This window comes from Oncorhynchus kisutch, unplaced genomic scaffold (genome assembly GCF_002021735.2).
Source record: "Oncorhynchus kisutch isolate 150728-3 unplaced genomic scaffold, Okis_V2 scaffold3655, whole genome shotgun sequence".
NCBI lineage: Eukaryota > Metazoa > Chordata > Actinopteri > Salmoniformes > Salmonidae > Oncorhynchus > Oncorhynchus kisutch.
Window position 1 is genome coordinate 218,941 of NW_022265600.1, and position 72,089 is coordinate 291,029.

The following is a 72,089-nucleotide window of genomic DNA, read 5'->3' on the forward strand; positions in this document are numbered from 1 at the left end:
CCACATTGACTCTGTACCGGTAGCCCCTGTCCTATGAGGTCTAACGGTCTGGCTTTCCAAGACATTCTGTTCATCTGCAAGCAGACCTGATGATTGTAGGGGGGCCTCTACGTTGACTCTGTACCGGTACCCCCTGTATTCAACCTCCACATTGACTCTGTACTGGTACCCCCTGTATATAGCCTCCACATTGACTCTGTACTGGTACCCCCTGTATATAGCCTCCACATTGACTCTGTACTGGTACCCCCTGTATATAGCCTCCACATTGACTCTGTACTGGTACCCCCTGTATATAGTCTCCACAGTGACTCTGTACTGGTACCCATGTATATAGTCTCCACAGTGACTCTGTACTGGTACCCCATGTATATAGTCTCCACAGTGACTCTGTACCGGTACCCCCTGTATATAGCCTCCACATTGACTCTGTACTGGTACCCCCTGTATATAGCCTCCACATTGACTCTGTACCGGTACCCCCTGTATATAGCCTCCACATTGACTCTGTACTGGTACCCCCTGTATATAGCCTCCACATTGACTCTGTACCGGTACCCCCTGTATATATCCTCCACATTGACTCTGTACCAGTACCCCCTGTATATAGCCTCCACATTGACTCTGTACTGGTACCCCCTGTATATAGCCTCCACATTGACTCTGTACCGGTACCCCCTGTATATAGCCTCCACATTGACTCTGTACCAGTACACCCTGTATATAGTCTCCACATTGACTCTGTACTGGTACCCCCTGTATATAGCCTCCACATGGACTCTGTACCGGTACCCCCTGTATACATTGACTCTGTACCGGTACCCCCTGTATATAGCCTCCACATTGACTCTGTACTGGTACCCCCTGTATATAACCTCCACATTGACTCTGTACTGGTACCCCCTGTATATAGCCTCCACATGGACTCTGTACCGGTACCCCCTGTATACATTGACTCTGTACCGGTACCCCCTGTATATAGCCTCCACATTGACTCTGTAACGGTACCCCTGTATTTAGCCTCCACATGGACTCTGTACTGGTACCCCCTGTATATAGCCCCCACATTGACTCTGTACCAGTACCCCCTGTATATAACCTCCACATTGACTCTGTACCAGTACCCCCTGTATATAGCCTCCACATTGACTCTGTACTGGTACCCCCTGTATATAGCCTCCACATTGACTCTGTACCAGTACCTCCTGTATATAGCCTCCACATTGACTCTGTACTGGTACCCCCTGTATATAGCCTCCACATTGACTCTGTACCGGTACCCCCTGTATATAGCCTCCACATTGACTCTGTACCAGTACCCCCTGTATATAGCCTCCACATTGACTCTGTACTGGTACCCCCTGTATATAACCTCCACATTGACTCTGTACTGGTACCCCTGTATATAGCCTCCACATTGACTCTGTACCAGTACCCCTGTATATAGCCTCCCCATTGACTCTGTACCAGTACCCCTGTATATAGCCTCCACAGTGACTCTGTACCGGTACCCCCTGTATATAGCCTCCACATTGACTCTGTACCGGTACCCCCTGTATATAGACTCCACAGTGACTCTGTACTGGTACCCCCTGTATATAGCATCCACATTGACTCTGTACCGGTACCCCCTGTATATAGCCTCCACATTGACTCTGTACTGGTACCCCCTGAATATAACCTCCACATTGACTGTGTACTGGTACCCCCTGTATATAGCCTCCACATGGACTCTGTACCGGTACCCCCTGTATATAGCCTCCACATTGACTCTGTAACGGTACCCCTGTATTTAGCCTCCACATGGACTCTGTACTGGTACCCCCTGTATATAGCCTCCACAGTGACTCTGTACCGGTACCCCTGTATATAGCCTCCACATTGACTCTGCACCGGTACCCCTGTATATAGTCTCCACATTGACTCTGTACTGGTACCCCCTGTATATAGCCTCCACATTGACTCTGTTCCGGTACCCCTGTATATAGCCTCCACATTGACTCTGTACTGGTACTGCCCTCTCAGCGCCAGCTGGCTCCACTAAGGCCCTCTCAGCCAGCTGGCTCCACTAAGGCCCTCTCAGCCAACCGGCTCCACTAGGGCCCTCTCAGCCAACCGGCTCCACTAGGGCCCTCTCAGCCAACCGGCTCCACTAGGGCCCTCTCAGCCAACCGGCTCCACTAGGGCCCTCTCAGCCAACCGGCTCCACTAGGGCCCTCTCAGCCAACCGGCTCCACTAGGGCCCTCTCAGCCAACCGGCTCCACTAGGGCCCTCTCAGCCAGATGGCTCCACTAAGGCCCTCTCAGCCAACCGGCTCCACTAAGGCCCTCTCAGCCAACCGGCTCCACTAGGGCCCTCTCAGCCAGATGGCTCCACTAGGGCCCTCTCAGCCAGATGGCTCCACTAGGGCCCTCTCAGCCAGATGGCTCCACTAGGGCCCTCTCAGCCAGCCGTCTCCGCTAGGGCCCTCTCAGCCAGATGGCTCCACTAGGGCCCTCTCAACCAGAACGCTCCACTAGGGGCCTCTCAGCCAGCCGTCTCCGCTAGGGCCAACTCAGCCAGAACGCTCCACTAGGGGCCTCTCAGCCAGAACGCTCCACTAGGGGCCTCTCAGCCAGCCGTCTCCACTAGGGCCCTCTCAGTCAGATGGCTTCTATAGGGCCCTCTCAGCCAGATGGCTCCTATAGGGCCCTCTCAGCCCACCTGTTCCACTAAGGCCCTCTCAGCCAGATGGCTCCTATAGGGCCCTCTCAGCCCGCCTGTTCCACTAAGGCCCTCTCAGCCAGATGGCTCCTATGGGCCCTCTCAGCCCGCCTGTTCCACTAAGGCCCTCTCAGCCAGATGGCTCCTATAGGGCCCTCTCAGCCAGCCGGCTACTCTATGGCCCTCTCAGCCCGCCTGTTCCACTAAGGCCCTCTCAGCCAGATGGCTCCTATAGGGCCCTCTCAGCCCGCCTGTTCCACTAAGGCCCTCTCAGCCAGATGGCTCCACTAAGGCCCTCTCAGCCAACCGGCTCCACTAGGGCCCTCTCAGCCAGATGGCTCCACTAGGGCCCTCTCAGCCAGATGGCTCCACTAGGGCCCTCTCAGCCAGATGGCTCCACTAGGGCCCTCTCAGCCAGCCGTCTCCGCTAGGGCCCTCTCAGCCAGATGGCTCCACTAGGGCCCTCTCAACCAGAACGCTCCACTAGGGGCCTCTCAGCCTGCCGTCTCCGCTAGGGCCAACTCAGCCAGAACGCTCCACTAGGGGCCTCTCAGCCAGAACGCTCCACTAGGGGCCTCTCAGCCAGCCGTCTCCACTAGGGCCCTCTCAGTCAGATGGCTTCTATAGGGCCCTCTCAGCCAGATGGCTCCTATAGGGCCCTCTCAGCCCACCTGTTCCACTAAGGCCCTCTCAGCCAGATGGCTCCTATAGGGCCCTCTCAGCCCGCCTGTTCCACTAAGGCCCTCTCAGCCAGATGGCTCCTATGGGCCCTCTCAGCCCGCCTGTTCCACTAAGGCCCTCTCAGCCAGATGGCTCCTATAGGGCCCTCTCAGCCAGCCGGCTACTCTATGGCCCTCTCAGCCCGCCTGTTCCACTAAGGCCCTCTCAGCCAGATGGCTCCTATAGGGCCCTCTCAGCCCGCCTGTTCCACTAAGGCCCTCTCAGCCAGATGGCTCCTATAGGGCCCTCTCAGCCCGCCTGTTCCACTAGGGCCCTCTCAGCCAGATGGCTCCACTAGGGCCCTCTCAGCCAGATGGCTCCACTAGGGCCCTCTCAGCCAGATGGCTCCACTAGGGCCCTCTCAGCCAGATGGCTCCACTAGGGCCCTCTCAGCCAGATGGCTCCACTAGGGCCCTCTCAGCCAGATGGCTCCACTAGGGCCCTCTCAGCCAGATGGCTCCACTAGGGCCCTCTCAGCCAGATGGCTCCACTAGGGCCCTCTCAGCCAGCCGTCTCCGCTAGGGCCCTCTCAGCCAGATGGCTCCACTAGGGCCCTCTCAACCAGAACGCTCCACTAGGGGCCTCTCAGCCAGCCGTCTCCGCTAGGGCCAACTCAGCCAGAACGCTCCACTAGGGGCCTCTCAGCCAGAACGCTCCACTAGGGGCCTCTCAGCCAGCCGTCTCCGCTAGGGCCCTCTCAGCCAGAACGCTCCACTAGGGGCCTCTCAGCCAGAACGCTCCACTAGGGGCCTCTCAGCCAGCCGTCTCCGCTAGAGCCCTCTCAGCTGCTGGCTCCACTAGGGCCCTCTCAGCCGCTGGCTCCACTAGGGCCCTCTCAGTCAGATGGCTTCTATAGGGCCCTCTCAGCCAGATGGCTCCTATAGGGCCCTCTCAGCCCACCTGTTCCACTAAGGCCCTCTCAGCCAGATGGCTCCTATAGGGCCCTCTCAGCCCGCCTGTTCCACTAAGGCCCTCTCAGCCAGATGGCTCCTATGGGCCCTCTCAGCCCGCCTGTTCCACTAAGGCCCTCTCAGCCAGATGGCTCCTATAGGGCCCTCTCAGCCCGCCTGTTCCACTAGGGCCCTCTCAGCCAGATGGCTCCTATAGGGCCCTCTCAGCCAGCCGGCTACTCTATGGCCCTCTCAGCCCGCCTGTTCCACTAAGGCCCTCTCAGCCAGATGGCTCCTATAGGGCCCTCTCAGCCCGCCTGTTCCACTAAGGCCCTCTCAGCCAGATGGCTCCTATAGGGCCCTCTCAGCCCGCCTGTTCCACTAAGGCCCTCTCAGCCAGATGGCTCCTATAGGGCCCTCTCAGCCAGCCGGCTACTCTATGGCCCTCTCAGCCCGCCTGTTCCACTAAGGCCCTCTCAGCCAGATGGCTCCTATAGGGCCCTCTCAGCCAGCCGGCTACTCTATGGCCCTCTCAGCCCGCCTGTTCCACTAAGGCCCTCTCAGCCAGCTGGTGTGTAAGAGAGTGTGAGATGTGTGTACAAAAAAGTGGAAGTACAAATGTCAAGGGAAATGAACTAAAGTGATACATCTAAATCCCAACTTGTAACGAAGGTTTAAATAATAAATAATCCACAATGTATTGGACAGAACTATGAGGTCTAAAGGTCTGGCTTTCCAAGACATTCTGTTCACCTGCAAGCAGACCTGATGATTGTAGATGGAGGGAGAGCCTGTTATTTAAAATGGAAGAATATAACTTCCTGTAGCCTATATAATGTAACAATGACAAGAATCCCTTCATATATTCTGTAGTTGAAGGTTAATTTAATGTCATAAAAAGTGTTCATTAAAACAAATTAGAATGTTTGGTGTGGAAGATGAGAGTGAGGGTGAGGAGAGGGGAAAGGGAGGAGAGGGGAGAGAAGAGGAGAGGGGGCAAAGAGGGAGAGGAGGAGAGGGAGAAGAGGAGAGGGGGGAGAAGAGAACAGGGGGCAAAGAGGGAGAGGAGGAGAGGGGGATAAGAGGAGAGGTTGGGGATAATGAAATTTGACGATCTGACTTGGAAAGGTGGTATCCTATGATGTTGCCATGTTGAAAGTCATTGAGCTCTTAATTAAGGCCATTCTACTGCAAATTGTTGTCTATGGAAATTGCATGGCGGAGTGCATGATTTTATACATCTGCCAGGAATGGGTGTGGCTGAAATATAATCCACTAATTTGAAGGGGTGTCCACATACTTTTGTATATATAGTGTATGTACACATGGGTGTTGTTGCACCATACCAACGATAAGCCTGTCTTCCCCATCACATCATGAAAGGTCATGTTGATGTTCATTTAACCTCTGTCTCTCTCTTCCTCTGACTCCTCCCTTTCTCCTCTGTCTCTCTCTTCCTCTGACTCCTCCCTTTCTCCTTTTGTTTCTCTCTATCTCTCTGTCTCTCTTTCTCTCTCTTTCTCCTCAGATCTCCAGGCTCAAAGCGTCAGTCCACCAGGTAGGTAGAGTATAAATCTACAGTGATTATAGCAGTTCAATATTAGTCAACTTTATTATCCCACATGGAGAAATTCATGTGTCCATACAAACCATTCTAAAACCCAATAATAATAAGTAGTGTTTTATGGAACTACTAATACTTGTCAACCACAAAGCATCACTGCTGTTAGAATAACAGAATCACTGTCATCATCTGTCCTCACCACTGTGTTTTCCTCTCTGCTGTTTACAGCGGAACTCTCTGTCAGACTGGTGAATGGGACCACTTCCTGTTCTGGGACAGTGGAAGTCTTCTACAGAGGAGGGTGGACAGGTGTATGTTTTAGGTGGTGGTACATAATGAGAGAGGTTAGGATTTTGTGTAGAGAGCTGAACTGTGGGAATGTTGTAGCTGAATCTATAGGACCTCAGTTTGAAAAGGGAAGAGGAAGAGTCACAATATATAGTTTGTGCAGTGGAGAAGAGTCTTCTATTGGACAGTGTGTCATCACAGGAGCACTTGGTGTCTGTAATCGTGGATATTTTCATCATGTGACCTGTTCAGGTAAGAGACTGGTCATATTGACAGATTTATTTATACAATATTACCATGTATCATGTTTTATGTGTTTTTATTTCATTTAAATAGAGGGAGAGATGTCAGATGTATTTAAACATTATATTTGTGTTTGTCATATTGGTTTATGGGAAATGTTCATGGGCAGATCATTGTAGTTCAGATGGTACTGAAGTGAAGCTGCCTGATGGATGTCCAGCTGTTTATTTTCTATAAAGTGAAGTGAACTTATTCCTGTCTCCTACCTGCATTATTCCCAACCCGATCCTGAGTGACTAAGAACCCATTTCTACCTCTTACAGTATCAAACATAGCAAACTACAATCTTTTATCCAACATCTTTGTGTTTAGTCCTTGACAGTGTCATGAACAAAACTGATTGAATGTTCAACCAACTCTTTTTTTACAGACTCTGTGCGGCTTGTGGATGGAGCTGGTCTCTGCTCTGGGAGAGTGGAGGTGAAGTCCAATCAGTCTTGGGCCTCAGTGTGTGAAGCTGACTTTGACCGGCAGGATGCAGAGGTAGTCTGTAGGGAGCTTGGTTGTGGGGCTCCTGCAGCTCTACAGGGGGGGCTCTATGGAGAAGGTGAGGGTCAGACCTGGGATAAAGAGTTCCAGTGTAAAGGCAAAGAGTCCCTTCTCCTGGACTGTGACACCTCAGACAGAAAAAACAACACCTGCCCACCTGGTAATGCTGTTGGACTCACCTGCTCAGGTAAGAAACAGTTTGTCACTCAATCTACATTGTTTCTCACCTGTAGTGAAGAATATGAGAGACAATATAGGTGTGTTTTACTGAGAAGATAGTAAGATTACTGTCTCTCTCTTTTCTTTTCTCAGAGCCTGATGATGTGAGGCTGGTGGGAGGAGGCAGTCGCTGTGCTGGTGGAGTGGAGCGGTACGACCAGGGAGAGTGGAGGACTATGGGAATTAAAGACTGGGACCAGGCGGCTGTAGCTGCAGTAGTGTGTAGACAGCTGGGTTGTGGCTCCACTGTTTCAGTACTACCTGGAAACACCACTAGAGCGTTTGGAGTTAAATGTGATGGGGATGAATCTTCACTGAGGGAGTGTTTAAGAAGTCATCGTCTCCTTCCTGGAATCACAGTGATCTGCTCAGGTCATAACAACATATTATAATTACATTCAACTGATTTCCTTCATTCATACAACTTCCTCTGCACCTCTCATGATGACTGTTTAGCTTGTCAGTCTGCTTTACTAAATAGATCACTCAGTCAAGTAGGAATCAAATACAACTTAAATATCCCAGAATGCTTTTGTATTTGAGTGTTATCTCAGTGAACGTCTCTACTCACTACCACTGTCACATGTCATGTTATTGTCACATCTAAATGAGGAAAGTAGTTGAGGAGCTACGTTTTCTTTTTCTCTCCTCTTGTTCCAGATGTCCTGCTTCAGCCTGATATCAACATATATTGTCTCAGTGACTGTAGGCCCACTACTCATGTTGCCCTGTGAGGAAGGGTGGCTGGCACTGTTACATGCTGATGTTATTGTCATATCTATAGGAAACTAGTTGAAGAGGTTCTTCTTGTTCTCTTTTATTGTTACAGATCTCCTGGTCCAGCCTGATATCTTCCTGACTGACTCAATGGGAGGGGTCTTCAGGGGCCACCAGGGGCCCGAGGTGTTCAGGGGCTACAACTTCACCATCACCTGCTCCATTCAGCCACAGTACCCAGGAGGCTCCTTCCTCCTCACGTTCACCGGCTCCAACAGAACCCAGCCAGCTGTCAATCACTCTGCTGCCTTCCTCTTCCCTGCTGCAGATGACTCCCACCAAGGGAACTACAGCTGTGTTTATGACAATTATGTTTTCTCTCATAACTTCTCCTCTGAGAGTGAGCTCCTCTCCCTCACCATCACAGGTAACTGAACATGAACCAGACTTATAACTTTGTCATTGACAGATTTCCCACAGATCTATGTGATGATGATCAGTCCCCTCATCAACATTCCAGCATTTATTGCATTTAGCTTTTTCCTTTTATTTTTCAAATAACCGAAAGTGAGAAAGTTGTAATCTGAATATAGGGGAAAAGGCCATTCTTGAACACGGGGTGAGACATTCTTACTAATCTGTTGGAGAAGCATTTTGGATTTAAATATACTTTTTGTTTGACTGAAGCCTTCAGTGAGGGGTCTAATGCTTAATATTTAATCATTGCTGCCCTCCGAGTTCATATTCATTATGTAAATCAGCCTGTTGAAAATTGTCTGGTTTGCCGTTCAAAATCAAACAGAATGTCTTTTGGTGATATCATTTAAAAACAGGTCGCAGGTGTAGACAAGACCATAAGCACATAGGTAAACTGGGATATGACTAAAGTGTTACTCAGGGTAAACTGGGATATGACTAAAGTGTTACTCAGGGTAAACTGGGATATGACTAAAGTGTTACTCAGGGTAAACTGGGATATGACTAACGTGTTAATGAGGGGGATTTTTCCACAAATAGACAGGTGGTTTCCTTTCCGTGGTGGCAAGATATGATCTATTTTTGCTTTCTATAAAAATGTATTAGAGTGAGTTAATATCTTTCTTTCGGGATATGTATTCCAAGTGTGACCACATCACCCTCAGACCATTTTATTAGTAAACTACACAATAATGTAAAAGTTGTATTTTATTGCGATCCAATACGTAATAGGCTACTCTAATTATTATCTGGTTGTAATCTAGAGAGGCTAGAACAATGATATAGATCCTCTGAGGCTGTGGAGGCATCCACATTGTGTACTTAAAATGAAACATAAACCATCAGGGTACAATGACACCTTTGGGATGGTAAATCGCTGAAGAATGCTGTGTTGGCCATGCTGGTTAAGTGTGTCTTGAATTCTAAATAAATCACAGACAGTGTCACCAGCAAAGCACCCCCACATGATCACACCTCCTCCTCCATGCTTCACGGAGGGAACCACTCTGCGTTTACAAACCACGGCGGTTGAAAGCAAAAATCTCAGCAGATCAAAGGACACATTTCGATTGGTCTAATGTCCATTGCTCATGTTTCTTGGCCCAAGCAAGTCTCTTCTTATTGTTGGTGTCTTTTAGAAGTGGTTTAGTTGTAGCAATTCAAACATGAAGGCCTGATTCACGCAGTCTCCTCTGAACAGTTGATGTTGAGATGTGTTTGTTACTTGAACACTGTGAAGCATTTATTTGGGCTGCAATCTGAGGCTGGTAATTCATTCTCTGCAGCAGAGATAACCCTGGGTCTTCCTTTCCTGTGGCGGTCCTCGTGAGCCAGTTTCATCATAGCACTTTTTGTTTATTTAACAAGTTAGTTAAGAAACCATTCTTATTTACAATGACAGCCTACTCCAGCCAAACTCAGACATAGTGTGCTGCCCTGTGCGACTCCCAATCACAGCCGGTTGTGATACAGTCTGGATTTGAACCAGGTTGTCTGTGTGATGCCTCTAGCACTGAGATGCAGTGTGTTAGACCTCTTTGCCACTTGTAAGCCCCAGTGTTTGCGACTGCACTTGAAGAAACTGTCAAAGTTCTTGAAATGTTCCATATTGACTGACCTTCATGTCTTAAAGTAATGATGGACTGTCGTTTCTCTTTGCTTATTTAAGCTGTTCTTGCCATAATATGGACTTGGTCTTTTACCAAATAGGGCTATCTTCTGTATACCAACCCTACCTTGTCACAACACAACCGATTGGCTCAAATGCATTAAGAAGGAAAGAAATTCCACAAATGTACTTTTCACAAGGCACTACTGTTAATTGAAATGCATTCCTGGTGACCACCTCCTGAAGCTGGTTGAGAGAATGCCAAGAGTGTACAAAGTTGTCATCAAGTCAAAGGGTGGCTACTATGGAGTGTCTCAAACATAAAATATATTTTAATTTGTTGAACACATTTTTTTGGTTAATACATGATTCCCTGTGTGATGTCATAGTGTTGATGTCTTCACTCTTATTCTTCAATGTAGAAAATAGTAAAATATAGAAAAACCCTTGAACAAGTAGGTCTGTCCAAACTGTTGACAGGTTCTGTATAAATGACCTCCAGTCGTACTTTATCAAAGGCCTTTTCAAAGTCAGCTATGAATACCAGGCTTTACTTCCCAGATTGTCCATAGTGTTCTACTTGTCTTATATTCCAAAGACATAATGCTGGTGAAATGCTTGTGTTTCTAGCTCTGACAGCGGTAATATCTAACAAGTAATATCTAAGAATTTCACAACATAAACCCAATACACACAAATCTCAGGAATGGAATTAAGAATATATAAATATATGGACAAGAAATGTCAGCACGGCACAAACTAAATAGACAGCAGGTAGACTAGATAGCAGGTAGACTAAATAGATAGACAGCAGGTAGACTAGATAGATAGATAGCAGGTAGACTAAATAGATAGATAGCAGGTAGACTAAATAGATAGATAGCAGGTAGACTAAATAGACAGCAGGTAGACTAGATAGCAGGTAGACTAAATAGATAGCAGGTAGACTAAATAGATAGATAGCAGGTAGACTAAATAGATAGATAGCAAGTAGACTAAATAGATAGCAGGTAGACTAGATAGATAGATAGCACGTAGACTAAATAGATAGCAGGTAGACTAAATAGATAGATAGATAGCACGTAGACTAAATAGATAGATAGCACGTAGACTAAATAGATAGACAGCAGGTAGACTAAATAGATAGACAGCAGGTAGACTAAATAGATAGCAGGTAGACTAAATAGATAGCAGGTAGACTAAATAGATAGCAGGTAGACTAGATAGATAGATAGCACGTAGACTAAATAGATAGATAGCAGGTAGACTAAATAGATAGCACGTAGACTAAATAGATAGATAGCAGGTAGACTAAATAGATAGATAGCACGTAGACTAAATAGATAGATAGCAGGTAGACTAAATAGATAGATAGCAGGTAGACTAAATAGATAGATAGCAGGTAGACTAAATAGATAGATAGCAGGTAGACTAAATAGATAGATAGCAGGTAGACTAAATAGATAGATAGCAGGTAGACTAAATAGATAGATAGCACGTAGACTAAATAGATAGATAGCACGTAGACTAAATAGATAGATAGCACGTAGACTAAATAGATAGATAGCAGGTAGATTAAATAGATAGCAGGTAGACTAAATAGATAGATAGCAGGTAGACTAAATAGATAGATAGCAGGTAGACTAAATAGATAGATAGCAGGTAGACTAAATAGATAGATAGCAGGTAGACTAAATAGATAGATAGCAGGTAGACTAAATAGATAGATAGCAGGTAGACTAAATAGATAGCACGTAGACTAAATAGATAGCAGGTAGACTAAATAGATAGATAGCAGGGTAGACTAAATAGATAGATAGCAGGTAGACTAAATAGATAGATAGCAGGTAGACTAAATAGATAGATAGCACGTAGACTAAATAGATAGATAGCAGGTAGACTAAATAGATAGACAGCAGGTAGAAGAAATAGATAGATAGCAGGTAGACGAAATAGATAATAGCAGGTAGACGAAATAGATAGATAGCAGGTAGACTAAATTGATAGATAGCAGGTAGACTAAATAGATAGATAGCAGGTAGACTAAATTGATAGATAGCAGGTAGACTAAATAGATAGATAGCAGGTAGACTAAATAGATAGATAGCACGTAGACTAAAATAGATAGATAGCACGTAGACTAAATAGATAGATAGCACATAGACTAAATAGATAGATAGCACGTAGACTAATAGATAGATAGCACGTAGACTAAATAAATAGATAGCAGGTAGACTAAATAGATAGATAGCAGGTAGACTAGATAGATAGCAGGTAGACTAAATAGATAGATAGCAGGGTAGACTAAATAGATAGATAGCACGTAGACTAAATAGATAGATAGCACGTAGACTAAATAGATAGATAGCACGTAGACTAAATAGATAGATAGCACGTAGACTAAATAGATAGATAGCACGTAGACTAAATAGATAGATAGCACGTAGACTAAATAGTAGATAGCACGTAGACTAAATAGATAGATAGCACGTAGACTAAATAGATAGATAGCACGTAGACTAAATAGATAGATAGCACGTAGGACTAAATAGATAGATAGCACGTAGACTAAATAGATAGATAGCACGTAGACTAAATAGATAGATAGCACGTAGACTAAATAGATAGATAGCAGGTAGATTAAATAGATAGCAGGTAGACTAAATTGATAGATAGCAGGTAGACTAAATAGATAGATAGCAGGTAGACTAAATAGATAGACAGCAGGTAGACTAAATAGATAGATAGCAGGTAGACTAAATAGACAGCAGGTAGACTAGATAGCAGGTAGACTAAATAGACAGCAGGTAGACTAGATAGATAGATAGACAGCAGGTAGACTAAATAGATAGATAGCAGGTAGACTAAATAGATAGATAGCAAGTAGACTAAATAGATAGCAGGTAGACTAGATAGATAGATAGCACGTAGACTAAATAGATAGCAGGTAGACTAAATAGATAGATAGATAGCACGTAGACTAAATAGATAGATAGCACGTAGACTAAATAGATAGACAGCAGGTAGACTAAATAGATAGACAGCAGGTAGACTAAATAGATAGCAGGTAGACTAAATAGATAGCAGGTAGACTAAATAGATAGCAGGTAGACTAGATAGATAGATAGCACGTAGACTAAATAGATAGATAGCAGGTAGACTAAATAGATAGCAGGTAGACTAAATAGATAGATAGCAGGTAGACTAAATAGATAGATAGCACGTAGACTAAATAGATAGATAGCACGTAGACTAAATAGATAGATAGCACGTAGACTAAATAGATAGATAGCAGGTAGATTAAATAGATAGCAGGTAGACTAAATAGATAGATAGCAGGTAGACTAAATAGATAGATAGCAGGTAGACTAAATAGATAGATAGCAGGTAGACTAAATAGATAGATAGCAGGTAGACTAAATAGATAGATAGCAGGTAGACTAAATAGATAGATAGCAGGTAGACTAAATAGATAGATAGCAGGTAGACTAAATAGATAGATAGCACGTAGACTAAATAGATTAGATAGCAGGTAGACTAAATAGATAGACAGCAGGTAAGAAGAAATAGATAGATAGCAGGTAGACGAAATAGATAGATAGAGGTAGACGAAATAGATAGATAGCAGTAGACTACATTGATAGATAGCAGGTAGACTAAATAGATAGATAAGCAGGAAGACTAAATTGATAGATAGCAGGTAGACTAAATTGATAGATAGCAGGTAGACTAAATAGATAGATAGCACGTAGACTAAATAGATAGATAGCACGTAGACTAAATAGATAGATAGCACGTAGACTAAATAGATAGATAGCACGTAGACTAAATAGATAGATAGCACGTAGACTAAATAAATAGATAGCAGGTAGACTAAATAGATTAGATAGCAGTAGACTAAATAGATAGCAGGTAGACTAAATAGATAGATAGCACGTAGACTAAATAGATAGATAGCAAGTAGACTAAATAGATAGATAGCACGTAGACTAAATAGATAGATAGCCACGTAGCTAAAATAGATAGATAGCACGTAGACCTTAAAATAGATAGATAGCACGTAGACTAAATAGATAGATAGGCACGTAGACTAAATAGATAGATAGCACGTAGACTAAATAGATAGATAGCACGTAGACTAAATAGATAGATAGCACGTAGACTAAATAGATAGATAGCACGTAGACTAAATAGATAGATAGCAGGTAGATTAAATAGATAGCAAGGTAGACTAAATTGATAGATAGCAGGTAGACTAAGTTGATAGATAGCAGGTAGACTAAATTGATAGATAGCAGGTTAGACTAAATAGATAGATAGCACGTAGACTAAATAGATAGATAGCACGTAGACTAAATAGATAGATAGCACGTAGACTAAATAGATTAGATAGCACGTAGACTAAATAGATAGCAGGTAGACTAAATAGATAGATAGCAGGTAGACTAAATAGATAGATAGCACGTAGACTAAATAGATAGATAGCACCATAGACTAAATAGATAGATAGCACGTAGACTAAATAGATAGATAGCACGTAGACTAAATAGATAGATAGCAGGTAGATTAAATAGATAGAAGGTAGACTAAATAGATAGATAGCACGTAGACTAAATAGATAGATAGCAGGTAGACTAAATAGATAGATAGCACGTAGACTAAATAGATAGCAGGTAGACTAAATTGATAGATAGCAGGTAGACTAAGTTGATAGATAGCAGGTAGACTAAATTGATAGATAGCAGGTAGACTAAATAGATAGATAGCACGTAGACTAAATAGATAGATAGCACGTAGACTAAATAGATAGATAGCACGTAGACTAAATAGATAGATAGCAGGTAGACTAAATAGATAGATAGCAGGTAGACTAAATAGATAGATAGCAGGTAGACTAAATTGATAGATAGCAGGTAGACTAAATTGATAGATAGCAGGTAGACTAAATTGATAGATAGCAGGTAGACTAAATAGATAGACAGCAGGTAGACTAAATAGATAGACAGCAGGTAGACTAAATAGATAGACAGCAGGTAGACTAAATAGATAGATAGCACGTAGACTAAATAAATAGATAGCAGGTAGACTAAATAGATAGATAGCAGGTAGACTAAATAGATAGCAGGTAGACTAAATAGATAGATAGCACGTAGACTAAATAGATAGATAGCACGTAGACTAAATAGATAGATAGCACGTAGACTAAATAGATAGATAGCACGTAGACTAAATAGATAGATAGCACGTAGACTAAATAGATAGATAGCACGTAGACTAAATAGATAGATAGCACGTAGACTAAATAGATAGATAGCACGTAGACTAAATAGATAGATAGCACGTAGACTAAATAGATAGATAGCACGTAGACTAAATAGATAGATAGCACGTAGACTAAATAGATAGATAGCACGTAGACTAAATAGATAGCAGGTAGATTAAATAGATAGCAGGTAGACTAAATTGATAGATAGCAGGTAGACTAAGTTGATAGATAGCAGGTAGACTAAATTGATAGATAGCAGGTAGACTAAATAGATAGATAGCACGTAGACTAAATAGATAGATAGCATGTAGACTAAATAGATAGATAGCACGTAGACTAATAGATAGATAGCACGTAGACTAAATAGATAGCAGGTAGACTAAATAGATAGATAGCAGGTAGACTAAATAGATAGATAGCACGTAGACTAAATAGATAGATAGCACGTAGACTAAATAGATAGATAGCACGTAGACTAAATAGATAGATAGCAGGTAGATTAAATAGATAGCAGGTAGACTAAATAGATAGATAGCACGTAGACTAAATAGATAGATAGCAGGTAGACTAAATAGATAGATAGCACGTAGACTAAATAGATAGATAGCACGTAGACTAAATAGATAGATAGCAGGTAGACTAAATAGATAGATAGCAGGTAGACTAAATAGATAGCAGGTAGACTAAATTGATAGATAGCAGGTAGACTAAATTGATAGATAGCAGGTAGACTAAATTGATAGATAGCAGGTAGACTAAATAGATAGACAGCAGGTAGACTAAATAGATAGACAGCAGGTAGACTAAATAGATAGACAGCAGGTAGACTACATAGATAGACAGCAGGGTAGACTAATAGATAGATAGCAGGTAGACTAAATTGATAGATAGCAGGTAGACTAAATTGATAGATAGCAGGTAGACTAAATAGATAGCAGGTAGACTAGATAGATAGATAGCACGTAGACTAAATAGATAGCAGGTTAGACTAAATAGATAGATAGAAGGTAGACTAAATAGATAGCAGGTAGACTAAATAGATAGATAGCACGTAGACTAAATAGATAGATAGCAGGTAGACTAAATAGATAGATAGCACGTAGACTAAATAGATAGATAGCAGGTAGACTAAATAGATAGATAGCAGGTAGACTAAATAGATAGCACGTAGACAAAATAGATAGCAGGTAGACTAAATAGATAGATAGCAGGTAGACGAAATAGATAGATAGCACGTAGACTAAATAGATAGCAGGTAGACTAAATAGATAGATAGCACGTAGACTAAATAGATAGATAGCAGGTAGACTAATAGATAGATAGCAGGTAGACTAAATAGATAGATAGCAGGTAGACTAAATAGATAGATAGCAGGTAGACTAAATAGATAGATAGCAGGTAGACTAAATAGATAGATAGCAGGTAGACTAAATAGATAGATAGCAGGTAGACTAATAGATAGATAGCAGGTAGACTAATAATAGATAGCAGGTAGACTAAAATAGATAGCACGTAGACTAAATAGATAGATAGCAGGTAGACTAAATAGATAGATAGCACGTAGACTAAATAGATAGCAGGTAGACTAAATAGATAGATAGCAGGTAGACTAAATAGATAGATAGCACGTAGACTAAATAGATAGATAGCAGTAGACTAAATAGATAGATAGCAGGTAGACTAAATAGATAGATAGCAGGTAGACTAAATAGATAGATAGCAGGTAGACTAATAGATAGATAGCAGGTAGACTAATATAGATAGAGTAGACTAAATAGTAGACAGCAGGTATTAGACTAAATAGATAGATAGCAGGTAGACTAAATAGATAGATAGCAGGTAGACTAAATAGATAGACAGCAGGTAGACTAAATAGATAGATAGCAGGTAGGACTAAATAGATAGATAGCAGGTAGGACTAAATAGATAGCAGGTAGACTAAATAGATAGATAGCAGGTAGACTAATAGATAGATAGCAGGTAGACTAAATAGATAGATAGCAGGTAGACTAAATAGATAGCAGGTAGACTAAATAAATAGATAGCAGGTAGACTAAATAGATAGATAGCAGGTAGACTAAATAGATAGATAGCAGGTAGACTAAATAGATAGATAGCAGGTAGACTAAATAGATAGATAGCAGGTAGACTAAATAGATAGCAGGTAGACTAAATAGATAGCAGGTAGACTAAATAGATAGCAGGTAGACTAAAACACAGTAGAATAGAAATGAAGTATATGAATGAGATGAGTAATGCAAAAATACGTAAACATTAAGTGCCATTTGTTAAAGTGGCCAGTGATTTCCAATCTATGTATATAGGCAGCAGCCTCTAATGTTTCGTCCATGTAAAAACAACTATCTGATAAGTTGAATAATATCTGACAATACCTCTTTAATTCTCTGCACTACACATTTAGCTAGGATTTTTGCATCACAACACTGAAGTGTAAGATGCCTCCAATGTTTTAAATGGACTGGATCTTTATATTTACCACTTGGATCCTGTTTCAGTAATAATGAATCAGACCTTCTTGTTGAGTATCTGATAATCTACCATTTATATAGGAGTGGTTATATCGTGCTGATAACGGTCCTCTGAGTCTATCTAAAAGGTTGGTATAACCTCCACTGGTAGGCCCTCCAGGCCATGTATATAGTCTCCACAGTGACTCTATACAAGGGGTACCAGTACAGAGTCAGTGGAGCCTCTCATTGACTCTGTACTGGTACCCCTGTATATAGCCTCACATGACTCTGCTGTTACCCCCTGTATATAGCCTCCACATTGACTCTGTACTGTTACCCCCCTGTATATAGCCTCCACATTGACTCTGTACTGTTACCCCCTGTATATAGCCTCCACATTGACTCTGTACTGGTACCCTTGTATATAACCTCCACATTGACTCTGTACCGGTAGCCCCTGTCCTATGAGGTCTAACGGTCTGGCTTTCCAAGACATTCTGTTCATCTGCAAGCAGACCTGAGGATTGTAGGGGGGCCTCTACGTTGACTCTGTACCGGTACCACCTGTCTTAAACCTCACATTGAATCTGTACTGGTACCCCCTGTATATAGCCTCCACATTGACTCTGTACTGGTACCCCCTGTATATAGCTCCACATTGACTCTGTACTGGTACCCCCTGTATATAGCCTCCACATTGACTCTGTACTGGTACCCCCTGTATATAGTCTCCACAGTGACTCTGTACTGGTACCCCCATGTATATAGTCTCCACAGTGACTCTGTACTGGTACCCCATGTATATAGTCTCCACAGTGACTGTACCGGTACCCCCTGTATATAGCCTCTACGTTGACTCTGTACCGGTACCCCCTGTATATAGCCTCCACATTGACTCTGTACTGGTACCCCCTGTATATAACCTCCACATGGACTCTGTACCGGTACCCCCTGTATACATTGACTCTGTACCGGTACCCCCTGTATATACCTCCACATTGACTCTGTAACGGTACCCTGTATTTAGCCTCCACATGGACTCTGTACTGGTACCCCCTTGATATAGCCCCCACATTGACTCTGTACTGGTACCACTGTATATAGCCTCCACATTGACTCTGTACCAGTACCCCTGTATATAGCCTCCACATTGACTCTGTACCGGTACCCCCTGTATATAGCCTCCACATTGACTCTGTACCGGTACCCCTGTATATAGCCTCCACATTGACTCTGTACTGGTACCCCTGTATATAGCCTCCACATTGACTCTGTACTGGTACCCCCTGTATATAGCCTCCACATTGACTCTGTACTGGTACCACCCTTGTATATAGTCTCCACAGTGACTCTGACTGGTACCCCCAGTATATAGTCTCCACAGTGACTCTGTACTGGTACCCCATGTATATAGTCTCCACAGTGACTCTGTACCGGTACCCCCTGTATATAGCCTCTACGTTGACTCTGTACCGGTACCCCCTGTATATAGCCTCCAACATGACTCTGTACTGGTACCCCCTGTATATAACCTCCACCATGGACTCTGTACCGGTACCCCCTTGTATACATTGACTCTGTACCGGTACCCCCCTGTATATACCCTCCACATTGACTCTGTAACGGTACCCCTGTATTTAGCCTCCCACATGGACTCTGTACTGGTACCCCCTGTATCTAGCCCCCACATTGACTCTGTACTCGGGACCCCTGTATATAGCCCTCACAGTGACTCTGTAACCTGGTACCCCTGTATATAGCCTCCAATTGGACTCTGTACCAGTACCCCCTGTATATAGGCCTCCCACATTGACTCTGTACCGGTACCCCTGTATATTATGCGCTCCACATTGACTCTGTACCTGGTACCCCTGTAATATAGCTCTCCACATTGACTCTGTACTGGTACCCCCTGTATATAGCCTCCACATTGACCTCTTGTACTGCCGTACCCCCCTGTATATTAGCCCTCCACCATTGACTCTTGTTACCGGTACCCCCATGTATATAGGCCTCCACATTGACTCTGTACCGGGTACCCCCTGGTATATAGCACGCTTCCACATTTGACTCTGTTAACGGTACCCCTGTCATATAGCCCTAACACACAATTGACTCTGTAACTGGGTACCCCTGTTATATAGCCTTCCACATTGACTCTGATACTGGTACCCCTGTATATAGCCTCCACACATTGACTCTTGTACCTGGTACCCCTGTATTATAGCCTCCCCCATTGACTCTGTACCAGTACCCTGTATATAGCCTCCACATTGACTCTGTACTGGTAACCCTGTATATAGCCTCCACATTGACTCTGTACCCGGTACCCCCTGTATATAGCCTTACATATTGACTCTGTACCGGTACCCCCTGTATATAGCCTCCACATTGACTCTGTACTGGTACCCCCTGTATATAGCCTCTACATTGCCTCTGTACTGGTACCCCCTGTATATAGACTCCACAGTGACTCTGTACTGGTACCCCCTGTATATAGCCTCTACATTGACTCTGTACAGGTACCCCCTGTATATAGCCTCCACATTGACCTGTACTGGTACCCCCTGTATATAGCCTCCACATTGACTCTGTACTGGTACCCCCTGTTATATAGCATCCACATTGACTCTGTTACTGGTACCCCCTGTAACTATAGCCTCCACATTGACTCTGTACTGGTACCCCCTGTATATAGATCCACAGTGACTCTGTACTGGTACCCCCTGTATATAGCCTCTACATGACTCTGTACTGGTACCCCCGTATATAGACTCCACATTGACTCTGTACCAGTACCCCTGTATATAGCCTCCACATTGACTCTGTACTGGTACCCCCTGTATATAGCCTCCACATTGACTCTGTACTGGTACCCCTGTATATAGCCTCCACATTGACTCTGTACTGGTACCCCCTGTATATAGACTCCACAGTGACTCTGTACTGGTACCCCCTGTATATAGCCTCCACATTGACTCTGTACTGGTACCCCCTGTATATAGCCTCCACATTGACTCTGTACTGGTACCCCCCTGTATATAGTCTCCACAGTGACTCTGTACTGGTACCCCATGTATATAGTCTCCACAGTGACTCTGTACCGGTACCCCCTGTATATAGCCTCTACGTTGACTCTGTACCGGTACCCCCTGTATATAGCCTCCACATTGACTCTGTACTGGTACCCCCTGTATATAACCTCCACATGGACTCTGTACCGGTACCCCCTGTATACATTGACTCTGTACCGGTACCCCCTGTATATACCCTCCACATTGACTCTGTAACGGTACCCCCTGTATTTAGCCTCCACATGGACTCTGTACTGGTACCCCCTGTATATAGCCCCCCACATTGACTCTGTACTGGTACCCCTGTATATAGCCTCCACATTGACTCTGTACCGGTACCCCTGTATATAGCCTCCACATTGACTCTGTACCGGTACCCCCCTGTATATAGCCTCCACATTGACTCTGTACCGGTACCCCTGTATATAGCCTCCACATTGACTCTGTACCAGTACCCCTTGTATATAGCCTCCACATTGACTGCTGTACCGGTACCCCCTGTATATAGCCTCCACATTGACTCTGTACTGGTACCCCCTGTATATAGCCTCCACATTGACTCTGTACTGGTACCCCCTGTATATAGCCTCCACATTGACTCTGTACTGGTACCCCCTGTATATAGCCTCCAACATTGACTCTGTACCAGTACCCCCTGTATATAGCCTCCACATTGACTCTGTACTGGTACCCCCTGTATATAGCCCTCCACATTGACTCTGTACTGGTACCCCCTGTATATAGCCTCCACATTGACTCTGTACTGGACCCCCTGTATATAGCCTCCACATTGACTCTGTAACTGGTACCCCCTGTATATAGACTCCACAGTGACTCTGTACTGGTACCCCCTGTATATAGCCTCCACATTGACTCTGTACTGGTACCCCCCTGTATATAGCCTCCACATTGACTCTGTACTGGTACCCCCTGTATATAGTCTCACAGTGACTCTGTACTGGTACCCCATGTATATAGTCTCCACAGTGACTCTGTACTGGTACCCCATGTATATAGTCTCCACAGTGACTCTGTACCGGTACCCCCTGTATATAGCCTCTACGTTGACTCTGTACCGGTACCCCCTGTATATAGCCTCCACATTGACTCTGTACTGGTACCCCCTGTATATAACCTCCACATGGACTCTGTACCGGTACCCCCTGTATACATTGACTCTGTACCGGTACCCCCTGTATATACCCTCCACATTGACTCTGTAACGGTACCCCTGTATTTAGCCTCCACATGGACTCTGTACTGGTACCCCCCTGTATATAGCCCCCACATTGACTCTGTACTGGTACCCCTGTATATAGCCTCCACATTGACTCTGTACCGGTACCCCTGTATTTAGCCTCCACATGGACTCTGTACTGGTACCCCCTGTATATAGCCCCCACATTGACTCTGTACCGGTACCCCCTGTATATAGGCCTCCACATTGACTCTGTACCGGTACCCCCTGTATAGCCTCCACATTGACTCTGTACCGGTACCCCCTGTATATAGTCTCCACAGTGACTCTGTACTGGTACCCCATGTATATGGTCTCCACGGTGACTCTGTACCGGTACCCCCTGTATATAGCCTCTACGTTGACTCTGTACCGGTACCTCCTGTATATAGCCTCCACATTGACTCTGTACTGGTACCCCCCTGTATATAACCTCCACATTGACTCTGTACTGGTACCCCCTGTATATAGACTCCACAGTGACTCTGTACTGGTACCCCCTGTATATAGCCTCCACATTGACTCTGTACTGGTACCCCCCTGTATATAGCCTCCACATTGACTCTGTACTGGTACCCCCTGTATATAGCCTCCACATTGACTCTGTACTGGTACCCCCTGTATATAGCCTCCACATTGACTCTGTACTGGTACCCCCTGTATATAGACTCCACAGTGACTCTGTACTGGTACCCCCTGTATATAGCCTCCACATTGACTCTGTACTGGTACCCCCCTGTATATAGCCTCCACATTGACTCTGTACTGGTACCCCCCTGTATATAGCCTCCACATTGACTCTGTACTGGTACCCCCTGTATATAGACTCCACAGTGACTCTGTACTGGTACCCCCTGTATATAGCCTCCACATTGACTCTGTACTGGTACCCCCTGTATATAGTCTCCACAGTGACTCTGTACTGGTACCCCATGTATATAGTCTCCACAGTGACTCTGTACTGGTACCCCATGTATATAGTCTCCACAGTGACTCTGTACCGGTACCCCCTGTATATAGCCTCTACGTTGACTCTGTACCGGTACCCCCTGTATATAGCCTCCACATTGACTCTGTACTGGTACCCCCTGTATATAACCTCCACATGGACTCTGTACCGGTACCCCCCTGTATACATTGACTCTGTACCGGTACCCCCTGTATATACCCTCCACATTGACTCTGTAACGGTACCCCTGTATTTAGCCTCCACATTGACTCTGTACCAGTACCCCCTGTATATAGCCTCCACATTGACTCTGTACTGTTACCCCCTGTATATAGCCTCCACATTGACTCTGTACCGGTACCCCCTGTATATAGCCTCCACAGTGACTCTGTACTGGTACCCCTGTATATAGCCTCCACATTGACTCTGTACCGGTACCCCCTGTATATAGCCTCCACATTGACTCTGTACCGGTACCCCCTGTATATAGCCCCCACATTGACTCTGTACTGGTACCCCTGTATATAGCCTCCACATTGACTCTGTACCGGTACCCCTGTATATAGCCTCCACATTGACTCTGTACCGGTACCCCCTGTATATAGTCTCCACAGTGACTCTGTACTGGTACCCCATGTATATGGTCTCCACGGTGACTCTGTACCGGTACCCCTGTATATAGCCTCTACGTTGACTCTGTACCGGTACCCCCTGTATATAGCCTCCACATTGACTCTGTACTGGTACCCCCTGTATATAACCTCCACATTGACTCTGTACTGGTACCCCCTGTATATAGCCTCCACATGGACTCTGTACCGGTACCCCCTGTATACATTGACTCTGTACCGGTACCCCCTGTATATAGCCTCCACATTGACTCTGTACTGGTACCCCCTGTATATAGCCCCCACATTGACTCTGTACCAGTACCCCCTGTATATAACCTCCACATTGACTCTGTACCAGTACCCCCTGTATATAGCCTCCACATTGAACTCTGTACTGTTACCCCCTGTATATAGCCTCCACATTGACTCTGTACCGGTACCCCCTGTATATAGCCTCCACAGTGACTCTGTACTGGTACCCCTGTATATAGCCTCCACATTGACTCTGTACCGGTACCCCCTGTATATAGCCTCCACATTGACTCTGTACCGGTACCCCCTGTATATAGCCTCCACATTGACTCTGTACTGGTACCCCCTGTATATAGCCTCTACATTGACTCTGTACTGGTACCCCCTGTATATAGACTCCACAGTGACTCTGTACCGGTACCCCTGTATATAGCCTCCACAGTGACTCTGTACTGGTACCCCCCTGTATATAGACTCCACAGTGACTCTGTACTGGTACCCCTGTATATAGCCTCCACAGTGACTTTGTACTGGTACCCCCTGTATATAGCCTCCACAGTGACTCTGTACTGGTACCCCCTGTATATAGCCTCCACATTGACTCTGTACTGGTACCCCCTGTATATAGCCTCCACATTGACTCGTACTGTTACCCCCTGTATATAGCCTCCACATTGACTCTGTACTGTTACCCCCTGTATATAGCCTCCACATTGACGGCTGTACCGGTACCCCCTGTATATAGCCTCCACATTGACTCTGTACCGGTACCCCTGTATATAGCCTCCACATTGACTCTGTACCGGTACCCCCTGTATATAGCCTCCACATTGACTCTGTACCGGTACCCCCTGTATATAGCCTCCACATTGACTCTGTATGTACCCCCTGTATATAGCCTCCACATTGACTCTGTACCGGTACCCCCTGTATATAGCCTCCACATTGACTCTGTACCGGTACCCCCTGTATATAGCCTCCACATTGACTCTGTACTGTTACCCCCTGTATATAGCCTCCACATGACTCTGTACCGGTACCCCCTGTATATAGCCTCCACAGTGACTCTGTACTGGTACCCCTGTATATGCCTCCACATTGACTCTGTACCGGTACCCCCTGTATATAGCCTCCACATTGACTCTGTACCGGTACCCCCTGTATATAGCCTCCACATGACTCTGTACTGGTACCCCCTGTATATAGCCTCCACATTGACTCTGTAACCGGTACCCCCTGTATATAGCCTCCACATTGACTCTGTACTGGTACCCCCTGTATATAGCCTCCACATTGACTCTGTACTGGTACCCCCTGTATATAGCCTCCACATTGACTCTGTACCGGTACCCCTGTATAAAGCCTCCACATTGACTCTGTACCGGTACCCCCTGTATATAGCCTCCACATTGACTCTGTACCAGTACCCCCTGTTATAGCCTCCACATTGACTCTGTACCGGTACCCCCTGTATATAGCCTCCACATTGACTCTGTACCAGTACCCCCTGTATATAGCCTCCACAGGACTCTGTACGGTACCCCCTGTATATAGCCTCCACATTGACTCTGTACTGGTACCCCTGTATATAGCCTCACATTGACTCTGTACTGGTACCCCATGTATAAGTCTCCACAGTGACTCTGTACCGGTACCCCCTGTATATAGCCTCTACGTTGACTCTGTACCGGTACCCCCTGTATATAGCCTCCACATTGACTCTGTACTGGTACCCCCTGTATACATTGACTCTGTACCGGTACCCCCTGTATATACCCTCCACATTGACTCTGTACTGTACCCCCTGTATATAGCCTCCACATTGACTCTGTACTGGTACCCCCTGTATATAGCCTCCACATTGACTCTGTACTGGTACCCCTGTATATAGCCTCCACATTGACTCTGTACCGGTACCCCTGTATATAGCCTCCACATTGACTCTGTACCGGTACCCCCTGTATATAGCCTCCACATTGACTCTGTACCAGTACCCCCTGTATATAGCCTCCACATTGACTCTGTACTCGTACCCCCTGTATATAGTCTCCACAGTGACTCTGTACTGGTACCCCATGTATATAGTCTCCACAGTGACTCTGTACTGGTACCCATGTATATGGTCTCCACGGTGACTCTGTACCGGTACCCCCTGTATATAGCCTCTACGTTGACTCTGTACCGGTACCCCCTGTATATAGCCTCCACATTGACTCTGTACTGGTACCCCCTGTATATAGCCTCCACATGGACTCTGTACCGGTACCCCCTGTATAACATTGACTCCTGTACCGGTACCCCCTGTATATAGCCTCCACATTGACTCTGTACTGGTACTCCCCTGTTATATAGCCCCACGATTGACTCTTGTACCAGTGACCCCCTGTATATAACCTCCACATTGACTCTGTACCAGGTACCCCCTGTATAGTAGCCTCCACATTGGACTCTTACTGGTACCCCCTGTATATTAGCCTCCACATTGACTCTGGTCCAGTACCTCCTGTATATAGCCTCCACATTGACTCTGTCTGGTACCCCCTGTATATAGCCTCCACATGACTCTGTACCGGTACCCCTGTATATAGCCTCCACATTGACTCTGTACGCGGTACCCCCTGTATATAGCCTCCTCATTGACTCTGTACCGGTACCCCCTGTATATAGCGTCCACATTGACTCTGTACTGGTAACCCCTGTATATAGCCTCCACATTGACTCTGTACTGGTACCCCCTGTATATAGCCTCCACATTGACTCTGTACTGGTACCCCCTGTATATAGCCTCCACATTGACTCTGTACCGGTACCCCTGTATATAGCCTCCACATTGACTCTGTACCGTACCCCTGTATATAGCCTCCACATTGACTCTGTACTGGTACCCCCTGTATATAGCCTCCACATTGACTCTGTACCGGTACCCCTGTATATAGCCTCCACATTGACTCTGTACCGGTACCCCCTGTATATAGCCTCCACATTGACTCTGTACTGGTACCCCTGTATATAGCCTCCACATTGACTCTGTACTGGTACCCCCTGTATATAGCCTCCACATTGACTCTGTACTGGTACCCCCTGTATATAGCCTCCACATTGACTCTGTACTGGTACCCCCTGTATATAGCCTCCACATTGACTCTGTACTGGTACCCCCTGTATATAGCCTCCACATTGACTCTGTACCGGTACCCCTGTATATAGCCCTCCACATTTGACTCTGTACTGTTACCCCCTGTATATTAGCCTCCACATTGACTTCTGTACTGTTACCCCCTGTATATTAGCCTCCACATTGACTCTGTACCGGTACCCCCTGTATATAGCCTCCACATTGTACTTCATGTACCGGTTACCCCCTGTATATAGCCTCCACATTGACTCTGTACCCCTGGGGTACCGGTACCCTGTATATAGCCTCCACATTGACTCTGTACTCGGTTACCCCCTGTATATAGCCTCCACATTTACTTCCCCTGTAAGCCCCTGTACCCGCACCCTGTATTATAGCCTCCACATTGACTCTGTACCGGTACCCCTGTATATAGCCTCCACATTGACTCTGTACTGTTACCCCCTGGTATATAGCCTCCACATTGACTCTTGTACCGGTACCCCTGTATATAGCCTCCACAGTGACTCTGTACTGGTACCCCTGTATATAGCCTCCACATTGACTCTGTACTGGTACCCCCTGTATATAGCCTCCACATGACTCTTGTACCGGTACCCCCCTGTATATAGCCTCCACATTGACTCTGTACCGGTACCCCCTGTATATAGCCTCCACATTGACTCTGTACCCGGTACCCCCTGTATATAGCCTCCACATTGACTCTGTACTGTTACCCCCTGTATATAGCCTCCACATTGACTCTGTACGGTACCCCCTGTATATAGCCTCCACAGTGACTCTGTACTGGTACCCCTGTATATAGCCTCCACATTGACTCTGTACTGGTACCCCCTGTATATAGCCTCCACATTGACTCTGTACCGGTACCCCTGTATATAGCCTCCACATTGACTCTGTACCGGTACCCCCTGTATATAGCCTCCACATTGACTCTGTACTGGTACCCCTGTATATAGCCTCCACATTGACTCTGTACTGGTACCCCCTGTATATAACCTCCACATTGACTCTGTACCGGTACCCCCTTGTATATAGCCTCCACATTGACTCTGTACCAGTACCCCTGTATATAGCCTCCACATTGACTCTGTACCAGTACCCCTGTATATAGCCTCCACATTGACTCTGTACCAGTACCCCTGTATATAGCCTCCACATTGACTCTGTACCAGTACCCCTGTATATAGCCTCCACATTGACTCTGTACTGGTACCCCCTGTATATAGCCTCCACATTGACTCTGTACCAGTACCCCTGTATATAGCCTCCACATTGACTCTGTACCAGTACCCCTGTATATAGCCTCCACATTGACTCTGTACCAGTACCCCTGTATATAGCCTCCACATTGGACTCTGTACTGGTACCCCCTGTATATAGCCTCCACATTGACTCTGTACTGGTACCCCCTGTATATAACCTCCACATTGACTCTGTACTGGTACCCCCTGTATATAGCCTCCACATTGACTCTGTACTGGTACCCCCTGTATAAAGCCTCCACATTGACTCTGTACTGGTACCCCTGTATTTGGCCTCCACATTGACTCTGTACTGGTACCCCCTGTATATAGCCTCCACATTGACTCTGTACTGGTACCCCCTGTATATAGCCTCCACATTGACTCTGTACCGGTACCCCCTGTATACATTGACTCTGTACCGGTACCCCCTGTATATAGCCTCCACATTGACTCTGTACTGGTACCCCCTGTATATAGCCCCCACATTGACTCTGTACCAGTACCCCCTGTATATAACCTCCACATTGACTCTGTACCAGTACCCCCTGTATATAGCCTCCACATTGACTCTGTACTGGTACCCCCTGTATATAGCCTCCACATTGACTCTGTACCAGTACCTCCTGTATATAGCCTCCACATTGACTCTGTACTGGTACCCCTGTATATAGCCTCCACATTGACTCTGTACCGGTACCCCTGTATATAGCCTCCACATTGACTCTGTACCGGTACCCCTGTATATAGCCTCCACATTGACTCTGTACCGGACCCCTGTATATAGCCTCCACATTGACTCTGTACTGGTACCCCTGTATATAGCCTCCACATTGACTCTGTACTGGTACCCCTGTATATAGCCTCCACATTGACTCTGTACTGGTACCCCTGTATATAGCCTCCACATTGACTCTGTACCAGTACCCCCTGTATATAGCCTCCCCATTGACTCTGTACCAGTACCCTGTATATAGCCTCCACATTGACTCTGTACTGGTACCCCCTGTATATAGCCTCCACATTGACTCTGTACTGGTACCCCCTGTATATAGCCTCCACATTGACTCTGTACTGGTACCCCCTGTATATAGCCTCCACATTGACTCTGTACTGGTACCCCCTGTATATAGACTCCACAGTGACTCTGTACTGGTACCCCCTGTATATAGCCTCTACATTGACTCTGTACTGGTACCCCCTGTATATAGACTCCACAGTGACTCTGTACCAGTACCCCTGTATATAGCCTCCACAGTGACTCTGTACTGGTACCCCCTGTATATAGACTCCACAGTGACTCTGTACTGGTACCCCCTGTACTATAGCCTCCACAGTGACTCTGTACTGGTACCCCCTGTATATAGCCTCCACAGTGACTCTGTACTGGTACCCCCTGTATATAGCCTCCACATTGACTCTGTACTGGTACCCCCTGTATATAGCCTCCACATTGACTCTGTACTGTTACCCCCTGTATATAGCCTCCACATTGACTCTGTACTGTTACCCCCTGTATATAGCCTCCACATTGACTCTGTACCGGTACCCCCTGTATATAGCCTCCACATGACTCTGTACCGGTACCCCCTGTATATAGACTCCACAGTGACTCTGTACTGGTACCCCCTGTATATAGCCTCCACATTGACTCTGTACTGGTACCCCCTGTATATAGCCTCCACATTGACTCTGTACTGGTACCCCCTGTATATAGCCTCCACAGTGACTCTGTACTGGTACCCCTGTATATAGCCTCCACATTGACTCTGTACTGGTACCCCCTGTATATAGCCTCCACATTGACTCTGTACCGGTACCCCCTGTATATAGCCTCCACATTGACTCTGTACTGGTACCCCCTGTATATAGCCTCCACATTGACTCTGTACCGGTACCCCCTGTATATAGGCCTCCACATTGACTCTGTACTGGTACCCCCTGTATATAGCCTCCACATTGACTCTGTACCGGTACCCCCTGTATATAGCCTCCACATTGACTCTGTACCGGTACCCCCTGTATATAGCCTCCACATTGACTCTGTACCGGTACCCCCTGTATATAGCCTCCACATTGACTCTGTACTGTTACCCCCTGTATATAGGCCTCCACATTGACTCTGTACCGGTACCCCCTGTATATAGCCTCCACAGTGACTCTGTACTGGTACCCCTGTATATAGCCTCCACATTGACTCTGTACTGGTACCCCCTGTATATAGCCTCCACATTGACTCTGTACCGGTACCCCCTGTATATAGCCTCCACATTGACTCTGTACCGGTACCCCCTGTATATAGCCTCCACATTGACTCTGTACTGGTACCCCTGTATATAGCCTCCACATTGACCTGTACTGGTACCCCTGTATATAACCTCCACATTGACTCTGTACCGGTACCCCCTGTATATAGCCTCCACATTGACTCTGTACCAGTACCCCTGTATATAGCCTCCACATTGACTCTGTACTGGTACCCCCTGTATATAACCTCCACATTGACTCTGTACTGGTACCCCCTGTATATAGCCTCCACATTGACTCTGTACTGGTACCCCCTGTATATAGCCTCCACATTGACTCTGTACTGGTACCCCCTGTATATAGCCTCCACATTGACTCTGTACTGGTACCCCCTGTATAAAGCCTCCACATTGACTCTGTACTGGTACCCCTGTATTTGGCCTCCACATTGACTCTGTACTGGTACCCCCTGTATATAGCCTCCACATTGACTCTGTACTGGTACCCCCTGTATATAGCCTCCACATTGACCTCTGTACCGGTACCCCCCTGTATACATTGACTCTGTACCGGGTACCCCCTGTATATAGCCTCCACATTGACTCTGTACTGGTACCCCCTGTATATAGCCCCCACATTGACTCTGTACCAGTACCCCTGTATATAGCCTCCCCATTGACTCTGTACCAGTTACCCTGTATATAGCCTCCACATTGACTCTGTACTGGTACCCCCTGTATATAGCCTCCACATTGACTCTGTACTGGTACCCCCTGTATATAGCCTCCACATTGACTCTGTACTGGTACCCCCTGTATATAGCCTCCACATTGACTCTGTACTGGTACCCCCTGTATATAGACTCCACAGTGACTCTGTACTGGTACCCCCTGTATATAGCCTCTACATTGACTCTGTACCGGTACCCCCTGTATATAGACTCCACAGTGACTCTGTACCAGTACCCTTGTATATAGCCTCCACAGTGACTCTGTACTGGTACCCCCTGTATATAGACCTCCACAGTGACTCTGTACTGGTACCCCCTGTATATAGCCTCCACAGTGACTCTGTACTGGTACCCCCTGTATATAGCCTCCACAGTGACTCTGTACTGGTACCCCCTGTATATAGCCTCCACATTGACTCTGTACTGGGTACCCCCTGTATATAGCCTCCACATTGACTCTGTACTGTTACCCCCTGTATATAGCCTCCACATTGACTCTGTACTGTTACCCCCTGTATATAGCTCCCAGTGACTCTGTACTGGTACCCTGTAATAGCCTCCACATTGACTCTGTACTGGTACCCCCTGTATATAGCCTCCACATTGACTCTGTACCGGTACCCCTGTATATAGCCTCCACATTGACTCTGTACTGGTACCCCCTGTATATAGCCTCCACATTGACTCTGTACTGGTACCCCCCTGTATATAGTCTCCACATTGACTCTGTACTGGTACCCCTGTATATAGCCTCCACATTGACTCTGTACTGGTACCCCTGTATATAGCCTAGAGGCCCCCCTCTGTACCGGTACCCCCTGTATATAGCCTCCACATTGACTCTGTACTGGTACCCCTGTATATAGCCTCCACAGTGACTCTGTACTGGTACCCCTGTATATAGACTCCACAGTGACTCTGTACTGGTACCCCCTGTATATAGCCTCCACAGTGACTCTGTACTGGTACCCCCTGTATATAGCCTCCACAGTGACTCTGTACTGGTACCCCCTGTATATAGCCTCCACATTGACTCTGTACTGGTACCCCTGTATATAGCCTCCACATTGACTCTGTACTGTTACCCCCTGTATATAGCCTCCACATTGACTCTGTACTGTTACCCCCTGTATATAGCCTCCACATTGACTCTGTACCGGTACCCCCTGTATATAGCCTCCACATTGACTCTGTACCGGTACCCCCTGTATATAGACTCCACAGTGACTCTGTACTGGTACCCCCTGTATATAGCCTCCACATTGACTCTGTACTGGTACCCCCTGTATATAGCCTCCACATTGACTCTGTACTGGTACCCCCTGTATATAGCCTCCACAGTGACTCTGTACTGGTACCCCTGTATATAGCCTCCACATTGACTCTGTACTGGTACCCCCTGTATATAGCCTCCACATTGACTCTGTACTGGTACCCCCTGTATATAGCCTCCACATTGACTCTGTACTGGTACCCCCTGTATATAGTCTCCACATTGACTCTGTACTGGTACCCCCTGTATATAGCCTCCACATTGACTCTGTACTGGTACCCCCTGTATATAGCCTAGAGGCCCCCCTCTGTACCGGTACCCCCTGTATATAGCCTCCACATTGACTCTGTACTGGTACCCCCTGTATATAACCTCCACATGGACTCTGTACCGGTACCCCTTGTATACATTGACTCTGTACCGGTACCCCCTGTATATACCCTCCACATTGACTCTGTAACGGTACCCCTGTATTTAGCCTCCACATGGACTCTGTACTGGTACCCCCTGTATATAGCCTCCACATTGACTCTGTACTGGTACCCCCTGTATATAGCCTCCACATTGACTCTGTACTGGTACCCCCTGTATATAGCCTCCACAGTGACTCTGTACTGGTACCCCCTGTATATAGCCTCCACAGTGACTCTGTACTGGTACCCCCTGTATATAGCCTCCACATTGACTCTGTACTGGTACCCCCTGTATATAGCCTCCACATTGACTCTGTACTGGTACCCCCTGTATATAGCCTCCACATTGACTCTGTACCGGTACCCCCTGTATATAGCCTCCACATTGACTCTGTACTGGTACCCCCTGTATATAACCTCCACATGGACTCTGTACCGGTACCCCCTGTATACATTGACTCTGTACCGGTACCCCCTGTATATACCCTCCACATTGACTCTGTAACGGTACCCCTGTATTTAGCCTCCACATGGACTCTGTACTGGTACCCCCTGTATATAGCCTCCACATTGACTCTGTACTGGTACCCCCTGTATATAGCCTCCACAGTGACTCTGTACTGGTACCCCCTGTATATAGCCTCCACATTGACTCTGTACTGGTACCCCCTGTATATAGCCTCCACATTGACTCTGTACCGGTACCCCTGTATATAGCCTCCACATTGACTCTGTACCGGTACCCCTGTATATAGCCTCCACATTGACTCTGTACTGGTACCCCCTGTATATAGCCTAGAGGCCGTACAGGTCAATACACTGTAAAATATACATTAAAAAAGCCTCCAACTACTCCACTAGGGCCCTCTCAGCCAGATGGCTCCACTAGGGCCCTCTCAGCCAGATGGCTCCACTAGGGCCCTCTCAGCCAGATGGCTCCACTAGGGCCCTCTCAGCCAGATGGCCCCACTAGGACCCTCTCAGCCAGATGGCTCCACTAGGGCCCTCTCAGCCAGATGGCTCCACTAGGGCCCTCTCAGCCAGATGGCTCCACTAGGGCCCTCTCAGCCAGCCGTCTCCGCTAGGGCCCTCTCAGCCAGATGGCTCCACTAGGGCCCTCTCAACCAGAACGCTCCACTAGGGGCCTCTCAGCCAGCCGTCTCCGCTAGGGCCAACTCAGCCAGAACGCTCCACTAGGGGCCTCTCAGCCAGAACGCTCCACTAGGGGCCTCTCAGCCAGCCGTCTCCGCTAGGGCCCTCTCAGCCAGAACGCTCCACTAGGGGCCTCTCAGCCAGAACGCTCCACTAGGGGCCTCTCAGCCAGCCGTCTCCGCTAGGGCCCTCTCAGCTGCTGGCTCCACTAGGGCCCTCTCAGCCGCTGGCTCCACTAGGGCCCTCTCAGTCAGATAGCTTCTATAGGGCCCTCTCAGCCAGATGGCTCCTATAGGGCCCTCTCAGCCCGCCTGTTCCACTAGGGCCCTCTCAGCCAGATGGCTCCTATAGGGCCCTCTCAGCCAGCCGGCTACTCTATGGCCCTCTCAGCCCGCCTGTTCCACTAAGGCCCTCTCAGCCAGATGGCTCCTATAGGGCCCTCTCAGCCCGCCTGTTCCACTAAGGCCCTCTCAGCCAGATGGCTCCTATAGGGCCCTCTCAGCCCGCCTGTTCCACTAGGGCCCTCTCAGCCAGATGGCTCCTATAGGGCCCTCTCAGCCAGCCGGCTACTCTATGGCCCTCTCAGCCCGCCTGTTCCACTAAGGCCCTCTCAGCCAGATGGCTCCTATAGGGCCCTCTCAGCCCGCCTGTTCCACTAAGGCCCTCTCAGCCAGATGGCTCCTATAGGGCCCTCTCAGCCAGCCGGCTACTCTATGGCCCTCTCAGCCCGCCTGTTCCACTAAGGCCCTCTCAGCCAGATGGCTCCTATAGGGCCCTCTCAGCCCGCCTGTTCCACTAAGGCCCTCTCAGCCAGATGGCTCCTATAGGGCCCTCTCAGCCAGCCGGCTACTCTATGGCCCTCTCAGCCCGCCTGTTCCACTAAGGCTCTCAGCCCGCCTGTTCCACTAAGGCCCTCTCAGCCAGATGGCTCCTATAGGGCCCTCTCAGCCAGCCGGCTACTCTATGGCCCTCTCAGCCCGCCTGTTCCACTAAGGCCCTCTCAGCCAGCTGGTGTGTAAGAGAGTGTGAGATGTGTGTACAAAAAAGTGGAAGTACAAATGTCAAGGGAAATGAACTAAAGTGATACATCTAAATCCCAACTTGTAACGAAGGTTTAAATAATAAATAATCCACAATGTATTGGACAGAACTATGAGGTCTAAAGGTCTGGCTTTCCAAGACATTCTGTTCACCTGCAAGCAGACCTGATGATTGTAGATGGAGGGAGAACCTGTTATTTAAAATGGAAGAATATAACTTCCTGTAGCCTATATAATGTAACAATGACAATAATCCCTTCATATATTCTGTAGTTGAAGGTTAATTTAATGTCATAAAAAGTGTTCATTAAAACAAATTAGAATGTTTGGTGTGGAAGATGAGAGTGAGGGTGAGGAGAGGGGAAAGGGAGGAGAGGGGAGAGAAGAGGAGAGGGGAGAGAAGAGGAGAGGGGAGAGAAGAGGAGAGGGGGCAAAGAGGGAGAGGAGGAGAGGGAGAAGAGGAGAGGGGGGAGAAGAGAACAGGGGGCAAAGAGGGAGAGGAGGAGAGGGGGATAAGAGGAGAGGTTGGGGATAATGCAATTTGACGATCGGACTTGGAAAGGTGGTATCCTATGATGTTGCCATGTTGAAAGTCATTGAGCTCTTAATTAAGGCCATTCTACTGCAAATTGTTGTCTATGGAAATTGCATGGCGGAGTGCATGATTTTATACATCTGCCAGGAATGGGTGTGGCTGAAATAGAATCCACTCATTTGAAGGGGTGTCCACATACTTTTGTATATATAGTGTATGTACACATGGGTGTTGTTGCACCATACCAACGATAAGCCTGTCTTCCCCATCACATCATGAAAGGTCATGTTGATGTTCATTTAACCTCTGTCTCTCTCTTCCTCTGACTCCTCCCTTTCTCCTTTTGTTTCTCTCTATCTCTGTCTCTCTTTCTCTCTCTTTCTCCTCAGATCTCCAGGCTCAAAGCGTCAGTCCACCAGGTAGGTAGAGTATAAATCTACAGTGATTATAGCAGTTCAATATTAGTCAACTTTATTATCCCACATGGAGAAATTCATGTGTCCATACAAACCATTCTAAAACCCAATAACAAGTAGTGTTTTATGGAACTACTAATACTTGTCAACCACAAAGCATCACTGCTGTTAGAATAACAGAATCACTGTCATCATCTGTCCTCACCACTGTGTTTTCCTCTCTGCTGTTTACAGCTGAATACTCAGTCAGACTGGTGAATGGGACCACTTCCTGTTCTGGGACAGTGGAAGTCTTCAATGAAGGAGAGTGGTTAAGTCAATGTTCTGGGTGGTGGTACATAATGAGAGAGGTTAGGATTTTGTGTAGAGAGCTGAACTGTGGGAATGTTGTAGCTGAATCTATAGGACCTCAGTTTGAAAAGGGAAGAGGAAGAGTCACAATATATAGTTTGTGCAGTGGAGAAGAGTCTTCTATTGGACAGTGTGTCATCACAGGAGCACTTGGTGTCTGTAATCGTGGATATTATCATCATGTGACCTGTTCAGGTAAGAGACTGGTCATATTGAGAGATTTATTTATACATTATATAATATTACCATGTATCATGTTTTATGTGTTTTTATTTCATTTAAATAGAGGGAGAGATGTCAGATGTATTTAAACATTATATTTGTGTTTGTCATATTGGTTTATGGGAAATGTTCATGGGCAGATCATTGTAGTTCAGATGGTACTGAAGTGAAGCTGCCTGATGGGATGTCCAGCTGTTTATTTTCTATAAAGTGAAGTGAACTTATTCCTGTCTCCTACCTGCATTATTCCCAACCCGATCCTGAGTGACTAAGAACCCATTTCTACCTCTTACAGTATCAAACATAGCAAACTACAATCTTTTATCCAACATCTTTGTGTTTAGTCCTTGACAGTGTCATGAACAAAACTGATTGAATGTTCAACCAACTCTTTTTTTACAGACTCTGTGCGGCTTGTGGATGGAGCTGGTCTCTGCTCTGGGAGAGTGGAGGTGAAGTCCAATCAGTCTTGGGCCTCAGTGTGTGAAGCTGACTTTGACCGGCAGGATGCAGAGGTAGTCTGTAGGGAGCTTGGTTGTGGGGCTCCTGCAGCTCTACAGGGGGGGCTCTATGGAGAAGGTGAGGGTCAGACCTGGGATAAAGAGTTCCAGTGTAAAGGCAAAGAGTCCCTTCTCCTGGACTGTGACACCTCAGACAGAAAAAACAACACCTGCCCACCTGGTAATGCTGTTGGACTCACCTGCTCAGGTAAGAAAGAGTTTGTCACTCAATCTACATTGTTTCTCACCTGTAGTGAAGAATATGAGAGACAATATAGGTGTGTTTTACTGAGAAGATAGTAAGATTACTGTCTCTCTCTTTTCTTTTCTCAGAGCCTGATGATGTGAGGCTGGTGGGAGGAGGCAGTCGCTGTGCTGGTGGAGTGGAGCGGTACGACCAGGGAGAGTGGAGGACTATGGGAATTAAAGACTGGGACCAGGCGGCTGTAGCTGCAGTAGTGTGTAGACAGCTGGGTTGTGGCTCCACTGTTTCAGTACTACCTGGAAACACCACTAGAGCGTTTGGAGTTAAATGTGATGGGGATGAATCTTCACTGAGGGAGTGTTTAAGAAGTCATCGTCTCCTTCCTGGAATCACAGTGATCTGCTCAGGTCATAACAACATATTATAATTACATTCAACTGATTTCCTTCATTCATACAACTTCCTCTGCACCTCTCATGATGACTGTTTAGCTTGTCAGTCTGCTTTACTAAATAGATCACTCAGTCAAGTAGGAATCAAATACAACTTAAATATCCCAGAATGCTTTTGTATTTGAGTGTTATCTCAGTGAACGTCTCTACTCACTACCACTGTCACATGTCATGTTATTGTCACATCTAAATGAGGAAAGTAGTTGAGGAGCTACGTTTTCTTTTTCTCTCCTCTTGTTCCAGATGTCCTGCTTCAGCCTGATATCAACATATGTTGTCTCAGTGACTGTAGGCCCACTACTCATGTTGCCCTGTGAGGAAGGGTGGCTGGCACTGTTACATGCTGATGTTATTGTCATATCTATAGGAAACTAGTTGAAGAGGTTCTTCTTGTTCTCTTTTATTGTTACAGATCTCCTGGTCCAGCCTGATATCTTCCTGACCGACTCAATGGGAGGGGTCTTCAGGGGCCACCAGGGGCCCGAGGTGTTCAGGGGCTACAACTTCACCATCACCTGCTCCATTCAGCCACAGTACCCAGGAGGCTCCTTCCTCCTCACGTTCACCGGCTCCAACAGAACCCAGCCAGCTGTCAATCACTCTGCTGCCTTCCTCTTCCCTGCTGCAGATGACTCCCACCAAGGGAACTACAGCTGTGTTTATGACAATTATGTTTTCTCTCATAACTTCTCCTCTGAGAGTGAGCTCCTCTCCCTCACCATCACAGGTAACTGAACATGAACCAGACTTATAACTTTGTCATTGACAGATTTCCCACAGATCTATGTGATGATGATCAGTCCCCTCATCAACATTCCAGCATTTATTGCATTTAGCTTTTTCCTTTTATTTTTCAAATAACCGAAAGTGAGAAAGTTGTAATCTGAATATAGGGGAAAAGGCCATTCTTGAACACGGGGTCAGACATTCTTACTAATCTGTTGGAGAAGCATTTTGGATTTAAATATACTTTTTGTTTGACTGAAGCCTTCAGTGAGGGGTCTAATGCTTAATATTTAATCATTGCTGCCCTCCGAGTTCATATTCATTATGTAAATCAGCCTGTTCAAAATTGTCTGGTTTGCCGTTCAAAATCAAACAGAATGTCTTTTGGTGATATCATTTAAAAACAGGTCGCAGGTGTAGACAAGACCATAAGCACATAGGTAAACTGGGATATGACTAAAGTGTTACTCAGGGTAAACTGGGATATGACTAAAGTGTTACTCAGGGTAAACTGGGATATGACTAAAGTGTTACTCAGGGTAAACTGGGATATGACTAAAGTGTTACTCAGGGTAAACTGGGATATGACTAAAGTGTTACTCAGGGTAAACTGGGATATGACTAAAGTGTTACTCAGGGTAAACTGGGATATGACTAAAGTGTTACTCAGGGTAAACTGGGATATGACTAAAGTGTTACTCAGGGTAAACTGGGATATGACTAAAGTGTTACTCAGGGTAAACTGGGATATGACTAAAGTGTTACTCAGGGTAAACTGGGATATGACTAAAGTGTTACTCAGGGTAAACTGGGATATGACTAAAGTGTTACTCAGGGTAAACTGGGATATGACTAAAGTGTTACTCAGGGTAAACTGGGATATGACTAAAGTGTTACTCAGGGTAAACTGGGATATGACTAAAGTGTTACTCAGGGTAAACTGGGATATGACTAACGTGTTAATGAGGGGGATTTTTCCACAAATAGACAGGTGGTTTCCTTTCCGTGGTGGCAAGATATGATCTATTTTTGCTTTCTATAAAAATGTATTAGAGTGAGTTAATATCTTTCTTTCGGGATATGTATTCCAAGTGTGACCACATCACCCTCAGACCATTTTATTAGTAAACTACACAATAATGTAAAAGTTGTATTTTATTGCGATCCAATACGTAATAGGCTACTCTAATTATTATCTGGTTGTAATCTAGAGAGGCTAGAACAATGATATAGATCCTCTGAGGCTGTGGAGGCATCCACATTGTGTACTTAAAATGAAACATAAACCATCAGGGTACAATGACACCTTTGGGATGGTAAATCGCTGAAGAATGCTGTGTTGGCCATGCTGGTTAAGTGTGTCTTGAATTCTAAATAAATCACAGACAGTGTCACCAGCAAAGCACCCCCACATGATCACACCTCCTCCTCCATGCTTCACGGAGGGAAGCACTCTGCGTTTACAAACCACGGCGGTTGGAAGCAAAAATCTCAGCAGATCAAAGGACACATTTCGATTGGTCTAATGTCCATTGCTCATGTTTCTTGGCCCAAGCAAGTCTCTTCTTATTGTTGGTGTCTTTTAGAAGTGGTTTAGTTGTAGCAATTCAAACATGAAGGCCTGATTCACGCAGTCTCCTCTGAACAGTTGATGTTGAGATGTGTTTGTTACTTGAACACTGTGAAGCATTTATTTGGGCTGCAATCTGAGGCTGGTAATTCATTCTCTGCAGCAGAGATAACCCTGGGTCTTCCTTTCCTGTGGCGGTCCTCGTGAGCCAGTTTCATCATAGCACTTTTTGTTTATTTAACAAGTTAGTTAAGAAACCATTCTTATTTACAATGACAGCCTACTCCAGCCAAACTCAGACATAGTGTGCTGCCCTGTGCGACTCCCAATCACAGCCGGTTGTGATACAGTCTGGATTTGAACCAGGTTGTCTGTGTGATGCCTCTAGCACTGAGATGCAGTGTGTTAGACCTCTTTGCCACTTGTAAGCCCCAGTGTTTGCGACTGCACTTGAAGAAACTGTCAAAGTTCTTGAAATGTTCCATATTGACTGACCTTCATGTCTTAAAGTAATGATGGACTGTCGTTTCTCTTTGCTTATTTAAGCTGTTCTTGCCATAATATGGACTTGGTCTTTTACCAAATAGGGCTATCTTCTGTATACCAACCCTACCTTGTCACAACACAACCGATTGGCTCAAATGCATTAAGAAGGAAAGAAATTCCACAAATGTACTTTTCACAAGGCACTACTGTTAATTGAAATGCATTCCTGGTGACCACCTCCTGAAGCTGGTTGAGAGAATGCCAAGAGTGTACAAAGTTGTCATCAAGTCAAAGGGTGGCTACTATGGAGTGTCTCAAACATAAAATATATTTTAATTTGTTGAACACATTTTTTGGGTTAATACATGATTCCCTGTGTGATGTCATAGTGTTGCTGTCTTCACTCTTATTCTTCAATGTAGAAAATAGTAAAATATAGAAAAACCCTTGAACAAGTAGGTCTGTCCAAACTGTTGACAGGTTCTGTATAAATGACCTCCAGTCGTACTTTATCAAAGGCCTTTTCAAAGTCAGCTATGAATACCAGGCTTTACTTCCCAGATTGTCCATAGTGTTCTACTTGTCTTATATTCCAAAGACATAATGCTGGTGAAATGCTTGTGTTTCTAGCTCTGACAGCAGTAATATCTAACAAGTAATATCTAAGAATTTCACAACATAAACCCAATACACACAAATCTCAGGAATGGAATTACGAATATATAAATATATGGACAAGAAATGTCAGCACGGCACAAACTAAATAGACAGCAGGTAGACTAGATAGATAGACAGCAGGTAGACTAGATAAATAGATAGCAGGTAGACTAGATAGATAGATAGCAGGTAGACTAAATAGATAGATAGAAGGTAGACTAAATAGATAGATAGAAGGTAGACTAAATAGATAGATAGAAGGTAGACTAAATAGATAGATAGCAGGTAGACTAAATAGATAGATAGCAGGTAGACTAAATAGATAGATAGCAGGTAGACTAAATAGATAGATAGCACGTAGACTAAATAGATAGATAGAAGGTAGACTAAATAGATAGATAGAAGGTAGACTAAATAGATAGATAGCAGGTAGACTAAATAGATAGATAGCAGGTAGACTAAATAGATAGATAGCAGGTAGACTAAATAGATAGATAGCAGGTAGACTAAATAGATAGATAGCAGGTAGACTAAATAGATAGATAGCAGGTAGACTAAATAGATAGATAGCAGGTAGACTAAATAGATAGATAGCAGGTAGACTAAATAGATAGATAGCAGGTAGACTAGATAGCAGGTAGACTAAATAGATAGACAGCAGGTAGACTAAATAGATAGATAGCAGGTAGACTAAATAGATAGATAGCAGGTAGACTAAATAGATAGATAGCAGGTAGACTAAATAGATAGCAGGTAGACTAAATAGATAGATAGCACGTAGACTAAATAGATAGCAGGTAGACTAAATAGATAGATAGAAGGTAGACTAAATAGATAGCAGGTAGACTAAATAGATAGATAGATAGCACGTAGACTAAATAGATAGACAGCAGGTAGACTAAATAGATAGCAGGTAGACTAAATAGATAGCAGGTAGACTAAATAGATAGCAGGTAGACTAAATAGATAGATAGATAGCACGTAGACTAAATAGATAGACAGCAGGTAGACTAAATAGATAGCAGGTAGACTAAATAGATAGCAGGTAGACTAAATAGATAGCAGGTAGACTAAATAGATAGCAGGTAGACTAAATAGATAGCACGTAGACTAAATAGATAGATAGCACGTAGACTAAATAGATAGATAGCAGGTAGACTAGATAGCAGGTAGACTAAATAGATAGACAGCAGGTAGACTAAATAGATAGACAGCAGGTAGACTAAATAGATAGATAGCAGGTAGACTAAATAGATAGATAGCAGGTAGACTAAATAGATAGCAGGTAGACTAAATAGATAGCAGGTAGACTAAATAGATAGCAGGTAGACTAAATAGATAGATAGCACGTAGACTAAATAGATAGCAGGTAGACTAAATAGATAGATAGAAGGTAGACTAAATAGATAGCAGGTAGACTAAATAGATAGATAGATAGCACGTAGACTAAATAGATAGACAGCAGGTAGACTAAATAGATAGCAGGTAGACTAAATAGATAGCAGGTAGACTAAATAGATAGATAGATAGCACGTAGACTAAATAGATAGACAGCAGGTAGACTAAATAGATAGCAGGTAGACTAAATAGATAGCAGGTAGACTAAATAGATAGCAGGTAGACTAAATAGATAGCAGGTAGACTAAATAGATAGCAGGTAGACTAAATAGATAGCACGTAGACTAAATAGATAGATAGCACGTAGACTAAATAGATAGATAGCAGGTAGACTAAATAGATAGCAGGTAGACTAAATAGATAGCACGTAGACTAAATAGATAGATAGCACGTAGACTAAATAGATAGATAGCAGGTAGACTAAATAGATAGCACATAGACTAAATAGATAGCACGTAGACTAAATAGATAGATAGCAGGTAGACTAAATAGATAGATAGCAGGTAGACTAAATAGATAGATAGCAGGTAGAATAAATAGATAGATAGCAGGTAGACTAAATAGATAGATAGCAGGTAGACTAAATAGATAGATAGCAGGTAGACTAAATAGATAGATAGCACGTAGACTAAATAGATAGATAGCAGGTAGACTAAATAGATAGATAGCACGTAGACTAAATAGATAGATAGCAGGTAGATTAAATAGATAGCAGGTAGACTAAATAGATAGATGGCAGGTAGACTAAATAGATAGATGGCAGGTAGACTAAATAGATAGATAGCAGGTAGACTAAATAGATAGATAGCAGGTAGACTAAATAGATAGATAGCAGGTAGACTAAATTGATAGATAGCAGGTAGACTAAATGGATAGACAGCAGGTAGACTAAATAGATAGATAGCAGGTAGACTAAATAGATAGATAGCAGGTAGACGAAATAGATAGATAGCAGGTAGACTAAATTGATAGACAGCAGGTAGACTAAATTGATAGATAGCAGGTAGACGAAATAGATAGATAGCAGGTAGACGAAATAGATAGATAGCACGTAGACTAAATAGATAGATAGCACGTAGACTAAATAGATAGCAGGTAGACTAAATAGATAGCAGGTAGACTAAATAGATAGATAGCAGGTAGACTAAATAGATAGCACGTAGACTAAATAGATAGATAGCACGTAGACTAAATAGATAGATAGCACGTAGACGAAATAGATAGATAGCACGTAGACGAAATAGATAGATAGCACGTAGACTAAATAGATAGCACGTAGACTAAATAGATAGATAGCAGGTAGACTAAATAGATAGATAGCAGGTAGACTAAATAGATAGCACGTAGACTAAATAGATAGATAGCAGGTAGACTAAATAGATAGATAGCAGGTAGACTAAATAGATAGATAGCACGTAGACGAAATAGATAGATAGCACGTAGACTAAATAGATAGCACGTAGACTAAATAGATAGATAGCAGGTAGACTAAATAGATAGATAGCAGGTAGACTAAATAGATAGCACGTAGACTAAATAGATAGATAGCAGGTAGACTAAATAGATAGATAGCAGGTAGACTAAATAGATAGATAGCAGGTAGACTAAATAGATAGATAGCAGGTAGACAAAATAGATAGATAGCACGTAGACTAAATAGATAGATAGCACGTAGACGAAATAGATAGATAGCACGTAGACTAAATAGATAGCAGGTAGACTAAATAGATAGATAGCAGGTAGACTAGATAGATAGATAGCAGGTAGACTAAATAGATAGATAGCAGGTAGACTAAATAGATAGATAGCACGTAGACTAAATAGATAGATAGCAGGTAGACTAAATAGATAGATAGCAGGTAGACTAAATAGATAGATAGCAGGTAGACTAAATAGATAGATAGCAGGTAGACTAAATAGATAGATAGCACGTCGACTAAATAGATAGATAGCAGGTAGACTAAATAGATAGACAGCAGGTAGACTAAATAGATAGACAGCAGGTAGACTAAATAGATAGACAGCAGGTAGACTAAATAGATAGATAGCAGGTAGACTAAATAGATAGATAGCAGGTAGACTAAATAGATAGATAGCAGGTAGACTAAATAGATAGATAGCAGGTAGACTAAATAGATAGATAGCAGGTAGACTAAATTGATAGATAGCAGGTAGACTAAATTGATAGATAGCAGGTAGACTAAATTGATAGATAGCAGGTAGACTAGATAGATAGATAGCACGTAGACTAAATAGATAGCAGGTAGACTAAATAGATAGATAGAAGGTAGACTAAATAGATAGCAGGTAGACTAAATAGATAGATAGCACGTAGACTAAATAGATAGATAGCACGTAGACTAAATAGATAGATAGCAGGTAGACTAAATAGATAGCACATAGACTAAATAGATAGCACGTAGACTAAATAGATAGATAGCAGGTAGACTAAATAGATAGATAGCACGTCGACTAAATAGATAGATAGCAGGTAGACTAAATAGATAGACAGCAGGTAGACTAAATAGATAGACAGCAGGTAGACTAAATAGATAGACAGCAGGTAGACTAAATAGATAGATAGCAGGTAGACTAAATAGATAGATAGCAGGTAGACTAAATAGATAGATAGCAGGTAGACTAAATAGATAGATAGCAGGTAGACTAAATAGATAGATAGCAGGTAGACTAAATAGATAGATAGCAGGTAGACTAAATAGATAGATAGCACGTAGACTAAATAGATAGATAGCAGGTAGACTAAATAGATAGATAGCAGGTAGACTAAATAGATAGATAGCACGTAGACTAAATAGATAGATAGCAGGTAGACTAAATAGATAGATAGCACGTAGACTAAATAGATAGATAGCAGGTAGATTAAATAGATAGCAGGTAGACTAAATAGATAGATGGCAGGTAGACTAAATAGATAGATGGCAGGTAGACTAAATAGATAGATAGCAGGTAGACTAAATAGATAGATAGCAGGTAGACTAAATAGATAGATAGCAGGTAGACTAAATTGATAGATAGCAGGTAGACTAAATGGATAGACAGCAGGTAGACTAAATAGATAGATAGCAGGTAGACTAAATAGATAGATAGCAGGTAGACGAAATAGATAGATAGCAGGTAGACTAAATTGATAGACAGCAGGTAGACTAAATTGATAGATAGCAGGTAGACGAAATAGATAGATAGCAGGTAGACGAAATAGATAGATAGCACGTAGACTAAATAGATAGATAGCACGTAGACTAAATAGATAGCAGGTAGACTAAATAGATAGCAGGTAGACTAAATAGATAGATAGCAGGTAGACTAAATAGATAGCACGTAGACTAAATAGATAGATAGCACGTAGACTAAATAGATAGATAGCACGTAGACGAAATAGATAGATAGCACGTAGACGAAATAGATAGATAGCACGTAGACTAAATAGATAGCACGTAGACTAAATAGATAGATAGCAGGTAGACTAAATAGATAGATAGCAGGTAGACTAAATAGATAGCACGTAGACTAAATAGATAGATAGCAGGTAGACTAAATAGATAGATAGCAGGTAGACTAAATAGATAGATAGCAGGTAGACTAAATAGATAGCACGTAGACTAAATAGATAGATAGCAGGTAGACTAAATAGATAGATAGCAGGTAGACTAAATAGATAGATAGCAGGTAGACTAAATAGATAGATAGCAGGTAGACAAAATAGATAGATAGCACGTAGACTAAATAGATAGATAGCACGTAGACGAAATAGATAGATAGCACGTAGACTAAATAGATAGCAGGTAGACTAAATAGATAGATAGCAGGTAGACTAGATAGATAGATAGCAGGTAGACTAAATAGATAGATAGCAGGTAGACTAAATAGATAGATAGCACGTAGACTAAATAGATAGATAGCAGGTAGACTAAATAGATAGATAGCAGGTAGACTAAATAGATAGATAGCAGGTAGACTAAATAGATAGATAGCAGGTAGACTAAATAGATAGATAGCACGTCGACTAAATAGATAGATAGCAGGTAGACTAAATAGATAGACAGCAGGTAGACTAAATAGATAGACAGCAGGTAGACTAAATAGATAGACAGCAGGTAGACTAAATAGATAGATAGCAGGTAGACTAAATAGATAGATAGCAGGTAGACTAAATAGATAGATAGCAGGTAGACTAAATAGATAGATAGCAGGTAGACTAAATAGATAGATAGCAGGTAGACTAAATTGATAGATAGCAGGTAGACTAAATTGATAGATAGCAGGTAGACTAAATTGATAGATAGCAGGTAGACTAGATAGATAGATAGCACGTAGACTAAATAGATAGCAGGTAGACTAAATAGATAGATAGAAGGTAGACTAAATAGATAGCAGGTAGACTAAATAGATAGATAGCACGTAGACTAAATAGATAGATAGCACGTAGACTAAATAGATAGATAGCAGGTAGACTAAATAGATAGCACATAGACTAAATAGATAGCACGTAGACTAAATAGATAGATAGCAGGTAGACTAAATAGATAGATAGCACGTCGACTAAATAGATAGATAGCAGGTAGACTAAATAGATAGACAGCAGGTAGACTAAATAGATAGACAGCAGGTAGACTAAATAGATAGACAGCAGGTAGACTAAATAGATAGATAGCAGGTAGACTAAATAGATAGATAGCAGGTAGACTAAATAGATAGATAGCAGGTAGACTAAATAGATAGATAGCAGGTAGACTAAATAGATAGATAGCAGGTAGACTAAATTGATAGATAGCAGGTAGACTAAATTGATAGATAGCAGGTAGACTAAATTGATAGATAGCAGGTAGACTAGATAGATAGATAGCACGTAGACTAAATAGATAGCAGGTAGACTAAATAGATAGATAGAAGGTAGACTAAATAGATAGCAGGTAGACTAAATAGATAGATAGCACGTAGACTAAATAGATAGATAGCACGTAGACTAAATAGATAGATAGCAGGTAGACTAAATAGATAGCACATAGACTAAATAGATAGCACGTAGACTAAATAGATAGATAGCAGGTAGACTAAATAGATAGCACATAGACTAAATAGATAGCACGTAGACTAAATAGATAGATAGCAGGTAGACTAAATAGATAGATAGCACGTAGACTAAATAGATAGATAGCAGGTAGACTAAATAGATAGATAGCAGGTAGACTAAATAGATAGATAGCAGGTAGACTAAATAGATAGATGGCAGGTAGACTAAATAGATAGATAGCAGGTAGACTAAATAGATAGATAGCAGGTAGACTAAATAGATAGATAGCACGTAGACTAAATAGATAGATAGCACGTAGACTAAATAGATAGATAGCAGGTAGACTAAATAGATAGATAGCAGGTAGACTAAATAGATAGCACGTAGACTAAATAGATAGATAGCACGTAGACAAAATAGATAGCAGGTAGACTAAATAGATAGATAGCAGGTAGACGAAATAGATAGATAGCACGTAGACTAAATAGATAGCAGGTAGACTAAATAGATAGATAGCACGTAGACTAAATAGATAGATAGCACGTAGACTAAATAGATAGACAGCAGGTAGACTAAATAGATAGCAGGTAGACTAAATAGATAGCAGGTAGACTAAATAGATAGCAGGTAGACTAAATAGATAGCAGGTAGACTAAAACACAGTAGAATAGAATGAAGTATATGAAATGAGATGAGTAATGCAAAAATATGTAAACATTAAGTGCCATTTGTTAAAGTGGCCAGTGATTTCCAATCTATGTATATAGGCAGCAGCCTCTAATGTTTCGTCCATGTAAAAACAACTATCTGAATAAGATGAATAATATCTGACAATACCTTTTTAATTCTCTGCACTACACATTTAGCTAGGATTTTTGCATCACAACACTGAAGTGTAAGATGCCTCCAATGTTTTAAATGGACTGGATCTTTATATTTACCACTTGGATCCTGTTTCAGTAATAATGAAATCAGACCTTCTTGTTGAGTATCTGATAATCTACCATTTATATAGGAGTGGTTATATCGTGCTGATAACGGTCCTCTGAGTCTATCTAAAAGGTTTGGTATAACCTCCACTGGTAGGCCCTCCAGACCATGTATATAGTCTCCACAGTGACTCTGTACTGGTACCCCTGTATATAACCTCCACTGGTAGGCCCTCCAGACCATGTATATAGTGACTCTATACAAGGGGTACCAGTACAGAGTCAGTGGAGCCTCTCAGTGACTCTGTACTGGTACCCCTGTATATAACCTCCACTGGTAGGCCCTCCAGACCATGTATATAGTCTCCACAGTGACTCTGTACTGGTACCCCTGTATATAACCTCCACTGGTAGGCCCTCCAGACCATGTATATAGTCTCCACAGTGACTCTGTACTGGTACCCCTGTATATAACCTCCACTGGTAGGCCCTCCAGGCCATGTATATAGTCTCCACAGTGACTCTGTACTGGTACCCCTGTATATAACCTCCACTGGTAGGCCCTCCAGACCATGTATATAGTCTCCACAGTGACTCTGTACTGGTACCCCTGTATATAACCTCCACTGGTAGGCCCTCCAGACCATGTATATAGTCTCCACAGTGACTCTGTACTGGTACCCCTGTATATAACCTCCACTAGGCCCTCCAGACCATGTATATAGTCTCCACAGTGACTCTGTACTGGTACCCCTGTATATAACCTCCACTGGTAGGCCCTCCAGACCATGTATATAGTCTCCACAGTGACTCTGTACTGGTACCCCTGTATATAACCTCCACTAGGCCCTCCAGACCATGTATATAGTCTCCACAGTGACTCTGTACTGGTACCCCTGTATATAACCTCCACTGGTAGGCCCTCCAGACCATGTATATAGTCTCCACAGTGACTCTGTACTGGTACCCCTGTATATAACCTCCACTGGTAGGCCCTCCAGGCCATGTATATAGTCTCCACAGTGACTCTGTACTGGTACCCCTGTATATAACCTCCACTGGTAGGCCCTCCAGGCCATGTATATAGTCTCCACAGTGACTCTGTACTGGTACCCCTGTATATAACCTCCACTGGTAGGCCCTCCAGGCCATGTATATAGTCTCCACAGTGACTCTGTACTGGTACCCCTGTATATAACCTCCACTGGTAGGCCCTCCAGGCCCTGTATATAGTCTCCACAGTGACTCTGTACTGGTACCCCTGTATATAACCTCCACTGGTAGGCCCTGTATATAACCTCCACTGGTAGGCCCTGTATATAACCTCCACTGGTAGGCCCTGTATATAACCTCCACTGGTAGGCCCTGTATATAACCTCCACTGGTAGGCCCTGTATATAACCTCCACTGGTAGGCCCTGTATATAACCTCCACTGGTAGGCCCTGTATATAACCTCCACTGGTAGGCCCTGTATATAACCTCCACTGGTAGGCCCTGTATATAACCTCCACTGGTAGGCCCTGTATATAACCTCCACTGGTAGGCCCTGTATAACCTCCACTGGTAGGCCCTGTATATAACCTCCACTGGTAGGCCCTGTATATAACCTCCACTGGTAGGCCCTGTATATAACCTCCACTGGTAGGCCCTCCAGACCATGTATATAGTCTCCACAGTGACTCTGTACTGGTACCCCTGTATATAACCTCCACTGGTAGGCCCTCCAGGACTCTGTACTGGTACCCCTGTATATAACCTCCACTGGTAGGCCCTGTATATAACCTCCACTGGTAGGCCCTCCAGACCATGTATATAGTCTCCACAGTGACTCTGTACTGGTACCCCTGTATATAACCTCCACTGGTAGGCCCTCCAGACCATGTATATAGTCTCCACAGTGACTCTGTACTGGTACCCCTGTATATAACCTCCACTGGTAGGCCCTCCAGACCATGTATATAGTCTCCACAGTGACTCTGTACTGGTACCCCTGTATATAACCTCCACTGGTAGGCCCTGTATATAACCTCCACTGGTAGGCCCTCCAGACCATGTATATAGTCTCCACAGTGACTCTGTACTGGTACCCCTGTATATAACCTCCACTGGTAGGCCCTGTATATAACCTCCACTGGTAGGCCCTCCAGGACTCTGTACTGGTACCCCTGTATATAACCTCCACTGGTAGGCCCTCCAGGACTCTGTACTGGTACCCCTGTATATAACCTCCACTGGTAGGCCCTCCAGGCCATGTATATAGTCTCCACAGTGACTCTGTACTGGTACCCCTGTATATAACCTCCACTGGTAGGCCCTCCAGGCCATGTATATAGTCTCCACAGTGACTCTGTACTGGTACCCCTGTATATAACCTCCACTGGTAGGCCCTCCAGACCTTCTTGTTGAGTATCTGATAATCTACCATTTATATAATGAATAGGAACAATATTCCAACACTGATCTTCGGTTAGTGGCGAAGGAGGAGACTGAAACGAAAACATAAAGTGCTTTTCTTCCTCTTTCAAAATATTGTTTCATGAATCATGTGTGACTCTGTCATGTGTAACAAGGTTTGTATATTTATTCCTGGTAGCATTTCTATGTCGAAGAGAAAATCATAACATTTTCCCCCATATTCCACCCAGGTCGCTTTATTTTTAGTAATACATTACACTTGATCTATCTTGAACAAGTGATTTCCTTAAGTGCGTGAGGGACACAGTTTGTAGTGTGATTACCTGAAGTGCGTGAGGGACACAGTTTGTAGTGTGATTACCTTTACGTTCCATAGAGATACTTAAAACCGTATTATAATCTCCCACCATAATTAGAGTCTTGTGTTGCTTGTAGGGTTGATCAATTATTATATATATCTTCAGAGAAGTGTGGATCATTGTTATTTGGACTGTATAGGTTCATGAGCCCTGTCTGTTTATTGTCCAATCACATCTTTAAAATCATTCATCTACCTTCATCCATCACAAACCCAGGCCCTGCATGTCCCCAGGCACCCTCATTTGTTGACTTCTGTGATCGAAAAAGCTTTGGGTATGGACTTTCCAGGTCCATACCCAAACAGTTCGAACTACTAATTTTGAAAATTACTCTCTCCAGAAATAAGTCTCTCACGGTTGCCGCCTGCTACCGACCCCCCTCAGCTCCCAGCTGTGCCCTGGACACCATTTGTGAAATGATCGCCCCCCATCTAGCTTCAGAGTTTGTTCTGTTAGGTGACCTAAACTGGGATATGCTTAACACCCCGCCAGTCCTACAATCTAAGCTAGATGCCCTCAATCTCACACAAATCATCAAGGAACCCACCAGGTACAACCCTAACTCTGTAAACAAGGGCACCCTCATAGACGTCATCCTGACCAACTGGCCCTCCAAATACACCTCCGCTGTCTTCAACCAGGATCTCAGCGATCACTGCCTCATTGCCTGTATCCGCTACGGAGCCGCAGTCAAACGACCACCCCTCATCACTGTCAAACGCTCCCTAAAACACTTCTGTGAGCAGGCCTTTCTAATCGACCTGGCCCGGGTATCCTGGAAGGACATTGACCTCATCCCGTCAGTTGAGGATGCCTGGTCATTCTTTAAAAGCAACTTCCTCACCATTTTAGATAAGCATGCTCCGTTCAAGAAATGCAGAACTAAGAACAGATACAGCCCTTGGTTCACCCCAGACCTGACTGCCCTCGACCAGCACAAAAACATCCTGTGGCGGACTGCAATAGCATCGAATAGTCCCCGTGATATGCAACTGTTCAGGGAAGTCTGGAACCAATACACGCAGTCAGTCAGGAAAGCTAAGGCCAGCTTCTTCAGGCAGAAGTTTGCATCCTGTAGCTCCAACTCCAAAAAGTTCTGGGACACCGTGAAGTCCATGGAGAACAAGAGCACCTCCTCCCAGCTGCCCACTGCACTGAGGCTAGGTAACACGGTCACCACTGATAAATCCATGATTATCGAAAACTTCAATAAGCATTTCTCAACGGCTGGCCATGCCTTCCGCCTGGCTACTTCAACCTCGGCCAACAGCTCCGCCCCCCCCCGCAGCTCCTCGCCCAAGCCTCTCCAGGTTCTCCTTTAACCAAATCCAGATAGCAGATGTTCTGAAAGAGCTGCAAAACCTGGACCCGTACAAATCAGCTGGGCTTGACAATCTGGACCCTCTATTTCTGAAACTATCTGCCACCATTGTCGCAACCCCTATTACCAGCCTGTTCAACCTCTCTTTCATATCGTCTGAGATCCCCAAGGATTGGAAAGCTGCCGCAGTCATCCCCCTCTTCAAAGGGGGAGACACCCTGGACCCAAACTGTTACAGACCTATATCCATCCTGCCCTGCCTATCTAAGGTCTTCGAAAGCCAAGTCAACAAACAGGTCACTGACCATCTCGAATCCCACCGTACCTTCTCCGCTGTGCAATCTGGTTTCCGAGCCGGTCATGGGTGCACCTCAGCCACACTCAAGGTACTCAACGATATCATAACCGCCATCGATAAAAGACAGTACTGTGCAGCCGTCTTTATCGACCTTGCCAAGGCTTTCGACTCTGTCAATCACCATATTCTTATCGGCAGACTCAGGAGCCTCGGTTTTTCGGATGACTGCCTTGCCTGGTTCACCAATTACTTTGCAGACAGAGTTCAGTGCGTCAAATCGGAGGGCATGCTGTCTGGTCCTCTGGCAGTCTCTATGGGGGTGCCACAGGGTTCAATTCTCGGGCCGACTCTCTGTGTATATCAATGATGCTGCTCTTGCTGCGGGCGATTCCCTGATCCACCTCTACGCAGACGACACCATTCTATATACTTTTGGCCCGTCTTTGGACACTGTGCTATCTAACCTCCAAACAAGCTTCAATGCCATACAACACTCCTTCCGTGGCCTCCAACTGCTCTTAAACGCTAGTAAAACCAAATGCATGCTTTTCAACCGGTCGCTGCCTGCACCCGCATGCCCGACTAGCATCACCACCCTGGATGGTTCCGACCTAGAATATGTGGACGTCTATAAGTACCTAGGTGTCTGGCTAGACTGCAAACTCTCCTTCCAGACTCATATCAAACATCTCCAATCGAAAATCAAATCAAGAGTCGGCTTTCTATTCCGCAACAAAGCCTCCTTCACTCACGCCGCCAAGCTTACTCTAGTAAAATTGACTATCCTACCGATCCTCGACTTCGGCGATGTCATCTACAAAATGGCTTCCAACACTCTACTCAGCAAACTGGATGCAGTTTATCACAGTGCCATCCGTTTTGTCACTAAAGCACCTTATACCACCCACCACTGCGACTTGTATGCTCTAGTCGGCTGGCCCTCGCTACATATTCGTCGCCAGACCCACTGGCTCCAGGTCATCTACAAGTCCATGCTAGGTAAAGCTCCGCCTTATCTCAGCTCACTGGTCACGATGGCAACACCCATCCGTAGCACGCGCTCCAGCAGGTGTATCTCACTGATCATCCCTAAAGCCAACACCTCATTTGGCCGCCTTTCGTTCCAGTACTCTGCTGCCTGTGACTGGAACGAATTGCAAAAATCGCTGAAGTTGGAGACTTTTATCTCCCTCACCAACTTCAAACATCAGCTATCTGAGCAGCTAACCGATCGCTGCAGCTGTACATAGTCTATTGGTAAATAGCCCACCCTTTTTCACCTACCTCATCCCCATACTGTTTTTATTTATTTACTTTTCTGCTCTTTTGCACACCAATATCTCTACCTGTACATGACCATCTGATCATTCATCACCCCAGTGTTAATCTGCAAAATTGTAATTATTTGCCTACCTCCTCATGCCTTCTGCAAACATTGTATATAGACTCCCCCTTTGTTTTCCACTGTGTTATTGACTTGTTAATGGTTTACTCCATGTGTAACTCTTTGTTGTCTGCTCACACTGCTATGCTTTATCTTGGCCAGGTCGCAGTTGCAAATGAGAACTTGTTCTCAACTAGCCTACCTGGTTAAATAAAGGTGTTCTCAACTAGCCTACCTGGTTAAATAAAGGTGTTCTCAACTAGCCTACCTGGTTAAATAAAGGTGTTCTCAACTAGCCTACCTGGTTAAATAAAGGTGTTCTCAACTAGCCTACCTGGTTAAATAAAGGTGTTCTCAACTAGCCTACCTGGTTAAATAAAGGTGTTCTCAACTAGCCTACCTGGTTAAATAAAGGTGTTCTCAACTAGCCTACCTGGTTAAATAAAAAACAACAATAAAAAACAATGACTGTTAATTAATATCCTTTTTTGAATGTCATTGACCATGTTAGAAATACATTTCACCCCAGAAGTCCTTTTTCCACACAACTTCATTTAAAATAGTTGAATGAGTTTCCAATAAACAATAGATACTATATTCCTTCTCTTTTAGCCATGTGAATACAGATTATTTTCGTATTATCTACTAAGACTACAATTATAACTGTCTATACTTATTTCACCATTTACCATAATGAGATACACGTTTTAAATATAGTTATCATAAAATATGTTTGTAAACTCACTGTCATAAAGTACCATAGTGATTGTGTTCATTCAGCTGTACCATGATATCTGCATTGCTACTTAGTAACCCCCCAATTGTTCTCCACTATACCGTCCTCTAAAACCCCTCCCCGTCCCAAGTAGGTTTGTCATCCCAGTGACCGGCAGGCCACCCTCCATCCCCTCGAATCCCAGGGCCCCCGAGAGACCGGGACCCATCCTTTGAAAAGACCCCACAGTGAAACACACAGAACAGAAGCAGATCAGCAGACAAAAGCCTTTCTCTCTCACATCGATTATCAACAACTACTAAACTCAGTTATACATAAATAATATCCTGCGTATCTTAATTTCCATCATTAACAAATAATATGTGTAATAATGTAGGCAGTTCCTGCCATGTGATGATGTTAGTAGTATAGAGATAATGATGTTATGGATTATAAATGTTATGATATTGATTATGATGTTAGTAGTATAGAGATAATGATGTTATGGATTATAAATGTTATGATATTGATTATGATGTTAGTAGTATAGAGATAATGATGTTATGGATTATAAATGTTATGATATTGATTATGATGTTAGTAGTATAGAGATAATGATGTTATGGATTATAAATGTTATGATATTGATTATGATGTTAGTAGTATAGAGGTAATGATGTTATGGATTATAAATGTTATGATATTGATTATGATGTTAGTAGTATAGAGGTAATGATGTTATGGATTATAAATGTTATGATATTGATTATGATGTAGATTATTGTTATAGTATTAGTAGTATATAGGTAATGATGTTATTGATTACAAATGTTATGATATTGATTATGATGTAAGTAGTATATAGATAATGATATTATTGATTATAAATGTTATGATATTGATTATGATGTAAGTAGTATATAGATAATGATGTTATTGATTATAAATGTTATGATATTGATTATGATGTTAGTAGTATAGAGGTAATGATGTTATGGATTATAAATGTTATGATATTGATTATGATGTTAGTAGTATAGAGGTAATGATGTTATGGATTATAAATGTTATGATATTGATTATGATGTTAGTAGTATAGAGGTAATGATGTTATGGATTATAAATGTTATGATATTGATTATGATGTTAGTAGTATAGAGGTAATGATGTTATGGATTATAAATGTTATGATATTGATTATGATGTTAGTAGTATAGAGGTAATGATGTTATGGATTATAAATGTTATGATATTGATTATGATGTTAGTAGTATAGAGGTAATGATGTTATGGATTATAAATGTTATGATATTGATTATGATGTAAGTAGTATATAGGTAATGATGTTATTGATTATAAATGTTATGATATTGATTATGATGTAGATTAGTGTTATGTTGTTAGTAGTATAGAGGTAATGATGTTATGGATTATAAATGTTATGATATTGATTATGATGTAGATTAGTGTTATGTTGTTAGTAGTATAGAGATAATGATATTATTGATTATAAATGTTATGATATTGATTATGTTGTTAGTAGTATAGAGGTAATGATGTTATGGATTATAAATGTTATGATATTGATTATGATGTTAGTAGTATAGAGGTAATGATGTTATGGATTATAAATGTTATGATATTGATTATGATGTAAGTAGTATATAGGTAATGATGTTATTGATTATAAATGTTATGATATTGATTATGATGTAGATTATTGTTATAATATTAGTAGTATATAGATAATGATGTTATTGATTACAAATGTTATGATATTGATTATGATGTAGATTCGTGTTATGTTGTTAGTAGTATATAGGTAATGATGTTATTGATTATAAATGTTATGATATTGATTATGATGTAGATTAGTGTTATGTTGTTAGTAGTATAGAGATGATGTTATTGATTACAAATGTTATGATATTGATTATGATGTAAGTAGTATAGAGATAATGATGTTATTGATTATAAATGTTATGATATTGATTAGGATGTAAGTAGTATAGAGATAATGATGTTATTCTCTTATGATCTGTGGGTTACAGAGAAAGTATAGTATTTAGTGCAGGTCTGATAGACATTATATTGTGTTGATATGTTCCAGATAAGGACCTGTTGTTCTCTAAACTGTCATGGAGTCACTGAATGTTTTAATAAACTCACTGTCAGTCTGGTGTGATTTCCCCTCCAGTGTTTTATTTCCCAGTGTTCAAAGGGTTATTGATCATTAGTGATTCCATCAGTGACACCAGACATCATCTCAGCCCAGAGGTCCAGCTCAGCACCTTGACCCTTAGTGACCTCTCCCCCAGACAGACAGACAGACAGAACTACTAGTCACCCTCCACTCTCTCCCTGAGTCCAGGCCCCAGACAGACAGACAGACAGACATTCACCCCTCCACTCTCTCCCTGAGTCCAGGCCCCAGACAGACAGACAGACATTCACCCCTCCACTCTCTCCCTGAGTCCAGGCCCCAGACAGACAGAGCAGCAACACCGTCAGAACTATAGCAGTCTTCATTCTGAAATGACTCTGGTCTTCTTCAGAAGTAGTGCAGTCGTCTACAGGGTTCAGAACTCACCTTTTTAAACACTTCTTATCACTCATATCATGAGGTTTCACATGTGTTTGGTTACATAGTGTCCAATGTTCTTCTGAGTGATAAAACAGCAAACATTAAGAGTGTTGACTTATCAGACCCACATATATAATAAATATACTATAATATACTATATTCATGTGCTTTTAGTACTCACACATGAATCATATCCTGTTTGCAGGTCATGTGTTGTTTTGAGCCAGCAGTAAAAACACACTGACAGGACAGTTCCTCTTATGGCCACTAGGTGGTAATCTGGTGTCACAGACGCAGGACTGTAGACTAGAAAGAAGCATTGTCCCAATTATCTCTCCTTTCTCCTGAAGTGTACACTTGTTCACTTCCCTTCTCTGAAATGACTGGTAACTAAATATGGTGGAAAACCCCACTTGATAACAGAGGGTAGAGTCCTCTGAGTGGAACGGTGTGACAAACAGTACCTCCTCTCCCTCTCCCTCTCCTCTTCTCCCCTCTCCCTCTCCTCTTCTCCCCCCTCTCCTCTTCTCTCCTCTTCTCTCCTCTTCTCTCCCCTCTCCCTCTCCTCTTCTCCCCTCTCCCTCTCCTCTTCTCCCCTCTCCCTCTCCTCTTCTCTCCTCTTCTCCCCCCTCTCCCTCTCCTCTCCTCTTCTCCCCCCTCTCCTCTTCTCTCCTCTTCTCCCCCCTCTCCCTCTCCTCTCCTCTTCTCCCCCCTCTCCCTCTCCTCTTCTCCCCCCTCTCCCCTCTCCTCTTCTCCCCTCTCCCTCTCCCCTTCTCCCCCATCTCCCTCTTCTCTCCTCTTCTCTCTCCCTCTCCTCTTCTCCCATCTCTCGCTCTCCTCTCCTCTTCTCCCCCCTCTCCCCTCCCTCTCCTCTTCTCCCCCCTCTCCCCTCTTCTCCCCTCTCCCTCTCCCCTTCTCCCCCCTCTCCTCTTCTCTCGTCTCCTCTTCATCTTTTTTGTCACTGACTTCTCACCAGTGATGTCATCATAACCAGTAACCTGTTCCTCTCTTGACCCAGCCTGACCCTGACATACAGCATCAGGCCTGTTGAGTTGACTTGGGTAACAGACCTCTAGCTTCTACACCACATCCCCCCTTCTCCTGCTCTAACATGAGACCTCATCAGTACTCATTTTGGGTGCTGGTACTGTTTATATTTAGGTGCTGGAACATTAAGCCAATATTCTATAAGAGGTGAACTCAAGCAGTAGAAAGTTAGAGGTGATATTATAGGACACTATGTGTAACGTTGCTGCTCTGCCAGCAGTTTCCTGTGGAGTTTTTTTAACATGTTAGTTTGCTGTCGTGTGTTCAACCACAGATCCAAGATAAGTTGCTAAGAAGTTAATCTCACATCATTGACGTTAGGACGTAATGAGAGAGAAGTCATATAGCCTAGCAGTATTTTCCACTCTTCAGTCCACTCTTTATGACAGCAGACTGTGGAGCCCCAGTTAGAGACAGATATGATACCTGCAGTGGTACTGATGACCCTGTTGTGGAGCACAGGTAGGATTTTGTTACACTGATATACACTTGTGACAGTTACTGAGATATGATTTGATATTGTAAGATATATTATAATTTACAGGGTTAGTAAAATAACATACAACTGGAAGCAGACAGTAAAAATGTGTCTCAAAGCAGGACAATGATGTGATCACCTGTAAATGTACTTTACTGTAGTCTAACTGTCCATCTGGGGACAGGCACTAATGTCAGTTAAGTTGTGATGGTGTCATGCATCTGACTGTTGTATATTCAGTGTGTCAATGATTGATTGTATCTGTCTCTATGTAAATGAATGAGAGTATATATGATGTATTATATATTATATTGGTGTTATTTTAGAGTAGGAGAAGGGAGGGGTGTAGATGACAGAGGTCTATGAGCTGAGTCAAGATCAACAGGTTCAACACTATAAGTCACGAAGAGAGAGAGAATGAGAGAGAGAGAGATGAGAAGAGAGGAGGGGTGGGGAGAGAGATTTGAGGAGGAGGAGAGAGAGGGTAGGGAGAGAGGAGGGTTGGGGAGAGAGAAAGGGAGGGGAGAGAGAACGGGAGGGGAGAGAGAAAGGGAGGGGCGATGGGAAAGGAGGGCATAGAGCAAGAAAGGTGAGAGAGGAGGGTAGGGGAGAGATATTTGAGAAGGAGAAAAGAGGGAAGGGTAGATATGAGAGGAGGGTAGATATGAGAGAAGGGTAGAGGAGAGAGGAGGGTAGATATGAGAGAAGGGTAGGGGAGAGAGGAGGGTAGATATGAGAGGAGGGTTGAGGAGAGAGGAGGGTAGATATGAGAGAAGGGTAGAGGAGAGAGGAGGGTAGATATGAGAGAAGGGTAGAGGAGAGAGGAGGGTAGATATGAGAGAAGGGTAGGGGAGAGAGGAGGGTAGATATGAGAGGAGGGTTGAGGAGAGAGGAGGGTAGATATGAGAGAAGGGTAGAGGAGAGAGGAGGGTAGATATGAGAGAAGGGTAGAGGAGAGAGGAGGGTAGGGAAGAGAGGAGGGTAGATATGAGAGGAGGGTAGAGGAGAGAGGAGGGTAGAGGAGAGAGAAGGGTAGAGGAGAGAGGAGGGTAGAGGAGAGAGAAGGGTAGGGGAGAGAGGAGGGTAGATATGAGAGGAGGGTAGAGGAGAGAGGAGGGTAGAGGAGAGAGAAGGGTAGAGGAGAGAGGAGGGTAGAGGAGAGAGGAGGGTAGATATGAGAGATGGGTAGAGGAGAGAGGAGGGTAGGGGATAGAGGGTAGGGTAGAGAGAAGGGGAGGGGAGAAAGGAGAGAAGGGGAGAGTGGAGGATAGGAGAGAGAAGGGTAGAGTAGAGATGATGGGAGGGAGGGGATAGAGAGATTTGCGGAGGAAGGAAGAGGGTAGGTGAGAGAGGAGGGTAGGGGAGAGAGAAGGGTGGAGGAGAGATGGCGTATGTGTTTACACATGGGTGTTGTTGCACCATACCGCTGTCATCCCCATCATATCATGAAAGGTCATGTTATGTTGATTTAACCTCTTCCTCTCTCTTCCTCTGACTCCTCCCTTTCTCTCTATCTCTCTGTCTCTCTCTCCCTTTCTCCTCTGTCTCTCTCTTTCTCCTCAGATCTCCAGGCTCAAAGTGTCAGTCCACCAGGTAGGTAGAGTATAAATCTACAGTGATTATAGCCGTTCAATATTAGTCAACTTTATTATCCCACGTGGAGAAAGTCATGTGTCCATACAAACCATTCTAAACCCCAATAACAAGTAGTGTTTTATGGAACTACTAATACTTGACATATTATATATTATATTGGTCTGATGTTAGAGTAGGAGAAGGGGGGTGTAGATGATAGAGGTCTGTTACCAAGGCAACAGGTCTGATGCTATCTGTCAGGAAGAGAGAGAGAGGAACAGAGAGAGAGAGAGAAGGCGTGGAGAGAAAGTGAGATGTCAACAGAGATAGGGCTGACAGACTAACATGCTGCCAACTGAATGTCTTGTCTTTACTGACTTCTCACCAGTGATGTCATCATAACCAGTAACCTTTTCCACTCTGTGTCCAGCTCAGCTTGACACTGACCTCTGAAATTAATGATTTAAAAAATAATTTAATTTAAAAAAAATGTGATTTAATCTCATCTGCAAAGAGAGTTACACATTTGCATGGAAGGGGAATGTACACTACATGACCAAAAGTATGTGGACACCTGCTCATCTAACATCTCATTCCAAAATCATGGCCATTAATATGGAGTTGGTCCCTCCCTTTGCTGCTATAACAGCCTCCACTGTTCTGCGAAGACTTTCCACTAGAAGATGGGACATTGCTGCGGGGACTTGCTTCCATTCAGCCACAACAGCATTAGTGAGGTGGGGCGATTAGGCCTGGCTCGCAGTCAGCATTTCAATTCATCCCTAAAGGTATTCAATGGGGTTTAGGTCAGGGCTCTGTGAGGGCCAGTAAAGTTCTTCCACATCGATCTCAACAAACTATTATTCCTCCTCCACCAAACTTTACAGTTGGCACTATGCTTTGGGGCAGGTAGCGTTCTCCTGGCATCTGCCAAACCCAGGTTTGTGGTACGGGCTGCCAGATGGGGAAACGTGATTCAACACTCCATAGAAAGTGTTTCCACTCCAGCAGACGCTTGGCATTGCACATGGTGATCTTAGGCTTGTGTGCTGCTGCTCTGCTGTAGAAACCCATTTCATGAAGCTCCAGACGAACAGTTCTTGTGCTGAAGTAGAAATTAGACCAACAGACATGTTGGAAAGGTAGCTTACTATGATGGTGACGTGTTGATTGTCACTGAGTTCTTCAGTAAGGCCTTTGTACTGCCATCGTTTGTCTATGGAGATTGCATGGCGGTGTGCAAAAAAAAAAATCACAGGTCAGGAAGGGGTGTGGCTGAAATAGCCAAATCCACTAATTTGAAGGGGTGTCCACATACTTTTGTACATACTGTAAGGTGTATCTGGGTCGGCCCGTCCTCCACCACCCCAACCCAACACATCCCACTCAGCTTTAGGATCTTAGTGAAACATTCATTATTGGTTTCAGGTGTGTTAGGTCAAGGACAGAGTGACAACCCACAGGACAGCAGACCACCAGGACTGAACAACCCAACAGCTGTTGAAAACAGGAAGTGGTCATGTTTTTTATACAGAATCCTTTTGTCCTACAGTTTTCCATATAAGGCATCCTGACCTCATGAACGTTGACCAGTAAATCAAATCTAGTGATTCATAACGAGACATTTCTGCCGTCCATTGTGACATTGTTGGAGGATAACCAACCCTCCAATTCATTATAATGCATTTCTCAGCCTCTATAAATGCTTACCAGAATTCAGACAGAATTCACAAGACCACAACATACGCAGATATGTCCCCTTTTGTGGATGGGGGGGGGGGGTCTTTAATCACCCACAAGGATGGGAGAGAGATAGTTCTTACTCACTGACAAACTGAGGAGGAGACAGGGGAAGAGGGAGAGAGATAGGAGAGATAGTTCTTACTCACTGACAGACTGAGGAGGAGACAGGGGAGGAGGGAGAGAGAGATAGGAGAGAGAGATCTTACTCACTAACAGACTGAGGAGGAGACAGGGGAGGAGGGAGAGAGAGATAGTTCTTACACACTGACAGACTGAGGAGGAGACAGGGGAGGGAGAGAGAGATAGGAGAGAGAGATAGTTCTTACTCACTGACAGACTGAGGAGGAGACAGGGGAGAAGGGAGAGAGAGAGATCTTACTCACTAACAGACTGAGGAGGAGACAGGGGAGGAGGGAGAGAGAGATAGGAGAGATAGTTCTTACTCACTGACAGACTGAGGAGGAGACAGGGGAGAAGGGAGAGAGAGAGAGAGATAGGAGAGAGAGATAGTTCTTACTCACTGACAGACTGAGGAGGAGACAGGGGAGAAAGGAGAGAGAGATAATTCTTACTCACTGACAGACTGAGGAGGAGACAGGGGAGGAGGGAGAGAGAGAAACATTTAAATCAACTGAATATATTTGTATCACTGACTTCTCACCAGTGATGTCATCATAACCAGTAACATGTTCCTCTCTTGGCCCAGCCCAGTCTGACCCTGACATACAGCATCAGGCCTGTTGAGTTGACCTGGGTAACAGACCTCTAGCTTCTACACCACATCCCCCCTTCTCCTGCTCTAACATGAGACCTCATCAGTACTCATTTTGGGTGCTGGTACTGTTTATATTTAGGTGCTGGAACATTAAGCCAATATTCTATAAGAGGTGAACTCAAGCAGTAGAAAGTTAGAGGTGATATTATAGGACACTATGTGAAACGTTGCTGCTCTGTCAGCAGTTTCCTGTGGAGTTTTTTTACATATCAGTTTGCTGTCGTGTGTTCAACCACTGATCCAAGATAAGTTGCTAAGAAGTTAATCTCACATCATTGAAGTTAGGACATAATGAGAGAGAAGTCATATAGCCTAGCAGTATTTTCCACACATCAGTCCTCTCTTCATGACAGCAGACTGTGGAGCCCCAGTTAGAGACAGATATGATACCTGCAGTGGTACTGATGACCCTGTTGTGGAGCACAGGTAGGATTTTGTTATACTGATATACACTTGTGACACTTGCTCCACTAGGGCCCTCTCAGCCACCTGGCTCCACTAGGGCCCTCTCAGCCACCTGGCTCCACTAGGGCCCTCTCAGCCACCTGGCTCCACTTGGGCCCTCTCAGCCACCTGGCTCCACTTGGGCCCTCTCAGTCAGCCGGCTCCACTAGGGCCCTCTCAGTCAGCCGGCTCCACTAGGGCCCTCTCAGCCACCTGGCTCCACTTGGGCCCTCTCAGTCAGCCGGCTCCACTAGGGCCCTCTCAGTCAGCCGGCTCCACTAGGGCCCTCTCAGCTACCTGGCTCCACTTGGGCCCTCTCAGCCAGCCGGCTCCACTTGGGCCCTCTCAGCCAGCCGGCTCCACTTGGGCCCTCTCAGCCATCCGGCTCCACTAGGGCCCTCTCAGCCAGCCGGCTCCACTAGGGCCCTCTCAGCCAGCCGGCTCCACTAGGGCCCTCTCAGCCAGCCGGCTCCACTAGGGCCCTCTCAGCCAGCCGGCTCCACTAGAGCCCTCTCAGCCAGCCGGCTCCACTAGGGCCCTCTCAGCCAGCCGGCTCCACTAAGGCCCTCTCAGCCAGCCTGCTCCACTGGGGCCCTCTCAACCAGCCTGCTCCACAACGGCCCTCTCAGTCAGCCGAATCCACTAGGGCCCTCTCAGCCAGACGGCTCCACTAGGGCCCTCTCAGCCAGACGGCTCCACTAGGGCCCTCTCAACCAGCCTGTTCCACAACGGCCCTCAGTCAGGCGGCTCCATTTGGGGCCTCTCAGCCAACCGGCTCCACTAGGGCCCTCTCAGTCAGCCGGCTCCACTAGGTTCCTCTCAGTCAGCCGGCTCCACTAGGGCCCTCTCAGCCACCTGCCTCCACTATGGCCCTCTCAGCCACCTGCCTCCACTATGGCCCTCTCAGCCAACCGGCTCCACTATGGCCCTCTCAGCCACCTGCCTCCACTATGGCCCTCTCAGCCACCTGCCTCCACTATGGCCCTCTCAGCCACCTGCCTCCACTATGGCCCTCTCAGCCACCTGCCTCCACTAGGGCCCTCTCAGCCACCAGGCTCCACTAGGGCCCTCTCAGCCACCTGGCTCCACTAGGGCCCTCTCAGCCAACCGGCTCCACTAGGACCCTCTCAGTCAGCCGGCTCCACTAGGTTCCTCTCAGTCAGCCGGCTCCACTAGGGCCCTCTCAGCCACCTGGCTCCACTAGGGCCCTCTCAGCCACCTGGCTCCACTAGGGCTCTCTCAGCCACCAGGCTCCACTAGGGCCCTCTCAGCCACCTGGCTCCACTAAGCTCCTCTCAGCCAGCTGGTGTGTAGGAGAGTGTGAGCTGTGTGTACAACTAGTAGAAGTACACATGTCAAGGGAAATGAACTAAAGTGATAAATCTCGTCCTAGGTTTTATTTACTGTGGTGTTTGTTCTCCACTGGTTCCCCTGTTCTCATCACAACAGGTCACACATTCTGCTGACATGATTACACACTGTGGTATTTCACCTGACAGATACAGGAGCTTGTCAATATTATATTTGTTTTCAAATTATTTTGGGTGCCTTGTAATCTGAGAGAATATGTCTCCTATATCGTTGTACATTTGGCAGGAGGTTAGGAAGTGCAGCTCAGTTTCCACCTCATTTTGTGAGTAGTGGGCACATAGCCTGTCTTCTCTCTGCCTATGGTGACCTCTCTCAATAGCAAGGCCTTGCTCACATTGTCCATTTGTTTCTCTGTTTTCTATCAGTCACAGTGGTCAGATAGTCTGCCACCGTGTCCTGTCTGTTTAGGGCCAAACAGCATTTAAATTCACTTTGACATTTTATAGTTGTGTAGTTGTCACGGCGGACCAAGATGCGGCGTGGTACGTGTTCATGACGATTTTAATAAGACAAGCACTGAACACTAATGAAATACAAAACAATAAACGAGGACGTACAAATCCCAAACCGAAACAGTACCGTGTGGTGAAACAGACACAGAAACAATCACCCACAAAGTACCCACAGAATATGGCTGCCTAAATATGGTTCCCAATCAGAGACAACGATAGACAGCTGCCTCTAATTGAGAACCAATCTAGGCAACCATAGACATACAATATACCTAGAAAGGAAACAGCCCCATTAACATTCAAAACCCCTAGACAAGCCCAAAAACACATACATCACCCATGTCACACCCCGACCTAACGAACATAACAAGGAAAGCATAGAATACTATGGTCAGACAGTAGTTCTAGATACTGTGTGGTTTATTATATTTCCTAGTCAGTAAATATTTAATAATTGTGTAGTTCTAGATACTGTGTGGTTTATTATATTTCTAGTCAGTAAATATTTAATAATTGTGTAGTTCTAGATACTGTGTGGTTTATTATATTGTCACCCATAGCATTGGTGTCCTGTATGACAGAGTCATAGACATGTAAGATACATGAAAGAGGAGGATGGCGTTGATGTTTCTCTACAGGGGGAGTCAACATGTGTTTTCTACCTGTCTACCTGTCTAGTACCCCACCTGTTTAGTACAGAACTCAACCCTCTACCTGACCCCACCTGTCTAGTACCCCCACCTGTCTAGTACCCCACCTGTTTAGTACAGAACTCAACCCTCTACCTGACCCCACCTGTCTAGTACCCCCACCTGTCTAGTACCCCACCTGTCTAGTATAGAACTCAACCCTCTACCTGACCCCCACCTGTCTAGTACATAACTCAACCCTCTACCTGACCCCACCTGTCTAGTACCCCCACCTGTCTAGTACCCCCACCTGTCTAGTACAGAACTCAACCTTCGCTCTGACCCCCACCAGTCTAGTTCATAACTCAACTCTCTCTCTGACCCCTACCAGTCTAGTACCCCCACCTGTCTAGTACAGAACTCAACCTTCGCTCTGACCCCCATCAGTCTAGTACAGAACTCAACCCTCTACCTGACCCCCACCTGTCTAGTACAGAACTCAACTCTCTCCCTGACCCCCACTAGTCTAGTGTATTACTCATCTCTCTCCCTGACCCCCACTAGTCTAGTATATAACTAAATTCTCTACCTGACCCCCACCTGTCTAGTACAGAACTCATCTCTCTCCCTGACCCCCACCAGTCTAGTACATAACTCAACTCTCTCCCCGACCCCCACCAGTCTAGTACATAACTCAACTCTCTCCCTGACCCCCACCAGTCTAGTACATAACTCAACTCTCTCCCTGACCCCCACCAGTTTAGTACAGAACTCATCTCTCTCCCTGACCCCCACCAGTCAAGTACATAACTCAACTCTCTCCCTGACCCCCACCAGTCTAGTACATAACTCAATTCTCTCCAGTCCCCACCTGTCTAGTACATAACTCAACTCTCTCCCTGACCCCCACCAGTCTAGTACATAACTCAACTCTCTCCCTGACACCCACCAGTCTAGTACATAACTCAACTCTCTCCCTGACCCCCACCGGTCTAGTACATAACTCAACTCTCTCCCTGACTCCCACCAGTCTAGTACATAACTCAACTCTCTCCCTGACCCCCACCAGTCTAGTACATAACTCAACTCTCTCCAGTCCCCACCAGTCTAGTACATAACTCAACTCTCTCCCTGACCCCCACCAGTCTGGTACATAACTCAACTCTCTCCCTGACCCCCACCAGTCTAGTACATAACTCAACTCTCTCCAGTCCCCACCTGTCTAGTACATAACTCAACTCTCTCCCTGACCCCCACCAGTCTAGTACATAACTCAACTCTCTCCCTGACCCCCACCAGTCTAGTACATAACTCAACTCTCTCCAACACACTTTTATTCCTACCTTTTGTTTGTTTTCATCCCAAGGGAAAGGTTTGGAAACACCTACACATACATTAACACAGAAACAGCACAATTCATCTCATATGACCTAGTAGAACTGTAGAGCTGTTTAACATCCACACAATATACACTACATTACATCCTCCATATAATTCATCTCATATGTCCTAGTCGTCCTGTAGAGCTCTTTAACATCCACACAGTATACACTACATTACATCCTCCATATAATTCATCTCATATGACCTAGTCGTCCTGTAGAGCTCTTTAACATCCACACAATATAGCTGGGTCTCCCTGTTCTGTCCCTATGCGTCCACTGCCTTGCAGAGCCCCAACCCAACACATCCCTCTCAGCTTTAGGGTCTTAGTGAAACATTCATTATTGGTTTCAGGTGTGTTAGGTCAAGGCCAGAGTGACAACACACAGGACAGCAGACCCCCAGGGCAGGACTGAGCAACCCAGCAGCTATTGAAAACAGGAAGTGGGCATCTTTTCAATACAGACTCCTTTTGTTGTACTGTTTTCAATATAAGACATCCAGACCTTATTCAAGTTGTCCAGTAAACCCTTATAAGAGGTGAACTGAAGCAGTAGAAAGTTAGAGGTGATATTATAGCACACTATATGTGTAACTTTGCTGCTCTGCCAGCAGTTTCCTGTGGAGTTTTTCTAACGTCAGTGTTTCCTGTTGTTATGTGGGTTTAACTGATCTTATCTGCTTAAAAGTTTGTCACGTCATAGATGTGACCTGAGTCAAACTCAACAGGCCTGATGCTATATGTCAGGAAGAGAGAGAGAACGAGAGAGAGAAAGGAGGGGGTAGTGGAGAGAGAGAGAGGAGGGGAGGGGACAGAGGAGAGAGTAGTGGAGAGAGAGAGGAGGGGAGGGCAGAGGAGAGAGTAGTGGAGAGAGAGACGAGGGGAGGGGACAGAGGAGAGAGTAGTGGGGAGAGAGAGGAGGGCAGGGGACATAGGAGAGAGTAGTGGAGAGAGAGAGGAGGGGAGGAGACAGAGGAGAGAGTAGTGGAGAGAGAGAGGAGGGGAGGGGACAGGGGAGAGAGTAGTGGAGAGAGAGAGGAGGGGACATAGGAGAGAGTAGTGGAGAGAGAGGAGGGGAGGGGACATAGGAGAGAGTAGTGGAGAGAGAGAGGAGGGGAGGGCAGAGGAGAGAGTAGTGGAGAGAGAGAGGAGGGGAGGGGACAGGCCAAGGGAAGTAGGCGTGATGAGGGTGCTGCAGTGACCCCCAAAAAATACAAGAATTCAAACATTTAAATTGAATCTTTTACTCTTTGGAAAACCATTTCCCCCCTAGCAGTCCAGTACTCTATCAGCGGTTTGATAAACCCTTCTGTAGGGAGCCCAAAATAACATTATTTCTATGGGCCTGCATCCTAATCCCTACCTGTAGTCTACCTCCCTCTGGTATAATGCATTTCCACCTCTCACTCCATTAGTGCATTTAAATAATTTATGTCTGGGGACATTTCTGTTAGTTTTTGCTGTTCTCCAAATACTACTTTCGAGTTTATAGTAAATTAGCTTCAACTGGTGGAGGGATTCTACACATCCCATTTAGCCATACCCTAGGTTTATCTGTATTTCTACACACCCCATTTAGCCATACCCTAGGTTTATCTGTATTTCTACACACCCCATTTAGCCATACCCTAGGTTTATCTGTATTTCTACACACCCCATTTAGCCATACCCTAGGTTTATCTGTATTTATACACATCCCATTTAGCCATACCCTAGGTTTATCTGTATTTCTACACACCCCATTTAGCCATACCCTAGGTTTATCTGTATTTCTACACACCCCATTTAGCCATACCCTAGGTTTATCTGTATTTCTACACACCCCATTTAGCCATACCCTAGGTTTATCTGTATTTCTACAGCCCCAAACTACTTCCTAACGCTTAGAACACACCGACTGCATCACAGCTGCATAACATTTTACATTATTTTTTATTTTCCTCTCCACTGATGCAGGTCCCTTTTACACAGCTAGGCAACTATACTGATGCAGGTACCTTTTACACAGCTAGGCAACTATACTGATGCAGGTACATTTTACACAGCTAGGCAACTATACTGATGCAGGTACCTTTAACACAGCTAGGCAACTATACTGATGCAGGTACCTTTAACACAGCTAGGCAACTATACTGATGCAGGTACCTTTTACACAGCTAGGCAACTATACTGATGCAGGTCCCTTTTACACAGCTAGGCAACTATACTGATGCAGGTACCTTTAACACAGCTAGGCAACTATACTGATGCAGGTACCTTTAACACAGCTAGGCAACTATACTGATGCAGGTACCTTTAACACAGCTAGGCAACTATACTGATGCAGGTACCTTTTACACAGCTAGGCAACTATACTGATGCAGGTCCCTTTTACACAGCTAGGCAACTATACTGATGCAGGTACCTTTAACACAGCTAGGCAACTATACTGATGCAGGTACCTTTAACACAGCTAGGCAACTATACTGATGCAGGTACCTTTTACACAGCTAGGCAACTATACTGATGCAGGTACCTTTAACACAGCTAGGCAACTATACTGATGCAGGTACCTTTAACACAGCTAGGCAACTATACTGATGCAGGTCCCTTTTACACAGCTAGGCAACTATACTGATGCAGGTCCCTTTTACACAGCTAGGCAACTATACTGATGCAGGTCCCTTTTACACAGCTAGGCAACTATACTGATGCAGGTCCCTTTTACACAGCTAGGCAACTATACTGATGCAGGTACCTTTTACACAGCTAGGCAACTATACTGATGCAGGTACCTTTTACACAGCTAGGCAACTATACTGATGCAGGTACCTTTTACACAGCTAGACAACTATACTGATGCAGGTACCTTTTACACAGCTAGGCAACTATACTGATGCAGGTACCTTTTACACAGCTAGGCAACTATACTGATGCAGGTACCTTTTACACAGCTAGGCAACTATACTGATGCAGGTACCTTTTACACAGCTAGGCAACTAGCTTAACAGCTAGCAACTATACTGATGCAGGTACCTTTTACACAGCTAGGCAACTATACTGATGCAGGTACCTTTTACACAGCTAGGCAACTATACTGATGCAGGTCCCTTTTACACAGCTAGGCAACTATACTGATGCAGGTACCTTTTACACAGCTAGGCAACTATACTGATGCAGGTACCTTTTACACAGCTAGGTAACTATACTGATGCAGGTACCTTTTACACAGCTAGGCAACTATACTGATGCAGGTACCTTTTACACAGCTAGGCAACTATACTGATGCAGGTACCTTTTACACAGCTAGGCAACTATACAGATGCAGGTACCTTTTACACAGCTAGGCAACTATACTGATGCAGGTACCTTTTACACAGCTGGGCAACTATACTGATGCAGGTACCTTTTACACAGCTAGGTAACTATACTGATGCAGGTACCTTTTACACAGCTAGGCAACTATACTGATGCAGGTACCTTTTGCAGGTGGTCATATGTGGTTGGACACATGGAGGAGATGCTAGATAAATAAGTTCTGCTAGTTAATACTAGTTAAATGTGGCTAGTTAGCTAGCTAGCTAACCTAGCCAATGAGGTGTGTGTGAAAGATGCTAGTTACTACCCCTGATAACTTTCCCAAATAATAATGTTTTAAAAGAGTGTGAGTGTGTATGCAAGATAAATAGTAATGGAAATGGTAGATACTACGTTCTACATTTTTCACTGAGACATCATGGCCTGTCCATCAATTTAAATCCCAACTTGTAATGAAAGTATAAATATGAAAAAAATCCACAATGTATTGGACAGAACTATGAGGTCTAAAGGTCTGGCTTTCCAAGACATTCTGTTCATCTGCAAGCAGACCTGATGATTGTAGATGGAGGGAGAACCTGTTATTTAAAATGGAAGAATATAACTTCCTGTAGCCTATATAATGTAACAATGACAATAATCCCTTCATATATACTGTAGTTGAAGGTTATTTTAGTGTCATAAAAAGTGTTCATTAAAACAAATCAGGATGTTTGGTGGATGGATTCAGTATAGATGTTCTGCTGTGTATCGAGGTGTTTATATGAAAGTGGTAGATTTGTAATTCTTTACCAGAGAACGTTGCGGATTACTTTTCTTTGGGTGACCTCAGTCTTTGACAATTCAGCTACTTTGTTAACAGTCCTACTGTAATGGTCTGGGTGTAGCTGGTGCAGAGGAGTCAGGACAGTAGAGATGAGTAACACATGTAACTTTACTCAAATATTCCAATAACGTGTCGTAAATACAGAGTCCACAGTAACAGACCAAACATACATAAAACAATCCCGCACAAAAACCATGGGGAAAACAGAGGGTTCAATAATGAACATGTCATTTGGAATTGGAACTAGGCGTGTAAAACAAAGACAAAACAAATGGAAAATGAAAAGTGGATCGGCGATGGCTAGAAGGCCGGTGGCGAAGGCTAGAAGGCCGGTGGCGAAGGCTAGAATGCTGGGGGCGATGGCAAGAAGGCCGGTGACGTCGCTGCCCGAACAAGGAGTGGGACCGGCTTCTGTGGAGGTTCTAACAGTACCCCCC

The 72,089-nt window shown here is 44.5% G+C and overlaps 1 protein-coding gene and 1 long non-coding RNA gene across 2 annotated transcripts; both read left to right on the top strand.

Annotated features, from left to right (window-relative positions):
* Window positions 1-7,034: 7,034 nt before the first annotated feature.
* LOC116371778 (uncharacterized) lies at window positions 7,035-38,416 on the top strand (the record flags this gene model as incomplete). Its single annotated transcript, XM_031820788.1, has 4 exons — window positions 7,035-7,145; window positions 7,271-7,549; window positions 8,007-8,321; window positions 38,169-38,416. Coding segments are annotated over exons 2-4 (759 nt in total), but the record flags the coding sequence as incomplete, so codon positions are not given.
* Window positions 38,417-38,435: 19 nt separating this feature from the next.
* On the top strand, window positions 38,436-55,280 carry LOC116371786 (uncharacterized). The gene is made up of 2 exons (XR_004209023.1): window positions 38,436-38,483; window positions 55,202-55,280. It is a non-coding gene; the product is annotated as an uncharacterized LOC116371786 (long non-coding RNA).
* Window positions 55,281-72,089: the final 16,809 nt, after the last annotated feature.